Source organism: Chionomys nivalis, chromosome 16 (genome assembly GCF_950005125.1).
Source record: "Chionomys nivalis chromosome 16, mChiNiv1.1, whole genome shotgun sequence".
NCBI lineage: Eukaryota > Metazoa > Chordata > Mammalia > Rodentia > Cricetidae > Chionomys > Chionomys nivalis.
Genome location: NC_080101.1, coordinates 10,189,339 through 10,261,427, shown reverse-complemented (window position 1 = coordinate 10,261,427; position 72,089 = coordinate 10,189,339). Strand labels below are relative to the sequence as shown.

The 72,089-nt window shown below is 41.4% G+C and overlaps 1 protein-coding gene across 1 annotated transcript; it reads right to left on the bottom strand.

Moving 5' to 3' along the window:
• Positions 1 to 29,852: 29,852 nt before the first annotated feature.
• Bpnt2 (3'(2'), 5'-bisphosphate nucleotidase 2) lies at positions 29,853 to 51,003 on the bottom strand. The gene is made up of 5 exons (XM_057790569.1): positions 50,393 to 51,003; positions 42,600 to 42,762; positions 41,323 to 41,418; positions 36,413 to 36,574; positions 29,853 to 35,278 (listed from the first exon to the last, which is right to left on the bottom strand). Exons 1-5 carry the CDS (start codon positions 50,777 to 50,779, stop codon positions 35,007 to 35,009), a joined length of 1,080 nt encoding a protein of 359 aa, XP_057646552.1. The 5' UTR covers positions 50,780 to 51,003; the 3' UTR covers positions 29,853 to 35,006.
• Between the last annotated feature and the right edge of the window lie 21,086 nt (positions 51,004 to 72,089).

The following is a 72,089-nucleotide window of genomic DNA, read 5'->3' as shown; positions in this document are numbered from 1 at the left end:
GATGGGGAACAATTTTGATCGAATCACCACAGGTATTTGAGATACAAAATATGCAGGATTTAATGCATCTGAAGAGACAAGTGAGGAACAGATAATGTTTTCTTTGAGAATCCTTCTTCTATTGTGTATGTTTTTCTATAAATCATGCTCCAGGGCTGTAATAATAACACAAATACAGAGAATTGATAACTGACAGTCTGGAAAAGAAAAATCGTGTGTATTTCTAAAATCATCAATATTGATTGAATATTCAGTAAAAATTGAGAACTTGGTACATATTAATCCATTTGGTTCTTAATATGGTCTCAAAACATAGCTTACATATGAGGAAACTGAGGCAGGAAATAATGCAGGATTCCAGGATCCATACTAACCATAGTGACGGAAATGATAAGAAACCATTTGTTTTGGCTAGAACGAGGAGAAACTGTCCTCTGGGACTGTTTATGGGAAAACAGACCATTAGATCCACTTTTGAAAGATGAGTCCATAGATCACACGGGCATCCACAATAAAGAGATCACGTTTTTACTACACAAATCTATTGATCTAAGCAGCAGTTTTGGAGCTATACAACTGGAACAAATGAAAGAGAAGGTGAGGGGAGATAGAAATCCCCTGTTCAATTTGCCTTTGATGGTTGAAAAAGTCTGGAGGAGTCATGGCTCTGAGACAATGGGAGTTTAAATGGTAGTAACTGGAATCACCTAAGCCAGGAGCTGGATGTCTAAAACTCCCTTTTCTCCATCAGACCTTTACTAAATAATATCCAAGGAAAGACAAGAAGAGGGCAGTCATTTAGGTCAAAATGACACATCATCTAAATGCTGTCACTTTAGGTTCCGTTCTCAGGAGTACAAAACAGTAACGAACAGCTTACATATCCACTTATGAGAAGATATTACTTTATGAGCGATCTACTGAGCATTAGTAGACATTATCTTTGGCTCTGGTGCCATTTGGACAGGAGTCAACTATTTATTACAATCCATAAATCTGTCCCTAGATGCCAACATCACAGCAGGGGAGTGGAATCAAGGTGCACAAAAGACACAGGTTTGGAAGAAAACTGACATGAAAGGTGTTTAAACTGGTTGCTTTGTCCAGTCACCATCTCATCCCCTTTGCTGTAGCCTTCATGGAATTCTGCCTCTTTCATTTCACTTGGCCTTGCTCTTAACTATGTACAGTTCTCTTGTTGAAGAATACCAAGATTCTGCAAACAGCCCATTGTGTAACATCCCCCACAGTGCTCATTTCCCAAGTCCCTACCGGGTGACACTCAGCCAGCTTCAACTTCCTCAAATCCAGCTGTCTCAAGAGCTATCCACCGAGTGAGCTTCAGGGGTCCTAGCACTTTAGATTTTGCTGGACCCTTCCTTCACAAAAGATTTTAAATTATATCTTATGAAAGCATTGGTATGTGATAAATATTGCTTATCAAAACATGTCCTTCAACCTAAAAATAAATCAAACCATCTTCATGAGTTCCAGTGTAGCAAGCCTTAGGCAGTATGTCCTTGAGTCTAGAGGGCAGGCCCTGATGCATGCTGAAAGTGCTACTGTCTGCTCCTGCGCTGTCTGCCTTCATCTCCCCAGAGTCTCTAGCCTATGACGTCAGGAGAGCCACTGTCTTTACTCTGCTTTCTCCGTCACCTTTCACGATCTTAATGAACGCTTGTGAATCACTTAATAGTGAATTCTACGCTTTCCTTTTTTTAACCTTCCTAATCACTTCTTTCCACTTTCTGTTCCCCTTTTGCTGTTCCTTCTTCCATTTCCCCTACTTAAAAGTACAGCCTGGGTCCTGTTGCATATTTGCTCAGACTGTGTGAAGATGTGTCTCCCTTTTACCTCATCTGCCTAAGGTACCTTCTGATTGGTTTAACAAAGAGTTGGATGGCCAATAGCTAGGCAGGAGATGATGAGCAGGACTTCCAGGCAGAAATGGGAACTCTTGGAAATATTTTGAGTCAGGGGATTCACCAGCTAAAGGTGGCCAGAAGTCAGATGTACAGTACTGAGGAGAGGTAATGAGCCATGCGGCAGAATGTGTACTAATATAAATGGGTTAATTTGTGTTCTAAGAGCCAGTTCGGAACAAGGCAAGATAGTTGGCAAAAAAAGGCCAAGTTTTCAAAATTAATAAGAAGTCCCCTTGTCATTATCTGGGAGCTGGTGATCCAAAGAAAGTCTGGCTACGGGATCCAGATTTCCAAGTTCACACACACTCACTATTTCTTAGGGTTTTCTGAGTGTTCTCACCATCTCCACACACACAAAGCACACCCACCGGTCTCTTCTTGTGTTAATTCCCTTGGTTCAAACACGTGGGTACACTTTGAGTGAAAGACAAATTCCAAACTTGTTAAGTTGTTCCTTAGCATCTCGACTTCAGCTCTGAAGTCTAGGTCTGTTCTCATTCTTCCAATAGATTTCCGAGTCCAGCCATGCCTTCCTTTGGATAGTCCTTTCTGAACACATATTGTCTTTCTCCTGTCTGTGTTAAAACTGCTCCTTCTGTCCACAGGTCCCTACCTGTGTCTTCATACATGTGCTTCTCAGTGTCTGGGTGGGACACCAAACTGTAACAAGGTGACAGAGACACTGTAACTGTCTCCTCCCAAGTACAAGCACGGTATGCTAATTGGAGGGTAAAAGTATTAAAGTCACACATGAAGATAACAACAACAAAAATGAGAGTGACACAAAGATCATTCGGCTTCTATCATGGTGGAATCTTTTAGGACAAGACATAGTAATATCAACAACTTATCTTTTTTTTTTTCAAGAATAAATGTAAAAACCAAACAGGAACAGTCAATTCAGAGAAATCTATTTCACCACTAGAGTTTGGGGCTTTGCTAGTTATTTGCATGACAAACACAGACCACACTGATTTCGACTCAGATAAATATTTTCATTTCAGAGTTTTGATCTAATCAAATAAAATAAATTAATCAGAAACATCTGCCTTGGATCAAGAAATGACTTGATCACTAAAGTAGCCTTAATGAGACAAGTGACTAATTGTATTAACCTCCTGATAGGAAAAGATTAGCTACAAAAGGGATAATGTGAGGAAGCACAGGTCACGTGACCCAACTCAACTGTCTAAGAGCTACGAGGTGAGCGCCATAGGTAGGAACAAGTAGGGCATACTCCTCCTGATGCTCAGAATGAAATGTCCTTAGACTGTAAAAAGAACCCTTTTTTTGCTGTGGAAAGTTGTAATAACACGAGGCCAACAAGGATATAAATAACTATCTCAATACCCAGAGATATTAACTATTTTACATTTTATTATAGAAATTTTTGTGAATTTTATCTTCTGGATATATTGCTCTCTGATATGTATGCCTAAGGTGACAGGTTATTAATGAGTATGATAGACATTAAATGATTCTGTCTGTGATGTGCTATTTGTATATTGTATAACATATCACATGCATCATCACATATTATGAATATTCCTCAATAATATTTAAACAGTTTCATAGAAGTTTATTTCATTGTGCTGTGTCAAGATTGTTTCAGTATTTTACAGTTATATATGGTACATGGAAAAGAAGCCTCAGACTTATTTTTAAAGATGCAATGTTTTATTTTTATTTTTTATTTTTTTGGATTTTTCGAGACAGGGTTTCTCCGTAGCTTTTGGTTCCTGCCCTGGAACTACCTCTTGTAGACCAGGCTGGCCTCGAACTCACAGAGATCCACCTGCCTCTGCCTCCCGAGTGCTGGGATTATAGGCGTGCGCCACCACCGCCTGGCAATATTTTATTTTTTAAGATAAATTTTGTATATAAAGTTTTATATATATATATATATAGTATATATGATATATGCTATGAAGAAATATAAATATATTAAAAATTTTAGATGTAGTAGGACTACAAGGTCAGATAATATATTAAATATAAAGTCTTTTACTAAATATGCCCAAATTCCTCAAAAATCGCATTGAATTGCACAGACTTTGACAATCCACTGAAATGGCCAGTACTAGACAGTGGGGTCCTGTACAGGTAAAACTGAGTGACCTCATGTGTGTTCATCCCACGCACGTCTTCGTTTGGAGCTTATTTTGCATATCCTTTGACATGTTCCTAATGGGGTTAGGTTTCTTTTGCTTTGTGATTAAAAATTTATTTTATTCTTTTATATTGTAAAATGTATGAAGTAGAGAATAAAACTTATTAAAGAGAAATATAAAGTACATTCAAGTCTACCACCCAGGTTTACTAAGTTTTAGTAAGGTTTGTGCTCCTCCTTTAGGTCTCACCCATAAAGGATGAGCCTCGTTTGCCTCCACCCTGACAAATCCACCTTCCTCCAAACCAAGCATCCTGTCTTACCTTTTCCTCATCTACTTCTCGTATTTCATGCTATGCTGTATATGCTTATACGTTCTCAAGGCATAAGTTTTAGATATTTCATACCTATGCTGTATTTGTGTATGCTTAGACTGTGAGATAAGAGTCCACTTCTATCTTACAAAACATTTACACATGCTATATGCAATATTATAAGAACTGAATTTCTTACAATTTATAAGATATAAAATCAATGGTAGATTTGAATTATTAGTATATGATTTAAATTTTGTTTCTATGTGATAAGAGAAATTGGGATATACATGCATTTATATAGGCACACATACACATGTGCACACACACATACACGTATGTACACAGATACATATTACTTTAGTTTACATAGTGATTCTTGGAAACGTTAGCAAATAAATAACAAATAAAATCCTTTGTTATATCTAGAGATGTGTACATTCATGATTTAAAGTATTATCTATCTTATCTTCCCCTTAAAATGTCCCCTATAACTTCTTCCAGTTTCTTTGAGATATTACTTAAAATCTGTCCTATAGTCGGTGCCTTTCTAATTTGTCAGTCAGCATCAGTTTTTATGAAATTATTATGTAGAGAAGAACTTTCAGAATTATTACTTTTTCTATTTGATATTTTTGTAAATTCTCTAGTGCTATTTGTTTTTATTTCTAAGTTGACTATTCTGTGTATTTTGAATTATTTTTATTTTAGCTTATATGGGAGACAAGAGATCTTGGTTTATTTTATCACAGATATCCTCATAGATTTTTTCCAACTAAATTTTGAGTTTTTATTTTATTAATTTGAAAACCCAATGATCTATTACTTCAAAAATTATATTTATGTTTTATTATATATATAAGTTTAATATGTATATTCAAATTCTTTTTGGGGGATTCCTCAGAATGTTTTGTATAATAAGCTACTGGGAAGCTCCAAAATGAGACAGCACAGTGTGTTCACTACTTACTTGACCCAAACTGCTTTTTTTCCAGAGTCATCTGAGGTATCAAGTATGAGAAGTAGATCTTTAGTCAGTTTCATGAACTTTTTTTCATGCAAAATAAGTTTTTGTTTTTATTAAGCTATGTAATTTTTTCAGTTCCCCTTTCTTCCTCCCTGCTCTACTTCTACCCCTCCCATGACTCCCATGCTTGCAATTTACTCAGGAGATCTTGTCTTTTTCTACTTCCCCTGTAGATTAGATTCATGTATGTCTCTCTTAAGGCACTCTCTGTTGTCCTAGGTTCTCTGAGGTTCTGAATTGTAGGCTGTTTTTTCTTTGCTTTACGTCAAAAACCCGCTTATGAGTGAGTACATGTTATATGTGTCTTTCTGGGTCTGGTTACCTCATTCAATATGTTTTCTAGATCCATCCATTTGCTCACAAATTTCAAGATAACATTTTTTCTGCTGTGTAGTACTTCATTGTGTAAATGTACCACATTTTCCTTATCCATGCTTCAGTCGAGGGGCATTTAGGTTGTTTCCAGATTCTGGCTATTACAAATAATGCTGCTATGAACATAGTTGAGCACATGTCTTTGTGGTATGATTGAGCGTCATTTGGGAATATACCCAAAAGTGGTATTGCTGGGTCTTGAGGCAGGTTGTTTCTTAATTCTGAGAAATTGCCATACTGATTTCCAAAGTAGCTGTACCAGTTTGTACTCCCACCAGCAATGAAGGTATTCCTTTTACCTCACATCCTCTCCAGCATAAGTTGTCATCAGTGTTATTGGTCTGCAGAAAACCACAACTTGTCAAAAGGCAGAGAACAATTGACAATGAGGTGTCTGGCCCCAATGGAAACACACATCTGTAACACAATTTCTGCAACTAAGTCTCAGGGAACATTGGGCAACATGGGGCATAAAGACTGTAAGAGCCAGACCAGGGAGTCTTCTGTGAAACTGTGTCACCTGGAAATAACAGGGAAGCTCACCACAACAACATGGCTGCCTAAATAAGACCAGAACAAGGACAGCACCACTAGATAAGCTAACGTGGAAGGGGGCAATTTCATGGGGCCCTGTGCCTAGACACTGTCACCAGCACTTTAGGAATGAGGAGCATGGGAGAATTAACCCTATTCCAGATAAGTTCCCTTACTGGTTTATCCCATAACTCGTGGCCATCCCTGAAATCATCTGCATGTGTATTTTAAATTTTATCTATTTTTAAAAGGCCATGAATTAGAAAGAGAATGGGGTGGGGAACAGGAAGAATTTGAAGGAAGAAAAAAAAATAGGAGAAACGATGTAATTATATTTTAATTAAAATAATAATATAAAGAATACTACTTTTGTGTGTCATATTTTAATAAGAATCACTGGAACCTTGAATCTCAGGGCTTAAAGACCTGATTCTTATTTTAGAAATGGAAAAGATGCAGTAATGTGACTCCATGACCATTTGACAGAAAAACTGAGTCAATGAAGGATGTTTTCAAAGAATCTTTTAATGAAACTTTGAAATTCTCTAAAGAACTAAATAGCATCTATTTAATATATTTTAGTGGGTTGAAGACAGCCTGTCTTTAACATTTCTTTATCTATAGAACTATTATCATGCACCACTTGTCACTAAGAAGAAACAAAACAACATGATTAAGAATCTCTGCTATAGATAATGGAGAGTCCTCAGTTTTCAGGACTAAATCTTATCTAATATCTCTGTTTCAGTAACAGCTTACAGACTGGAACAATTTACCCTGAAATGATCATTTAGTTTGAGACACAATTCATCTCTTATTAATAAAGAGCAGGAGAGAGGGCCCATGCCTGACACGGCCTGAATGGTCAGGAACCAGAGGCTAGGCAGCCCAGAGACCTAGGATCAAACCAAATATGACTGGAGATGATAGATAGATAGATAGATAGATAGATGATAGATAGATAGATAGATAGATAGATAGATAGATAGATAGATAGATAGATGATAGATAGATTGATCAAGGAATTGACTCCTAATGATACTCTGTTATGCTATATAGACCAGAGTCTAGTCCAGTCATCATCAAAGAGGCTTCTTCCAGCAACTCATGGCACAGATACGGAGACCCACAGCCAAACATTATCTGGTGCCCAGGGAACCTGCAGAAGAGGGGGGAAGGATTGCAGGAGCCAGAGGGATAGAGGACTCTAGGAGAACTTGCTCAGAGAATCAACTAAGCAGGTTTCACAGGGGCTCAGAAAGACTTCAGTGACAATCAGAAGTCTGTATGAATCTGGCCTAGGTCTTCTGCATGTATAGTATGGTTATATAGCTTGTTCTTGTGGGACTTTTTTTTTCTTTTTCAAGACAGGGTTTCTCTGTAGCTTTGGAGCCTGTCCTGGAATTTTGGGTGGTGGTGGCGCTCGCCTTTAATCCCAGCACTCAGGAGGCAGAGGCAGGCGGATCTCTGTGAGTTCGAGACCAGCCTGGTTTTATGGGACTTTTAACAGCAGGAATGAAGTTGTCTGATCTTTGTCTGCTCTTGGGACCCTCTGCCTCCTACTGGATTGCCTCATTCAGCCTTACTTGAGGGGATGTGCCCAGACTTATTGTTACTCATTATCCTGTGTTCACTTGATATCCCTGAGAGGACTGCTCTTTTCTGAAAGGAAATGCAAGGGCATTGGATCTGAGGGAGAGGAAAGGAGCAAGGATTAGAAGAGGGGTACTGGGGAAATTGCAGGGTGGAGGAACTGGAATCATGATTGTAATATATGAGAGAATAAATTTTAAAAAAGAGGGAAAGGAAAAAGAAAAGAACAGGCATCTCATCTCAAGTACTAGAATATATAACAGTCATAGCATGGCAAAAAAATTTAAATGAGTAACTCTACTCTTGAAAAAAAGAAGGGGGAATGAATAAGCCATCTTACTGTCCTGAACATCAGTCTAAATGGAACTAGGCACTTATAGGAAACCAAGGAATGCCAAGAATCACGCCTTCCTTCCAGTCCCTTGTGGAGCAGTTATAGCTGTTTGTTCAAACCTAGACAAACTGGAAACCGATGCAGAGAAACTACACATAGAGGTAAACTTGAGCTCAAGCCAGTGCACAGGCTCACCCAGGGAGCCCGAGAACTTGCCTAATGGGCTCTAGTGTGCACACGACATGTAAGGCCAGAAACTCCAAGGTCTAGGTCACTTACAGCAGTAAGGTCAGCCATCTGGAGTTTCTCCCTGAGGAGAAGGGGAGCTGAGGTGAAGGGAGGGGATGATGAAAGTCAAGCCAAGATTCTTCATACCACCTGGGGGGCTGCTGTCTTTTCTGGACAGCAGAAAGGTTCTACTGCTGGAGAATTAACCTGAGATATTACCCTGAGATCCCAAAGCCATGACCTCAGAGAGAGCAGAGCTGAGTAAACCAGCATGTTCTGCAAGAAGAGAGGAAGCCTAACCTGAAGACATCCTCAACATTGCGCCTGCGCAGATAGAAGCACCAAGTTCCACTCTGCAGAGCCCAGGCTTCCTTACAGAATGTGGTTCATATAACACAGGTAGGCAGAAGAGGCAGGGAAGAAACTGCTAATCTAATTCAGCATTACCTCGAAAAGACTGGGTTGAATCAACGTGACACTATAATTGTAGAGGGGTAAAAATCAAAGTTTGCCATGAGAAGAAACAGGAGTCTCTGAGCTTAGTTTAGGTCTGCTACAAATAAGAAAATCGCGGTGTTTTCCATGGTGAGTATTTTGACTGTGAAAGCACTGGGGTTGTGATAAGAAGTGTTCACCACAAGGAACCAGGTGTTCTCTACAAGGAACACAGCTGTGTTTTTCAAACCACATTGTCACCCACCCTCAGAAGTCTCCTCCACTCTCTTACATCAATGTTTGTGGAGAAACCACTGGATTGAAGTTTATAATCTAGACAATTGTTAAAAAAAGATTATCAAAATGAATAGTAGGTGGTGCTAAATCTTACAGAAGCAGGTACAGCAGAGCACAGCCAAGAGTATTGTTAGGTGAGGGTGCCATTCAGAGAATGTCCCTCCTGACATCTGAGCAAGGTTTGAATTTATCTGTGCCAGGCTTACCTCGGTTTGGGCTACTGAATATCTTTAGGTTACTTGGAAGAACAGCCTCAGCAGGGACTTTGGAACACCCAGTCTCTGGTTTTCCTGTTCAGTGATGTGAATTCTCCATATCTTGCAAGTTTCTGGTGTCCTCCCTGAGACTTTCACGAGAGAGAGCTGCTACTGGCTGATGCTCGGATCTCCAGAGTGATGAGTTACATAAAACTCTTTTTGCGTGTGTGTTGCTTGTTTTTAAGAAAGCTAGCCTGACTCAGTTATTTTGATATAACAAACAAAATGTAATGATAGAGCATCCAAAAAGATGTGTTGTTGAGGGACAAGAAAGAAAATAATATTACTTGAGTAAACAGAAAGTGCAATCAAGCAACTTCCAAAATGTGCAATAAATGACAGAGACAACTGGTTACCTAGGCAATCACCCAAAGTCTCATTTGCAGCGTTGGAGCAACCAACTTTGACTAAGGCCTAGAGCAACTGACAGAACATTTTAAGAGGCAGGGAAAATTTCAAAACCATCTTACCCTGTCTTGGCAAGGTTTGACAAGTCTTATTTTTCTTATATCTTACTTGTCCTGTCTAGACACCATGCATTTTGTCAGTGGTTGAGGCATGGGCAGTTTCTTGCCCAAAGGCCTGTTTTGCTAAGAAGAAAACAAGCTCTAAGTGAAGTGTCTTCAGTGCTCAACATTCTCTTGAGAATTAATGTGGGATTTCCCTCTGTAAGCTGTGAATACCATTGGTTAATAAAGAAATTGTCTTGGACCTGCGCAGGGAATAGAGGTAAGCGGGGAAAACTAAACTGAATGCCGAGAGGAAGAAGGTAGAGTCAGGGAGAAGCCATGGAGCTGCCACCAGAGACAGATGCTCTGAAACTTTGCTGGTAGGCCATGACCTCATGGTGATGAGGCCTTCAGCATATTTCCAATCAGTAATCAATGAATTTCTGCATTACCTTGTGCTTGAGGACCTGGAAGACCCATATGGGATTGGATGTATAGTGGTGTCTTCTTGCTGTGGAGAAGGAAAGAACGTTAGAGACCAGCACTGAGACCTCATCATGCTTTCTCAGTTTGCTTATTTGTAGATAGACCTGGTTGTTTTCCTCTAAAAGTGGTGACTTATAAAGAATGCTTAGTTGTTTTCCATTTATATTGACAATATTTTTCAAGGCTTGTACTTTATTTTGTTTTGAGTTTTAGTGCCCAACTTTATTAGGAATTACAGCCTAGTTCTTAGCCTTGGGAGACTTTTCTAGTTCTTAACTTTGGACTTCTTGTTTCCCACAGGGAAGAGATCCCAAATGTTGGGAACACAGTGATCAAAAACGTCTAGTTTCTAAAGAAGAGAGCAGGTGGGGACCGCCGACAACACTGGTAGAGTCTGTGCCGTTCCCACATGTCATAAACAAACCCCGATTAACTCTGGTGAGCCTCAAGGTGCCTTCAGATGCTGCAGCTGTCTCTTTTGTCTTCTGTATCTCTTGTCTTTGACAAACATCTGTTATCTCAGTCAAGAGGAAAGCAGCTGAGAGCAGAAAAGGAAAGTGTTTTCCCCACACACCCAAAGGAGAGATGTGGTAGATCGAGGAAGAGGTATTTTCCTGGCTTGCTTGACACAGATTCAAATGCAACTTCTTTATTTCTCTTCATTGTGACAGAGCCCTCATTAGTTTTTAAGGCTCTTCTACATCAGAATTTGAAATAACAGAGTAGCAGTGTCAAAGTGGACCTTTGCACTTTCTATCAAAGGAACAGCTCACAAAACAATCTCAAAAGAGCACAAGCAAGGGGAAAAGCCTAAGGCTCCATTCATTATAGAGCAATTTAGAAAACCACTTTATATGCAAATTTTGTTCCTAAACACCAAATATGCTCATAAATTAGCCATTTATTAAAGCATTTACTTGACATAGGAGTTCCCTTTCCTCTCTGTCAACAGCTGTCGGGGTGTACTTAATGTGCCTTAAAATAATTAAATCAAATATCTCAGTACCTGCAACCAAAGCTTTTTTCTCTTATCATGGTAATGTCCAAATTTTGCTTCCTAGAGGAACTGCCATAATTGCAAAACGGACTATAGGAGAATCATCAGAGCCCTCTGAGTAAATGAGAGCACAGGCTTTGCTACACGAGCGAGCCCACTGTGATGCACAGCCTGTGCCGGATGGAGTATGTGGGCTGCAGTGCAGTGTAGATCAGCAGAGAAACTAAACGGAACACAGATACAAGCTTCTGTTGTGACTGAAACAAATACTCATCTGTGATGTCCATGATCTTAAAAATGTGCTGGATAATAATTGAGGATCTCGTCTTATTGATCTTTTGGTGCATCACAAACTGTCAGGCTGAACTGGACTATGGATGAAGATCATCTGTTCTGAGTCCCCACCAACCACTGGAAGCAGGAAGAGAGGAAGATTGCAAGGAAAAATTTCAACAGTCTTTGACCTAAAATCTGTGGATATTTGTGACCTATGATGAAAGAGAGAATATTATCATATAGGGACAAAATATTATTGAATTAAAGATTTTGGGAAGATTTTTAAACTGCATTATCAGAGTGGGTGGTAAATCCAAGCATGGGAATCTCTATGGGAAAGAGACATGGGAAGATTGCCAAAGGAGAGGGCAGTAGGCATGGTGACCAGACAGGCTGAACAGAGAGAATCTTAAAGAATACACCAGCTGCAGGGCTAGAAGCAACAGCAGACACTGGAGCACCACAGAGAGCCTTCAGGGGCACACTCCTGCAAACACTTTCACCCCGACTTCTAAACTTCAGAACTGTCCAAAAGTAAGTTTGTCTTGATTTGAACTACCTAGTTACTGATGATTTGTTATAGCAGCTGTAGAAAACGTATGCTTTTCAGGTCATATAGAGAAAGGCCAGTCTATCAAGCCACACATAGTTGCCAATGATGCAAAAGGGCAGGAGAGATTTCTTCTTCCCTAGAGTCCCAGCTCAACACCATGAGCTGCCCTGGAGCCTTCTACTAACACTGTGACAGGGGCCTGTGCTGAGAGAGAACACCATGACGTGGGCTGTAGTGAGAGAGAACACTGTGACACGGGCCTGTGCTGAGAGAAAACACCGTGACAGGGGATATGGTGAGAGAAAACACCATGACAGGGGCCTGTGCTGAGAGAGAACACCATGACAGGGGCCTGTGCTAAGAGAGAACACCATGACAGGGGCCTGTGATGAGAGAAAACACCATGACAGGGGCCTGTGCTGAGAGAGAACACCATGACAGGGGCCTGTGATGAGAGAAAACACCATGACAGGGGCCTGTGCTGAGAGAGAACACCATGACAAGGGCCTGTGCTGAGAGAGAACACCGAGACAAGGGCCTGTGCTGAGAGAGAACACCGTGACATGGGCTGTGGTGGGAGAGAACACCAGATGATGGGCTCCTGGTGTTCAACGAGGTTGTTTACCTTATGGAGGCCATGAGCAGAGAGACAGGAAGGGACAAAGATTGCCCTGGTGACTTTATTCTCCCACAGGGTTTCATTCCCTGAAATTTCAGTCACCTCCTGAATTGATACTATCGGCTGAGGCCTGATCTTTCAGTGTAGGAGTCTGGAGTGCGGAGGCTGTTTCACATTCAGACAATTGACTGGCCTCCTTTTATCTTGCCTTTCTGGCACATTATTAGTCTTTCTGCCTCTCCTAGATCCTATGACAGTGAGCTCCTCAGATTTTCCTTCATCTCTGACCTCTTTTTGACTCTCTTTATTTCTATTTGCTTCTCTTTTTGTTTCCATGGCGATCTAATATTGTTTGCCCCCAAGCCTGCACTCAGCTTCATTTTCCTGTTCTTAGCGTTTCCCTGAGGAACCTCATTCCTCATCTGATATCGAAAGTCTCAAAGACTGTAACTCTCACTTGTGTTGCTACAGAAACCAATCTGCCTTTTTTCCATCTTTCCATCCCTGTTTCAGTGACCTGCACCCAGTCCAGGGACTCCAAAGTCCTTGCAGTTTGCATCTGCAAACTATTTCCAGCACCTCTTGCCTCCCTTCCCCAAGTCACTACTCCAACATAAAATCTCATTAATCTCAATAATTCTGACCCAGAAAAACTACAATAGCTCATACCTGCTCATTCTCTCTCTTTCTAACTGCACGTTAATTTTTGTGACTGCTGTAACACGCCACCACAGGTTTTTGCACTTCAAACATGCATGTTTGAGTATGAAGAGATGGATTGGTGGTTAAAAGTCCTTGCAGATAACTGGAGTTTTGTCCCCATACCCTGCATTGAGCATCTCACTTCCTGTAACTTCAGTTCCAGGGATCTGACACCATCATCTGATCTCTATGGGCACTGATATTCATGGCACACACACACACACACACACACTTAAAAAATAGATCTTTTCAAATACACACTGCATGTTTGTTATATTATATTTCTATGGGTTAAACATGTGGAAGCCACTCGGTTCTGGCAAGTCCCACTGGGCTAGACTAGATATCCCATGGAAGCTTTGTCCATTTCCGAAGTTCAAGGGAATAGTTCATTCCCTGGACATTCCTGGCTTCCAGAGGCGGCTGGCAGTCCTTCACTCATGGTCTCTTCTTCATCTCAAAGCCAGCAAGAGCCAGCCATATCCCCATGCTGCCCTCCCGCCCAATCTCTCTTTTGTTTTCTTTTTCGCCTTTTGCCTTCTCTCATGTCTTTATGCTTTGTTGGAACTGTGTTTCATGTACTCTCATAGAAACTTTTCATTACACGTGCCATCTTAAACCCCTCCTCATGTGACAGTCTTCAGATGAAGGCTTCACAAAGTGACGTTTTGGGAGTGTGTCTGCCACATCCTCGTCCACACTCACTGTCTGGATTGGCACGCGTGGTCTTGCCAGGGGTCTCTTGTAGGAAACTTGGTTCTTAGTGCTACAGTGTTGAGGTGGTGACCTCTCAAGAAAGTAGGGCTTAGTAGGAGATCATTGAAAGAACCCGTTTTTAGGGACTAGCGCTCACTCACTAAATGAGTTTGGAGTAGTGAACGTGAGTTTTTATGACATAAGGCTACACAGTGTATTTTGCCCTGTTTGTTTCTCTTCTCCCTTCTTTTTCTACCATGTCTTGATGCATATGAGATCATCACCAGGCAAAACCAGTGTGCTTGCTAGATTTGAACATTCAGCCTATCAAACTTAAGCTAAATAAGTGTTTTTTTCTTATAAAAAAAATCAGATTTATTTATTTGGGTTTTTGTGTATTAGTGTTTTGACTGCAAGTATGTCTGTGCACTGTGTGTGTGTGATTGGTACCTATAGAGGTTAGAAAAGGACATGAGATCAGCTAAAATTGAAGGTAAGGATATTTGTGAGCTTCACTGTGGGTGCTGGGAATTGTACCCGAGTCCTCTGTAATAACAAGTGCTCTTAGCCACTGAGCCAACTCTCCAGTCCTTAGCAAATGCTTGTCCATTTCTCACACATGGTATTTCACTCTGACTGCTGTGCTAATTTCCTCCCTGTGTCTCTCCTTATTTGCTTCACAGAAATACTTCCCTCTTAAAATTTACAAAAATATTGTCTTTTCTCTTTGTTGCTGTTTCTGAATACCATTTATTTATTCTTTGACAATGTAATACTTGTTTGTCATGTATCATGATCATATCCATCCCCAACTCCTTCCTTCCTCTCCCCCCCAGACATCGACCAACAACCCCTTCTCCTCCCTTCCTGTCTTTCCTCTGTCTGTGTTAGTACTCCACTGGGTCTAGTTTGTGCCGTCTGCTGAAATGCTGACAGACACTTTGGTGTGAGCTTGTTTGGGTCTTGTTATGCTACCGCAGTTGCAGTGAGTTTGAGGCTATGGCGGCCGTGCCATCTTCAGAAACAGCTTCTCACAGCACTCCTCCCACCTGTGGCTCTTACATTCTCTCTCTCTCTCCTTTCCTCAATAGCCCCTAAGCCTTGGAGAAGAGAGGGGAGTTGATTCAGATGTTCTATTTAGGCATGAGCCTCAACAGTCTCTTTGACCAATCATGTGTCTTTGGATGGCTACCCACTGAAGGAGAGGCTTATCTGCCTAAATATAATAAGGAACATTAATCTGTAGGCATAAATATGAATATTTTAAGGTAGTTTGACAACATGTTCATTTATGAAAAGCAATGATAGCAGTTTGCCCGCTGAAGCCTGGGGCCAGCGTTAGAGCATCCGGCCCAGTCTCCTGTAGAGTGGGCCTCAAATCCCTTCAGAAGGCTGTCTATGGCTGCCTGTCGAGTTTGATTCCTATTGCCATGATAAAACATTTTGACCAAAAGCAATTTAAGGGAGAAAAAGATTTACTTGGCTTGTGCTTCCAAGTTATAGCCTATCATTGGAGGAGTTAGGGCAGGAAGTCAAGCGAGAACTGGAAGCAGAAACCATGAAGGAATGCTGCTTATGGGCTTATTGGTGGGCATATGCTCAACCAGCTTTCTTATACGGCCTCTCAGAGATGGAAAAACTGACAATTGGCTAGGACCTCCTACAGAAATTTATAACGACAACAATCCCCTAATAACATGTTCAGGGGCTGACGTGATCTGAGTTATTCCTCAATCAAGACTTTCCTCACAGATGACTCTAAGCTATGTCAAATTGGCAATGAAACTAACCAGGACACCCCATAATCTTCATGCTGACTTTGTACTAGTGGGTACATTTTGTCTCCCAGGTCAGTACCATGGTATTAAACAACAACCTCCAGTCCCTGCCATGGTGTAACTCCCGTGAGTTATTAGTCAGTGAGTTCCAGAGGCCTTAAAATGCAGGTGTTTCCCCTTGTTCTTGGTTGCTCGCAATAAGTAGATGGTAAGATCCCATTGCTGAAGACACAAGACACTTTGCTTGCAGGATATAAAGAAATCAAGCTGGAAATGATTTGAAGACTTCCTCGCTGTACAGGCCCCTGGAGGAGAAGAAGCATCAGTGGGCATACTCAGCTCTGGATTGTGAGTTCTGTCTCATCCTGTTGAGTTTTCCAAAACGCACCCTCATGCTACATGATTAGTTATTTGTTTATGCATTGTGCATTCCAACATAAAGGGCTCTTCATCTATCCGTTCTCTGTTGATGCCAGGTGGCGAATACATTGATCATTCCTGCAATCATCCACCCAGCCATCCACTCTGACTGCTTGCTGTATACATGCTCCTAGCTATATTTACACACAATGAAAATATAAAAGATTGGCTTCTTTGTCCTCAAAACAATAATTTCTTGGGTGAAGTAAGCCAATCATGATATAGAGTTTCCATTCCTACTTAAAACAGAAAAAGACAGTAAAGGGCCAAGAGGCTGTGGCATACCTGTAATCTTAATACTCTAAAGGATCAAGAGTTAGAGACCAGCCAGGATACCCTGTGGGACTGGGGAGAGAGAATAAATAAGAGAGAATCTGAAAATTCATTTTCTTGTTGCTTGTAAAACCCCACTGAAAATGGAATTAACGAAACATAGCAAGGAAAGGAAATGAAAGGGAAGGAGGAAGGGAACAGAGAGGGGGACAAATAAGCTGCAGTCGGCAGTGCAGAGCCAGGCACAATTATTCTGTGAAGGTATTTAAAGAAGGTTTCATAAAATTGTGGCATTTAAGCTAGTTCTGAGAAAATAAGCAGAAAATGTGAGGTGTAATTGAGGTTTAAAAAAATGTCTTTGCATTTCCCATACCTAGGAGGAGTTTGCAGAAGGCTGAACGAGAGGTTGGAGAATCAGATGATATGCAAGGCTGACTAATTATTCGTGGCATTGAGCCCCATAAGGCACAGGAGGTACAAAGGGTGGGGGGCTCAACAAGTCAGGACTCAGGCCATCTCAGATGGATTCTACAAACCACCTCTGTGGTTTGTTCTGGCAGGGCGATGGGGACAAACTGATCTCCTGTCCTCAGAAGTTCACCCAGCAAACAGAACCTGCAACTGACGACCGTGTCGGAGTCACGAACTGAGGCTGAGAACGGGCAATCTGATAGGAAAGTTCGGAAGTTTAGCTGGAACTAATGGGAAGACACCTTAGCGCCCTGTGTTAGTCGGATCCGTTTCCTATATACATGTCACACACATTGTTCTAGGTGCAGTTTAAATCAGTAGTCCTCAGCCTTTCTAATGTTGTGACCTTTTAAACATCTGATATGTGGTATATCTGATGTGTGACCCCCCAAAGGGTGATGAACCACTGGTTTAAATAAAAACAATGGGGTCTGCTCTCATAAATTTTGTATGGTTTCTGAAGGAGAAAGGTGTAAATGCAGCAATTACATAGGTAGCAAGCTCAGGGTGGGAGCTGAGGCTTGTTGCCTATTGCCCAGCTTGTACTAGGCCCTGGTTTCCATCTCCAGCTCAGGAAGAAGAGAACATACATGACAGCTTCAGTTTGTTTGGTAGGAAGAACCAGGGTTCCATAACGAAGTGCACCAAAATATGACCCAACAAGTTTCACATGTGACAAAGAACACCGCTATGTGAACTTCTGGGGAGCAGAAGTGATGGTAAGGAAAAGTTAGGGGCAAAGATCTGAGTGTGATCCCAGCCCATCTACAAAATCCAATCACAAAGTTCTACCGAGTTCTAGGAAGTGAAGCCCTAGGAGAAACAGGATGAAGTTGGGGAAAATAAGTCTGGCCAGGGGTTGGGTGAGCTATTGTCCTAGACTGCTATTAGTGCGGGGATTTCTGGGACCAAAGGGGACTTCAGTACTAAAGCCAGGAAAGACTCAGGCCAATGGTCTAAATTGGCCACATTAGGCTACAATGAAAGCAAAGGAAAATGATAATTAAAGTATATTAAGAATGCCCCAAATATGATATAATTTCAGTTCTCCAAGGTTGCCTATATTTTGGAGGGAAAGATTGATTGGATTGGAGACAGACAGACAGACAGACAGACAGAGAGATGGACAGAGAATACTCACAGGAAGGTACTGCATCTTCTAGGCAAAGATGTTTTGTTGACCCAGGTGTTGACAAGGAGGTTGAAGGAGATAATGAGATGGAAGACATTCCTTTAAAATAGAACCAAAAAGACTTTGACAGTTAGCAGCAGTGACTGGGAATGCAGGAAGGACAGGCAGAATCCTGACAGCCTGTGGTGCTGCCCTTCTTTGGGTGGGTGACCATCAGGGGCCCATGGTGCTGAGGGAGAAAAAAACACCTTAGTGAGGGTCTCAAGCAGCTGTACAGACAGATGTGGAGCTCAGAAGCAAGGCAAGGGGAGACTGATGGCAATAAAATAGAACTAAGATGTTCCCTGAATTGACTTCAGAACCCCCAGGTCCTCTGCTGAGTTCACGCTGCAGCACACTGCCTCAGTGCTCTGTCCTATACTCGTGCTAGTGGAGGGAACTGAATCGCCTCTGTATCGGACTGAGTCTGAGGAAGGACCTTACCCAGCACCATGATGTCTCTGTGCCAGGGCAGCCACTAGGCTACTAGCTCCTGGGCTCTATGTAAATCTACAGAGGAGGAACATCAATCCAGGGCTTTGGGGACCAGGATCTGCTCTGTTGAGTCCATCCTTCTCCATGTGCATCCTTCCAGGTGTCAAGAGAAGACAGATGGGTTGCAGCAGGGACTTACCTCTCCTTTCAGACTTCAGCCTTAGTAATGACCTAATGCTACAAACCTGTTGAAGCTATAGTAAGAATATATATTTGATGGAACCTCAAGTCATTCTTATTGTATCTAGTTTTCAACTGGAAAACACAAGTAAATGAGGTGGTTGTTTTTCTTGTTGGCACAGAGACAAAAAAAGTACATGCAAAATTGTATACCTGCTTAGGCTAACCTCATAGCATGGAGTCAAATATAAATCCATCACCATCTACCGCAGCTGAGCTCAAATACCTACAACAGGTATGAAGGTATGAGCTTAAATGATCTTCTAGGGTGGTTTCTTCTTCCTCTTCCTCCTCCTCCTCCTCCTCCTCCTCCTCCTCCTACTCCTCCTCCTCCTCCTCCTCCTCCTCCTCCTCCTATTTCTTTTTCATCATAATCATTCAAGGCATTTCATCTGTGGACCCAGAATTCTTTCAGCCCACTCTTTTCTCCAGGCCTCTCCAGATTATTCTCCTTGTTGCTTTTTCCTGCCTCTGGCAAGGTAACCAGAATTTGGAACCCTTATGGTGCCTTGAGTAGTATCTGTCCCCTCCTAGAGGTACTGTATGGCATTCATCCCGATCTGCTCAGATGTGCGGACAGAATCCCACAGAGCCGAGAAAAACTACCTCCCCCGAGGCTTCACTGACGACACAACTCTCCAAACACATTTTTAAACTGAAGTTTGCACTGGTGGAATTTCCACCAACAGACCTTTCTTACTAGTGAGATCACTTCTGTGGGGTTCGGTGCTAACTCTGAGGTTCTGAAATTCTACCTAAACCTCAGAGCATGCTAACTGAATCTAGACAGAGCGATGCTTCCCCTGTGTGGTGGAGTTTGATATTTCACTCAGTAGAAACAGATTTATGAATAGGAGCAAAAGGAAAAAGGATGATGCTGAGAAATTTGTATTTTTATGCTTAATAACACAGATGACAGTCTCCATTGCTAGATAAAGAGGGAAACTGAAACCAAAAATGAGGAGCTAACTGATAATATCTTTGGCCAAAAAAATAGTTGCGTTGCTTTAAAATGTCAAAAGTTAGTATGCATCTTTCACAGACTCTAAAAAAGACCTCAGTATGCAAAATTTTTTTAAGTCACACAACACACATACTGCTCAAGAGAAAGGTAATAATAAGCTCATGTCTCTCAAGATTGTGCACAAATAATAATTAAAATAACAGCTATATAAATAGAGTGGTTTCCACTCACCAGGAAATACTGCACAGATGCTCCTCAGCATCCAATGTGTTGCATCTCAATAAACATCACGAATAAAAGGATAGCAGACAAGAAAGTACTGTATAACCCCCATCTATCAAGCACACTGGTTAATAGTGCACTGCAGGCCTGTGACCGTTTCATGCTCGCATGGGTGACTAAAAGCCACACCTTGTTCCCACTGCCCTGTGCATGAGAGAATCAGATTGCATAGTGCCTGTCCGGGAGCAGTCTCGATTCCACACCAGAAGTGCTGTCTCTATGGAGTGAGTATCATATTCAAATCACCAAGAACCTGAGGTAACGAAAATAGAGCCATTTCATGTTGAGGCCTTCTGCATATAACAGGCAGAACCATGAAACTGAGCAGTCCTGGCTGAGGACAACACTGTCCCATCTAGCAAGTTTTTCTTAGAAGCAATCAAAAATGACAGCAACCGGGAGGATCTCTCCTAGGTCTAACCTAAGACGGGGGCCATGGAACAGGAATGAAACATTGTGGGAAATCTGGGAAACCACAAAGGCACATGATTTCCTCAAGTCTAGCTCCTCAGAGCCTTCTTTCTGGATAAGCAGAATACAGGGGGCCTCTGTATGCTGCTTATCCAGAAATGCAATGTCTCGGTCCAGTATCTGACCCAACAAACCCAGAATCTGCCAGCAATGCAACACCTAGTGCAGCTCACACACATCAGCGTTGAGGAAACACTGGGTAGGAGATTGAAACAACCAGGAAAGGATACAGTCAGAGAAAACCATCAGAGTTGAAATGTATGTCCCGGACTAGAAGGGACAAAGACAGGCAGGGGATGAACACACAGTTAGCTTCCCGGAGACACTGAGTAACACCCAGGCCTGTAAAAAATGGGACTTGGGAAGACTGATTCAAGTGAATTCCCTGATAAGTAAGCATGGTAGAGTTTGTCAGAAGAATAGTAACAACAATTACAGTGCAGACAGAAATGTGGGTAAACATCTAGAGTTTGCTTAGGTTGTGGTGCTCAGAACTCAGTTCCATGTGCATTATTTAACAGAACTCTGGGAACAGCCTTCCCATTTTACTACCTGGAGGAGCTCCCAGGAGGAGGAACAATTCTTTACTGATTTATTTGTGTATTTGTTTTGTTTTGTCTGTTTTTTGTGGCTCTGGGGAGTAAACCCAGGGCCTCATGTCTGCCTGGTAGATACTCTACCACAAAACTACATCCCCAGACCTTTGCTTTTGATACTGATACTGAGTCTTGCCAAGTTGTCTAGAGTGGCTTCTCGAGCACCATGTTGTTGACAGAGACTGCTTATTCGTGCTCAGACGCCCAGACCCAAAATAGTCACACAGAAACTATATTAATTATAACACTGCTTGGCCAAACACTTAAGCATATTGCTAGCTATCTCTTGTATCTTAAATTAACCCATTTTCATTATTTTATGTTTTATCAGGAGGCTTGTGGTTTACTAGTAAGATTCCCAGACTTCTGTCTCCTTGGGCAGCTACATGGCATCTCCCTGACTCTGCCTTCTTTTCTCCTCTATCTCTGCTTGGAATTTCCACCTTGCTCCATTCTGCCCTGCCAAAGGCCCAAAGCAGCTTCTTTATTAACCAATGGTAACAAAACACATTCACAGCATACAGAGGGGAATCCCATATCACCATGTAGTTCCTGAGTTGCTGTAGTTATGGCTCCTCCACCTCTATGTGTGACTGGGAAACACAACATCTGAAACCAGAAATTAGTCTAATTGGCTAAGGCAAACTTGTACCGGACATTTATTGAACTGGCAAAGCAGTCTCAGATGTCAGAGGACACACAACACATACTGAGGACTTCATTAAAACACAGAATCCCGCGCCTATGTTACCAGCCCAAATATTTCTCAAACTATTCTATCCAGGCTGTTTTTAGACAAGGGGCTCAAAAGAAATACTGCCTCAGTTTCAGGGACCAGAAACTTCTCCCTCAAGCCCTCAGGAGGGGCAAACTCTGCCCTCACCTTGACTTTGGACCTGTGGCCTCCAGAACCATGATTCAAAACTTTCCCTATTGTTTGAGCTTCTTGGACTGTGGTACTTAAGTGAGAAAACTAATGCAAGCAACTTTAATCCAGAAAAGCCTGGGTTAAGTTAAACTGACCTGGCCACTAGGTACTGATAGATAATTGCTAATTGAGTCTACGGAACTGAATGAAACATTCACTTCTAGAAAAAAAAGCACAAATAACGCTTGCCTAGACGTTTGAATTATGGTTGTGAAACTCAATTTGGCTCTGAATTACAGAAAGTAAGACTTAAGACCTACGGATGCAGAAGTCAAACAAACTTGCAACCATATATAAGCGGTCTTTAGTCACTTAGAGAAATTTTAGCACATGGGTAGTGCTTTTAAGTGACAGATTTACCATTCTGAAAGCACCAAAGCCTCTTTCTGTGTCTTTACTCCTTAATAACTTTTCCCTTTGTCCTTTTCAGTTTGTGGGTGGCTTCTGTCATGAGCATTATTTTGACTTTCCCAAAAAAGTGGTACCCGGATTTTCACTCCCGGAGGAGGAGCTGTCGGAACTCCTGGCTTTTCTTACACATTCTCACAAAGTTTGTTTGTGGTTTTATTTTTTTAATTAAAAAATCCCCAAATTTATCATGTCTGACAAATTAACAAAATTTTTATTATAACCCCAATTTTCTAAAATAGTTTCACTCATTTTGAATATCATATCCTCCTTCCACAGCCAAACGTAGCCTATAGATTTACTCCTTGAAAGACCAAGTCAGTGGCAGCTCAACCCAAATCTTTGGTTTATTGGATTTATTGAAATAAGATTATTTCCTCTCATTATGAAGTAAGACCACAATACTAACCAGTATGGAAGGGGACTTGTGGTCTCATATTCTGTTTTTCTCAGGGTGGAGCTATCACAAGGGATAAATGACAAAAACCTTGAACCTGAGCCCCTGGGCACCAGTACCCGGCCACACAGACGCATGCGCTCTTGTTAAAATCAGGCAGCCCAGCCAGTTAGACACTGTGTGCGGCTCGTTTTGAGATACGTAATCCGCTGAGGTTTCCAGAAAGTGTTTGGCTCGAGGTCCCAAACAACTGTTTGACACACTGCAGGACGTTGTATTGCCCCTCCGGAGAATAAAAAGCGCATTCAGGAAAAACGATTTCCCTCCCGCTGCTCCGTGCCACCCCAGCAGCTGCTTTAGGTAAAACTGCAGCTCCCTTTAAAAATATTTTTCCATGACAATGTTCTCTTTGAAAAATTACATCTGGTCCTCTGCCAGATGGAGATTTGATGTAACCAAAGATCTTAATCCAGCCAGAGAAGTAAATTCACCAAACACAGAGGGCGAAGCAGGGCCAAGGGTGCTGTTTGTGTTCCTCCTGTGAAATAAGGGCTGAGCCCGCACGGATGTGGTCCTGCTCCCACCAGAGCCATGAAACTCTTGTTGCATGTAGGAAGTCTGGTTCGCGAAAGAAACTGCTCTGCCTTTTGGCCTGACAAGATGGAATCCTTCATTTCCGGGTGTTCTCATGTTTAGCCCCAGAGCAGATTGGCTGGAGAAGAGCGCAGCTGGAGGAAGGGGTTGCGAGCTCCGGGAGGAAATGGAGACCATGTGAGGTGCTGGCCTCCATCAGTGAGTTCACTGTGAGTCATGCCTTGTCTCCTCTTGCTCCAAACTCCAAACTGCTCCAACAAAAGAAATTAAAGTTGGGGGAAATCACAAAAGATAGAGAGTCAAATACCATCTTTAAAATACCAGGTTCTGTTAGGAATTCCTTTACGAGAGCTTGAATCTGTGTTGAAAACATGGAAGAGTCAATGCACAAGCATTGTGCTTTCAAAGAACTAAATGGCCTGTATCCTAATACATTATTAAAATGCAAAATTCCCTATTATTTATTTGAAAAATATAGAACACTTTAAAAATACAGTAATAATATTTTAAATATTATTGACTTCTGCATCCGTGGTTCCTACTTACATATATCAGTCACATGAACACCCAGAGTTGCGTCAACAGGACCCTAATGGCCACAATAAAAAAATTCCTAAAACAAACAGCAGATTAGATACTATACGTTCCATTTATCTATCTGGTGGCAGTACTAGTAGCTTTCAAAACGGCCTACAAATCCTAAATCTCATAGGGAGGGGCAGGAATAATATGATCAGAAGCTTCATAGTATTCTTCTCGGCCCTAGAAAACAACCGTCTAACACACCGGGTGCTTCACACAAAGAAAAAAGCGTGCTAACTCCTTAAACTTAAATTAAACCCAACTGCGTAAACAAGAGTGTATCAACCTATGAATGTTCTAAAGCCACAAAATGAACCCCTGTTTGTGCAAAGACTCGTGTTAGAACACGCGTGAACTGTGAAACATTTTACTAAGAAGAAGACGCTAATCACAAGGGGTCACATATACAGTGCCCCTTGTATGAAATACTCAGAGTAGGTAAATACACAAAGAAAGTAAGCAGATTCGTGACTGCCCAGAGCTGGAGGGCGCAGTCTGGGGAGAAATGGGAGTGATTCTTATTGGGTGTGGAGCCTCTAAAATAATGGCCGTGCTTTGGAGGCAGGTGTGGACACAGTTGCACAATTTCACACTATTCTAACATCTGTGGAACAGTACATTGTAATGTGGTGTTTTCTCTGGCATGTGAGTCGTAGCTCAATCAAGCTCTATGCTGGAACAAATAAACAAACACCTGGGAATTTGTAAGTATTTTTGGCTCTAAAGCACTGTCCGCGGAGTAGAGTCTCAGCACCACCTGGATGTGTGCAATGAAACCTTCTGGACCTCGCTCTTCCTATTTTGCTGTTTCCCAGCCAGGCATTCTGGGGTGGGGCTGAAGATTTATATGCTGAAAGCAGTCCCACTTTCTAAGTACTGCTAAAAAGTAATATTTCCCTCTCTCCCTCTCATCCTACCCCCACATGCGTGTCTGTATGTGTTTATATGTGTGTGTCTGTGTGTTTGTGTGTGTGTGTGTGTGTGTGTGTAGGCCAGAGACAATCTTGATTTCTAAGGAGCCACCTATCTTGTGTTTGAAGACAAAGTCTCTGCTTGGATGGAGCTCACCAAAGGGAAGCGGCAAGCTGGTCAACAACGTTTAGAGAAAAGGGAGTCTCTACCACTTCACCACTGGGATTATGCTTTATCAGTAATGCCAGGCCCTTTACAATAGTGTTATGGATTCAACTCGGGTCTTCATGTTCATGCAGTGGGCGTTTTACCAGCTGGGAAGTCTCCCCAGGTTCTAAAAAGAAAACTTTTAAACAAGAATTCACTTGTCACAAACCAAGCCCCGGCTCCTCTTTCATACAGTATTATGTGTAGAGCAAACTAATGCTTGCTGGGCTATACGAGCTTGAGCAGCAGCTGGAGTCAACCAAGGCTAGCCCTTCTCTGGGGCAGTACACTTAGCCATCACTCAATATAAGTTCTGCTGCGCAGCACCAGGGGCAAGGTGTGGCTTTGGGAGCTGTTTATGATGAACAGATATGAACAAAACTCTGCAATCACCAGCTCCTGGGACTGAAGAACAAGCGAACTTTGGTGGAAAATGAAAACCCTCCTGTGGCTGTGATTCAATGAAGTATGTCTTGATTCTCTGATTTACCTTTTCTTGTTTTGTTTTTCGGGTTCAGGGCATAGCATATTGGCCTTGCAGTCCTATTAGAACATGTTGAATAGCATGCTACTCTTTCTACTAAACAGGGGTGTTCTGAGCTGAAGATTCACTATGTGTCTCAAGGGGAACATCCACTGTAGATACCCTTTTCTTTCTCTCTCCCTTCCTTCTCTTTCCGAGGCGTGGTTCCACAGAGTACCATTTGTATGACCTTGTCATAATATTTTTTCACAGCAATGAAAGAAAGACTGATATGGGTTTCTTCCTCAAGTAATTGCAGAATGTCCACTGTGGTCTCTTGCATTCCTTTAACTGGTTTACCTTCCTTCCAGGTGTGAAGGCTAAAGTTATGTTTTACATTTAAGTGACTTTGCTTAAGAGATCTACAAAACAAAAACACTTCTAACCTTAAGCCCCACTTGCCCAAAGACAGATGACATCCCAGAATTCTGGAGCTGTTCACGTAAGATAACAAGCCTCGTGTTTTCACTTCTATAAACAAGTTTGGTTGCCCCAACTGCACAGATTGTGCTTGATCACACATAGGTGGGAGGTACATAGACAGGAAGTACATCAAGGTTTAAGTTTGCCAATGGTTGGACAAAGGCAGGAAGTGCCTAGTCTTGTATGTGTTGCCTTTATAAGCACTATGGTGGTTTGATTAGGAATACCCCCCATAAACTCTTGTGTTTGAATGCTTGGTTTATAAAGAGTGGCATTATTAGGAGGTGTGGCCTTGGTGGAATAGGTGTGGCCTTGGTGGAAGAAGGGTGTGGGGTTGACTTTGAGTTCTCATATGCTCAAGCTACACCCACTACACAGTCTCCTGCTGCATGCTGATCAAGATGTAGGACTTTCAGCTCCTCTCTAGCACCTTATCTGCCTACACACTGCCATGCTTTTAGCCATGATGATAATGGACGAAGCCTGTGAAACTGTAAGCCAGCTGCATGTTTTCCTTTATAAGAGTTGCCATCGGGGCTGGAGAGATGGCTCAGTGGTTAAGAGTACTGACTGCTCTTCCAGAGGTCCTGAGTTCAATTCCCAGCAAGCACATGGTGGCTCACAACCACCTGTAATGAGATCTGGCGCCCTCTTCTGGCCTGCAGGAATACATGCAGACAGAACACTGTATACATAATAAATAAATAAATCTTTAAAAAAAAAAGAGTTGCCATGTTCATGGCTGTCCGTCTGGAGTCAGTGAGCTCTCATTAGCCTCAGGTCAGCTGTTTCTGTGGGTTTCCCCATCATGGTCTTCGCCTCTTTGCTTGTAATATTGCTCTTCCCTCTCTATGGACTCCAGGAGTTTGACCCAGTCCTTAGCTGTGGATCTCTACATCTACGTCTATCAGTTACGGGATGAAGGTTGTATGATGACAATTAAGGTAGTCATCAATCTGATACAGGGGAAGAGCATTTTAGGTACCCTTTCAAATATTGCTTAGATTCTTAGCTAGGGTCTCTTTGTAATTTCCTAGTGCCAGGTTTCTCCCTAATCCCATAATGGCTCCCTCTTTCAAGGCATCTCTTTCCTTGGTCTCCCTCTCTATCCTTCACCCAACTCAATCTTCCCAATTCTTCATGTTCTCCTCCCTGCTCCTCTTTTCCCTTCTATTACCCTACCACCCTCTCTTGTTCCTTCCTGGGAAAATCAATGTATATCTCTCTTAGGATTCTCCTTGTATCTGGGGTTCTAGACTATAGGTTGGTTATCCTTTGCTTTATGGATAATATCCACTTAAGAGTGACTACATACTGTATTTATCTTTTTGGGTCTGGGCTACGCCAATCAGGATGGTGTTTTCTAGTTCCTTCCATTTGCCTGCAAATTTCAAGCTGTCATTGCTTTTTTTTCTTCGCTTTTTATTTTTATTTTTGTTTTCCCCGTTTCCCATTTCCCTCCCCTCCTCCCAAATATTGCCCCCTTCCCCCACTCCCCTCCCCCTATCCCCACTCCTCTTCCCCACCCCCCACACCATTCCCCCTCCCTTTCGATACTGAAGAGCAGTCCAAATTCTCTGCCCTGCGGGAAGACAAAGGTCTTCTATCTACGTCCAGGAAGGTGAGCGTCTAAACAGGCTAAGCTCCCACAAAGCCAGTTCATGTATTAGGATTGAAACCTAGTGCCATTGTCCTTGGTTTCTCATCAGCCTTCATTGTCCGCCATGCTCAGAGAGTCCAGTTTCAACCCATGCTTATTCAGTCCCAGACGAGCTGGCCTTGGTGGGCTCCCAATAAATCAGATCCACTGTCACAGTGGGTGGGTGCATCCCTCGTGGTCCTGATTTCCTTGCTCATGTTCTTTACTGCTGAGTAGTACTCCGTTGTGTAAGTGTACCACATTTATTTATCCATTCCTCTGTTGAGAATTCCCTATTTAGATCTATACTTCACTTTTTAAATTGGATTATTTGATGTTTAGTTTCTTGAATTCTTTAAATATTTTAGGAATCAACCCTTTGTCTAATGTGAGGTTGATGAAGTTTTCCCATTCTGTAGGCTGTCGTTTTGTCTTGTTGACTATGTCATTTACCTTACAAAAGCTTCTCAGTTTCAGGAGGTCCCATTTATTAATTCTCAATCTCCGTGTCTGTGCTACTGGTGTTATAATCAGGAAGTGGTCTCCTGTGCCAATGTTTTCAATGTGACATCCCACTTACCCTTCTATGAGGTTAAGTGTAACTGGATTTGTGCTGAGGTCTTCGATCCACTTAGACTTGAGTTTTGTAGATGGGAATAGACATAGATCTATTTGCGCACTTTTACATGTCAGCATCCAGTTATGCCAGCACCATTTGTTGAAGATGCTTTCTTTTTACCATTGTATAATTTTAGCTTTTTTATCAAAAATTAGGTGTTCATAGGTGTGTGGATTAATATACGGGTGTTTGGTTTGATTCCATTTGTCCACCCATTTGTTTTTGTGCCATTACCAAGCTGTTTTTATTACTATAGCTCTATAGTAGAGTTGAAGTCAGGGATGTGATGCCTCTGGAAGTTCCTTTATTGTACAGGATTGTTTTGGCTGTTCTGGAAATGGATGCTGAAAACGGCAGGATACTGTAGACGCTCTTAATGCCACCGAATTTTACATAAAAAAAAAAGATAATTTTCCTGGCACCGGGTTTCTCCCTAACCACAAGAGCCCCCTCTGTCAAGATGTCGTTCATTACTCTCCCCCCCGCCTTCCAGACCCCAACTCGACCATCCTGATTGCTCATAATCTCTCCCTCTACTCCCCCGCCTCCAGTTTACCCAAGACATCTCATCTATTTCCTCTTCCCAGTGGGATCCGTGCATTCCTCTTAAGCTCCTTGTTACTTAGCTCCTCCGTGGCCCAGGAATCTACAAGAATGACCCCTAGCAATAGTGGAGAGGGTGACTGAACTGGTCTTCTCCTGTAATCAGATTGGTGACTGCCCTAATTGTCATCCTTGAGTCTTCATCCTGTATCTCATGGAAGTAGATGCAAAGATCCACAGCCAGTTACTGGGCTGAGCTCTGTGATTTCAGTCTAAGAGATGGTTGAGCAATTATATGTGCAAAGGGGTCGAGACCATGGGGAAAACCACAGAAACAGCTGATCTGAGCTTGTGGGAGCTCATAGATTCTGGACAGACAGCTACAGAGCCGGCACGAGACTGACGTAATCTTCTGCAGCTGGGTGAGTTGTGTGGCTTGGTCATTTGTAGGACCAGGACCTGGCCCTGAGGCATAAGCTGGCTCTTTGGAACTTATTCTCTATTGTGGGACACCTTGTTCAGCCTTGATGCTGAGGGGAGGAAACTGGTCCTGCCTCAACTTGATATGCATCATGCTTTGTTGATTCATACAGGAGGCCTTACTACATCTGAAGGAGATGGAAGAGTGGATGGGGCGGGGGTTAGAAGGGAAATGGGCAGACAGGATGGGAGGAGAGGAGGGAGGGCAAACTGGTTAGTGTGTAAAATGATTTTTAAAAAAAAATGAATTAAGAAAGAGGTAAAATAGAAAAACACTGACACAGCATACCACCTTTTCAGACATGACCAATTTATTCAAGAAATTCAAATTTCATTTTCAAAGTATATCCAGGGGCAGGGTTTAGAATAATTATGTCACCAGAAGCAATCACATTTTATACAGTTAATTGACCATGGGGGTGATATCCAGAGGAAAGGCAAAACTTAAAAAAAAAATTGGGTGTGTGGGGTGGTAATTACAAATATCAGTAAAGGAAACAACTAGCTTATATTACTGAGGCATGAAGCATGCTAACACTAGTAGTTATCCTCTAGTCCAATTCACCACACAATCTGGACCTAATTTGTGCAATACACTAGGTATTGGAAATATGGTGGAAACACACACGAATCAAAGACACACTCCATCTCTTTAGCAAGTGAACTAACAGCCTTTATAAAAGTGATGTGGTGAGGCACAAAGCTCTCTTTGAAGGCCATGGGAAGAAGTTGACAATGGCTCCACTTTAGTCTGGTGGAGTAGATTGGCAGATCAGAGCCTGTTAAGAAAACGTGGCATCTCTGCAACAAGAAACAGTTTATTTCCTACACGGCTTTAAATGTGTGGTAAGAAAGTTCTCAAAGGTAAAATATCTTAATTTCTCTCACTGTTGACCCATTTTAGAGAATCAATTAACAGGACGTGAGGATGAGAAGTTTAGCAGAAAGGTGAGCTCTGGCAATGCAGGCCCAGCTGCTCGGGCAGCACTGCAAATGCGCACAAGCCTGAGCGGAGCTGCATCCATCACTACAGATGCCCTCTAGACCACAGGCTGCTCTGCCACTGTGAGCACAGGGCAGGAAGGGCACCTCTGCAGATTGCTCCACATAATGAAGGTTGAAGGCCACATCTGGGGACATGAGATTGTTTTCAGGTTAAGTATCTCATGTTAACTTACTGTGTTTATAGTTTAAAAAAGAAAAATGAAGGAACATCTCTCCAGAATGACAAAGGTACCACTTGTTTTACACCTTAAAATAATTTAATTAAATATATTGACAAAACATCACAACCTCTGCTTTTGCACTTTACACAGATACATTAATTACATAATACTTTAGGGAATGATCACAACCACGGTATATAAGCAGCTGTTTTAGCATTATTCATCATCCTTAACTTCAGTTTGACTTGTATTATGATCTCACAAAAAGATGCCATTTCTTCCATTAAATTACCATCCAGCTCAAAAGAGAATAATTAAAAAAAAATCCTTTGTCAATGCTAAGTCAAATACATATACCTGCCAGGCTTTGATAAAAGAGAACAATGCACACATGTCAGCACTTCACAAAATAATGTCACTGCAGAACTCCACTATTGTGAAGCAGCCCTCACAACTGTGGCTGGTCAGGGTTAGAATCTTTTCCTCATTAGGAAATCTATTAGTCACAATACACAATATTATTTAACTAATAGACCACCAAAATGCTACCACTAACAGCTAGTTTTTTTTAACCAAAATTACCCCAGAGGACTAGAAAAGGTAAAGTAGTCCAAAATGATTTATTTAAAAGTAAAATGTGTAAAATGCAATCTCTCTTGGTCTTACATTTAATTAAGAACCAAATGTTGAAACATCATTTCAGACTAATATACATCATGATCCAGTTCTTAGAAAAATGGACTTCAACTGGAAATGCTACATTATGCAAAAATAATTTATCAGTTTAATTTTAATGACTTTCCCCAACTCTGATATAAAAAACATTAAAAGAACTTAAAGTTTAATGAGAAAAAAGCTATTTTTCCCATTTATTAAAAAAATTTGTTTTGCATCAGTAACATACAATGCCCTATTTAAGGCACAACTTTTTTTCTTAAGAAAAAAACCCCACAGATTAGATATTTTTTCTACACAAGTATAGGACAGAGCCACTTTGCAGGCATATCATTAAAGACATCTTAATACAGATCTATTATGAAAAACTACTGCTGTTTCTACACAGCAACACTCTTATCTACACAGCCAAGACAGGTAGCTGTGGCTAGAACAGCCCCAAAGAGTTCTTGCTTTAACCTCCTGGGTTGTCCCAGGAAGCCAATTTCAGCCATCATCAAGTTAACATGAGTGACTTCTGTTTTGCATCAGCCCTCCACCTTGTCTGGGCGACCAGGCTGCTGCCACCTGCACAGCCAGAGTATTATTATCAGGTACTTGAACTCGGCACCTAAGAGCACGGGGTCAGGCAAGGCGAATGCTAGCCTCCCTCTGTCACTGCTGTCTCTTGTGAGCGCCCACATCTGTCTTCTCTTGTAAGCCTGGCCCTACCTGTATCTTCTGAGACAATCTTCAGAACAGTGCAAAGCAGCTCTAGGAAACAGAAAATCCACACAACTACCATATGAACACAATCTAGTGTTCTCATCAGTTCATTAGATACTGTTAATACCTCATTTGAGTATTTCAGTTAAAAAAAAAAACCCATAAAACTGGGGAAAGGAGCAAACCCACAAAGTTGAATATGACTCTTGTAGGGCCTTGTAAAGGCAACTGAAATGGAGGGGGACTATAAGAATGAAAACCATCCGAGAAAGCAGGTTTCTTCAAGCGAGCTTACCTATCTGATTCACTGGTATATTCCAGGCTTATTATAGAGAGTATATATAAAGATGAGTCGGGAGAAGTGCTTTGTGAAAACATTAGTTTTGAGACACAAGACAACATGAATTTTAATGTTTTGAAGGTGATTTTCTTTACTTCTCAAAAATAATGGCTAAGCAGATCTCTTCCAGGATTGATCACTTTCACTGTGAACTTTACCAGGCTCAATTCGGTGTTCAGTGGCCAATATAAAGAGGAATGAGTTTATAGAAGAAATCTGGGTTAAGCATGGGGCAAGGTGGCACAGCAGCTAAGAAAGGGGGCCCAAAGGAAAGATAGGGCAGGGCACGAAGGGATTGATGAGCGGCCTAGGAGACAGGTGACACTCTGGTGTCTGCTTCTACTAAAGGGAAAAGAGATGCATTTCCAAATGTAAACTTGCTTAGTTTGTTATGTTTAGAAATAAAACAATTTAATGTTAATTCTGAGAGATATTACATACTCCATGGCTAGTACCTTCTGGCACAATAATACCTCATAAATAAATATAAATACCATTTTCCTTGTAATGTATATTGGCTCTTAAACAAATTTTTAAAAAATGAACTATAAATGTCTATAGAAGTATTTAAAATTGTTAGTAACTAGACAACACCAACAAATTATAAAATAATACTTTCAACTCTCAGCCAACATCTTAACTTATGAGCTTAACACACATTGTTCATATCCTTAGTTATACAGATTAATGAAATTAAAAACTAAAACAATCTTGTTTGCTAATATGAACTAGTTTTGCTTCTACTGAATGATAATTTTCCACACATTAGAGCATTTTCAATTATATTCCATTTCCTGTTCTGACATATTACAATGAAAACAATGTCTGTATCACAGGACTCTGGTGAGTACTGTTTCTGTCATCTTTGGAGAAAGCAGCGTTTCCTTTCTCCTGTCATATTGCTTAGTAATTAGTGTCAGAAACTGTTGTCAAAACTCACAACTCCTGCTAAATAAACATTAAGTTTCCAACTTCCAGAACTTTGACTTTTCACTGCATGAAGGCCAATGCTAGCAGCAGCTAGGCCTGGGGAAAGCACCGTACAGCACTAAGATTCCGTCCACTACTGAGGAACCACCTGGGCCTTGCACCTCATGACGTGAAAACCTACATGAGGCGTGTCTATCAGGCTAGCATGGCCACTCGGCTCAATTTTACCTCTAAGATAGGAAAATAAATAGAAAACTGCTTTAGGGTTATATTTTTAAGAAAAGAAAATATGAGAAATTAATTACTCATTCAAGTTTAGAAGGGTATCAAAGCCACATGAAAAAAACATGATACATCAATTTTCTAGATCACGCTAAGAAAAAAACACATCAACAAAAACAAGTTCTTAGAGCAACACAAGAAACACAGCTTGGAAAGCAAGCTTAGTCACAGCAATATGACAAATGCCATCATCTCTTTTTCTAACCACATTCTGCCAACTGAATGGGGGGAAATTTTTCATCAATGTTTCATTAACAGTAATCTGAAAGAAAACAACGGGATTATGGTCAAAAGCAATTTCTTTGAGAATGTTGTTATTTTAAGTCCATTAAAGTTAAAAAGGAACTGTGCCCATTTTTGATAATAAGGGAATCTCTACTGATAAATCTGGCAAGGACGCAAAATTTGCTGAAACCAAATTCCTGAAAAATAACTAAGACCAGTCAGTCCACTTAATGTGAAATAACTTTCAATTATTAGAAAATCATTTATATTCTTATAGTGTCTTACAGCATATTTTATCTCTAATAAAAATATAGAACTCATAATGCTAATATTGAAGCTTAAAGCCAACTTCCAGCTCAATAGAGAAAGAATGGACAAATGCATCTTCCAAGGGGAAATGAAAGTCAACGTAACATGGCAGAAATGTTGGAACCATAGATAGACTTTGATCAAAACAAAGCCCACATCATGAAAACTCTAACTCTAATGCAGCTCATCATTTGTCTGGACTTTCTATCATCTGGTGAATCTGTTAGTGAAGTTTCAGGGAAAACAATCTGTTAAAGCCTTTTCTACTAAATCCATAGAAATGGCAGATGACCAGAACAATTGTTGCAATTAATGAATATGAGACTTCTTGTGCTTTCCATCTGAGGAGTAAAAATCACCAATGACTTTATTTTAAGTAGGATACAACCTCAAAATTACACTACACAACTATACAAAACGAAGCCTTCCTCAAACCCAATTCTATACGAAATTCTCAACAGTGTAGACTCATCATTTGTTGAGTGAACATGGTGACTCCTAACAGTGTAGACCTAGCTGTAGATTTTAATACAAACATGTATATATGTGTACATACATACACATACATACACATATGTGTGTGCCTTGTGTATGACAACTGTATGAAAGCAGTCTCAAAAATAAAGACAATACTTGAGAAGTGAAGCAACCTAATTTCCCCGATTTTACATTCCATTTCAGGGAAAGCAAGTCTCTGGTACTTCCTAAGTTCAGGATGGCCTTAACCATGCAGAGTCTCCACCAGTCCTTTGAAGCTTCCGAAAGTTCAGGCCGAACAATTCACGGAGTTGCGCCCTGTGCTTAGGAATGCTTATTGATGTCCTGACTTTTCTAAATCCGGGAGTTTCCTGACCAGGGCTTGGTGATTCATTTTAATGCTAGCAAGGAGTCCCCCTTCAATGCCATCGGACCCAGTGTAACTGATCTCTTCACCACCCAGAGTGGTCATATGCCCCCCGAGGGCTTTTAAAATGGCATTGCCAGCACATATATCCCACTTTTTGATGTATGTCACATGAATATACAGATCTGCTCTTTCTTGGCTCACATCAGGCACATCCAAGAGTGCTAAAACTTTATAACCTAGAAGACAAAGAAAAAATTAGGTCATTACTGAAATGCCTTAATAAAACGTGTGCAAGCTTTTTAGGTATACATTTGAAGGGAACAGGATGAGATATTCATGAGCATTCCACACTGCCTTTGCATAATCTAAAATCAATCATCTCCCAACATAATCATGCTTACAAGTAACAACCCCAATATCAGGCAGTCAAATAAGCTTACTAAATAAGTTAGTCTCAATTATAGCAGTCGGTCTAAGATACCAATTTTAAAAGAGCACTAGTTTAGTGCTTTTTAGTAGCGAGGTATAGTTCCATTAGAATAAAAAACAATAATAAAAAAAAATTTCAAAAAGGGAGGAGCACATTACATCTAGAAACTAGTTCATCTCAACCCTCCTAGCTATCTGGACATTGAGTTTTCCTAACCAACATAACAGGCATCCTGTACGGAAAAATCTAGGAAACAACTCGCAAACTAAATATAAGGCTGAAAAGTATCATTTCTCCCATTAAAATATCTTAGCACTGCTGAAAAGGAATTAGAACATGAATGTTTTCTGATTTTAATTTATTTACCTGAATTAAAAAATTTCTGACGTAATAAATGTTCATCAAAAGGCTCTTTCAAGCCAAATCCAGGCTATGGTTTGCTCTTGTACACACCTCACAGTAACAATATCTGAATATTTATTACTGTCCACTTTCAACTGTGGACTCTAATCAAGTAGTATAAGAGCAAGGGATATATATTACAATGGGTGAGCACAGTACTTCTTGCTCATTCCAGATGAGAGAGCTGCAAAGGTCAATACTCCAGGGATTAGCCATTCTAGCAGTCCCTAGGATGATGACAGCTTCCCACTGCAGGACATCTCAATTCTTCCACTTTTCCTCCTGACAGGCCCACCATTAAACACATAGGAAAATGATTCTAGAGTCAGGTCATATTAAGAGCAGCCCTGCTGGTGTACAATGGTGACAGTATGCTTTTGTGGTCATTTATGAAGGTTTCTGACACGGGCAATGATAATGCCGCCCTCCTTATTTTGTGTCCAAGTATGAGATAAATACTTTGGTATCCCGAGAGATCTTTGCTCCTGCTGGAACATACTATGGAATCACAAGATGGGGAGAAACAGAGTGAACATACCAGCACCGCCAGCTGGGATGATTGACGATTGATTTCCGAAGGTCTGTAAAGCAACCTGTTTGACCATCCCTGCATGAGAGCGAGATACAATGATCTTTGGGGTCTTCTCATTGTAGGAGGAGCGGGCTTTCACATTTGAACCACCATCCACCATTGCCCAAGCTGAAAAGCAAGTAGGATGCCCATTAACAGCATTGAAGGTTTACAATTCCAAAGCATTACATAAATTACAATCTTCAGAATCAAATGACTGGGAAAAAAAAGAATAATTTTCTACAGATTTAATCATTTCCCTCGAACAGAATTTTATTTTTAGGTAGAAAAATTACTTAAGTATTTAAATAAGAAAACAGGCATGTACTGAAAAAAAAGCCTCCAAGTGCCCTGTGTTCTTCACAGTTAGAATGGCTATCAAATATCTGGCATAAGAATTCTAGTACTCTCTCCATTATCAAATGAGCATCTTCTGAGACCACCTCATAACTCGACTCCTAGCTCTACTCAGCCCATTTTCTTCCCTTCCTGCAAATGTCTCACTCGTATAGTTCTTACCAAGCATCTTGTACACTGAGCTCATCAGCAAAGTCAGATTCATGATCTGTGACAAGGACACAACTGTTTGGATAATTCAAGTTTCAAAATTGATTTTCTTCTATCTCTACTTCTGATATACTCAGGTTTATTTATTTGCATATTTCTCATTCTCCCAAATGCTTTAAGAACATAAACTATTTAAAGAAGTGAGTTAATTTTACTGACTGTCTTATCAGGAGCATGTCCTGGTGAGATGCTGTCTTAACATACTTGTGAGGAGGGAACCTCAACTGAAGAATTGCTTCTATGAAATGGATCATGGGAATGTCTGTGCAGCATTTTCTTGACTGCTACTTAACGTAGGAGGGCCCAGCCTATGGGCAGTACTATCCCTAGGCCAGTGAGCTTGGACTGTATAAGGTAGCTGATCAGTTAAAGAGATGGTTCCGCATTTAAGAGGACTTGCTGCTCTTTCAGAGGATCTGAGTTCTGTTCCCAGCCTCCATGTTAGGTATTTCACAACTGCCTTTGACTCCATCCCAGAGGATCTGATCCTCTCTACTAGCCACTGTGGGCACCCTTACATATATGGCATATACTCACAAGACACATTCAGATACAGAAATAATATTTTGAGGAAGGTAGCTGAAATGTGGAAGCCTGGGAGCCAAGCGGGGAAACAGTGTTCCTCTGGAGATTTTGATTTGTGCTTCTGCCTTGGCTTCCCTTGATAACGGACTATACTTTCCAAGATGAAATCAACCCTTTTCTCCCTATGTTACTTCTGGTCATGGTGTTTATCATAGCAACAGAAAGCTCAGTAGAACAGAGCATAAAAATGCAAAGTCAATTGAGTATGGTGGCTCTTACCTATAATCCCAGCATTTTAGAGGTGGAAGCAACAGGGGTTGCTTTGAGTCCAAGGCCACTGCAGGATGCATAGTGAATTCCAAGCCATCCTGGCACAGAGTGTAAAACCCCCATCTTAAGAAGAATGAGTCAAAGAAAAAGAAACCAAGAAACAGGTGGTGGTGGGAGAAGTTTTGAAAGAAAGAAGGGGCTTCCAGGGATAGCTTGAAATACATGTCTAGGTTTAAGTTTTCCTCACTTATTTCCTCTGGTGCAAATAAGGCAAGAAAGCAAATTTAGTCAAAAATAAACCAGTTAGATTGCTATTCTAATACCATTCATTATGCCATACCATGGTTAGCAATGAAGGTAGTTTATTCCTGGCTACAGGAAAAAGAAAAAAGAGAAAAAGGGGGTCTGGGTTTCTAAGTCACCATGGACGATGGCAGCCAACTAAAAACTATACACAATAACAAGGAAGTGAATATACACACACATAAAATATCTATATCTATCTATCTATCTATCTATCTATCTATCTATCTATCTATCTATCTATCTATCTATCTCTCCAGAATAAGTAGGAAACAGAGACAAATCCAAACCCATGAGATGGCAAGGAGACAAACAGTGTAGATCAGCAGAACAACTGCCAAATATAGTTTCAATAGCAGGAGCTTCAGAGAAGCACCAAGAGAGCAAAGGTTCCTTCTTGACCCAATATAAGTCAGTAAGAAGCACTTAGAAGGAAAGGCTTAGAAAGGACATGGACACTGGGTCAGTGGGAGGAAGAAAATATCTTCATCATTTGGAAAAGCAGCCAGGGCTGTGAGAAGGCAACAGGACAAAAGTAAAGTAGGCGCCTGGTAAGAAGGCGCCCATCCCACAGGAGGAAGGTCCCGGAGAAGGAGTAGCCAGGGGCATCCCATCAACACACCCAGAAGACTAGGTGTCCTATGGGAGAAGAGGCCTGCTCTCCGGAGCAAGGAAAGACATGGGTTGAAGTGATGCAGGAAGCTGCTCCTCATTAAAAGAACAGAAGGCAACAGCTTAGTGGCTGAAAGAAATCCACCTCACTTGACAGGACCTTGTTTTAAGGAAGCACCTTAAATCCATTCAGGAGCATGCAGAGAAATGAAAATGCTGCATCACGGGGAATAATGGTTAGCTGAGGCATATGTAGTACTTGTAACTTTAAAGTACACTGGAGGAAAAAGCTCATGAGTATTTATCATAATTTTGTCTGTAATTATTTACAAAAAGTTTCAAAAAGTGGGGGAAAAAAAATCCCCAAATTCTCTAAATTCTTTTCTAACTGGTCTTTGCCAACTATTGTTTTACTGAGAAGTGAACTTACAATGTTCTAGCTCTAGGGGTCAGTATTGTGTAGGATACTAGCAATTATGAATTCAGTATTTTAAAAGGTACTTCATGTTATATATGTAATACATTAATTTATAGCACTTTAATGGACAAATATTTTTAAAGTTTTATTTTTAAACCACGGTTAAGTCTGTGTGTGAGTCTATAACATGGGCACAGATGTTACAAAGCCAGGGTAGGGTGCAGACCTCCTGGAGCAGGGGTGTCAATGTGGATGCTGGGAACTGGAACTTGAGCCCTTTGCAAGAGTAAACAGGTACTCTTACCCAGAGCCGTCTCTCAAGCTCCAATGGATATATTTAAGTTAGATTTGGGTGATAAGGTATAAGAGCAGCTACATGTGTTTATTTTACAAAAAATAAAGAAAAGGCCTGTAGGGCCAAGCAGAGAGCCCTGACACCTAGCACATGAAGCCTAAGGCAAAGCAGTGCCTCTTGCTCCTCCTACTGTATTAGTTACACTTAGCTACATAGAATGTAAATCTGATCACTGTGGCTCAGAAAGTAAGGCTAAAAAGTAGGTGTGGTTCAGTAATCAAAAACCTAATGCCTGTTTTTTTTTTTCATTTTATATGGTATATTGATATATATTTATGTAGTCCCACAATATTATCTTGAAGTTCTTTACATTTAATATACTCTATTATTTAAGTATTTCATACATATGTAGAATATTTATATCTTTTAAATATAGCAGCTGTAAGACCCAAATTTAAGGATGACATAATATTATCCACAATACATGGTCATAGTTTTCAATACTGGCAATGTGGACACTGTCATAATTAAGAGCCTTGTCATCTTAGAGAATGATGGTGCCAAGGGCCATAATATTTGTACTATGAGTTGATGGGAATTAACCAATTAAAAGCACAACAAATCATTGCATGCAGTCAGCAATAATATTTATACTAACTACTCTTCCCCCACAACAGTAATAACTTGTGCTGTCATAGTGAACATGAGATCACTGGCCATACTGTAAAGACCAGAAGGCCGCTGGCCACAGGCAGCCTCGCTGAGTAACTGTGGTATAATTTCTTCTCTGCTGAAGAGACTCTACCCAGCTCAGGCAAGGTAAACATGGCTCTAGCAAGCCTTGCCCTTCTCCCCCATTCCCTCTGCCTTCCTAAAAACTGTTGGGTTGCACTCCTAAAGCTGGTCATCAGGTCTGTTCCCTTATTTGACCCTTTCCTCCTACCAAAGACCAGCTATCAAAGTATTGAGGACCAGCAATCAAAAGCCCCCCTTGGCTCACCTAATTAACATGCCCAATTAAACTTACACACCGCATCCTAACACAGGGCTTCCCCTTTCACCTCTATAAATGGCCATTTACTTATGAGCACCACCTGTCTTCTCTTTAATCACAGGCAACAAATACTCCTTTCCCCTGTTCATTTGTTCCCTTCCCTTTCTCCCTTATCCCCTATTGCCTGTATTTGTCTCTTATTCCCTGCCCTATGTTCCAGTGCAGTGCAAAAAGAAAAAGAAAATCTCCTTTAGGCTAAGAATTTGGCCTTAGGGTGTCTTGAACCAACTTCAAGGTTCCCTATTCCCGCATCCACTGACTTTGGTAGGGCTACACACAAAGGTCACAACCTAACTAAATAAGAACTTCCTTGTCATGGCCATCCATGTCTTCTTACAACACAGGCACCACTGAGTTGACCCCCGCTGTGTAGGAAACTAGCAAACGTGACTGTATGAGAGAGGACCCAAGGATCTCTGACAGACGTGCCGTGGCTGCGGACAGCTCCTCTCCCACTTCTTACGTCTCAATGTCACTCTCTGTCACAATAGTGCGCTCTGAATACTAAACTGTACAGTTTCACAGCAGAAGCCATCACAGGAACCCAGGCCTCACCTCCAACGACAGCATGAAAGAAACACAAGACACTTTACTGGGGAATATTTCGACCTTATTAGTATTTCCAACCGATGTTTTTTTTTCCATAAAGCTCTGTTTTACCACATACTCTTAATGTCAACCATAAAATCTGCATCCTCCTCAGACAAATAGTGTACAAGGGTAGGAGACAGACTTCAATTACTAAAATCCTAGTATAGTTTAAACACTACAGACAAAGGGTTCAGTACCACAAGTAGCACTGTGTCTCAAAAGAGCTCATGTATACGTCATACCTGTATATTCAGAAAACGGCTTGTGAATAACTCCTAGCACAGGTTTGCCATTCACAGCTACACACACCATGGTAGTGACATACTTCCGAAGATCCTCTAGGAGAAAACACAAAGGCATGGCTGTTAAAGTACTGTGTTTAACGCAGCACATAATAGGATACTTACTTTGTCAGAATTGAGATGTGTACAACCCCTTTCAAAAGCAAAATTGCTCTAAGCAGGAAGAGAGCTGCTAAGTACATGTGAGATCTGGTTCTTGGGTTAGTCACTCAGTCCATCATTTTAGTAACTCCATTTCTTAGTATGAATTAACTAAGTCAAACTTAGTTTCCTTATCTGTAAAATACAGATAACAATTGTCCATCTTCAAATATAAATTAACCTTTAATCTTATAATCAAATTTAAAAATCACGGTAGAAGTTTAAAATAGTTTTGTACAAAGGGATATGCACACTAATTATTATTATGGACTCAAGCCAGTTCATTTTAGAAAACAAACTCAATAGTGTACATTTCTGCTATTTACTCATATAAATCAGTTTTGCAATGTTAGTTTTATGTATGTACGTACGAAGACACATACACACACCTGTGCCTTCCCTTAGTAATAATCTATTGAGTACACATTGCAATTCAAGTTAAGTATACAGAATACCAAGGTGAAAAGTACAAACTCACATATTCTGGGGGTCTTGCCTTATAGCGGGACAAATAAATTTTAACATATCACACAGGGGTAAATCAAGAATTAGATATTGCGTGTAAGAAAGAGCATGAGAAAGGACCAGAGAAATGAAACTTGAGCTGGGCAAGAATAACGTGAATGTGTGTGTGTGTGTGTGTTTGGGGGTTAGTGGTGATAATCTTGTTTTGCTACTTTTCACTTTCCGGCTCCATTAAATGTACTACTTTAAATTCATATATCAGATGTATATATAACAAAACCTGAATTCTTAATAACCTACATAAATATTACAATCTGGCACACACTTTCCTTAGTGTTAGGCAGACACGGGTAGTGTGCTGGTGCCACTGACGGAGGCGGTGTTATTAGAGGAGTTACGCTATGGTAGGAAACAGATGAGAATCGTCCTTCCGTCTGAATGGTTCATGCAATATCCTGATAACCTAGCCTGCTTGTCTGGAAATCTAATCAGATTCTTAAAATCCAACTGGAAGGTTCCTAGATTTGTAAAGGATCTGCCACCATGTGTACATTATCTGCCTTGGTCTAGGCTCTCTAACAGAAAATGATAATGTAATGCTTGAGACTCACCCGTGTACTCCTGGGTAGCATCAAGTGGGTCAATCCAGACAGTCACGCTTTCCGCAGGGACTTCTTTAGGAGCAGTTATTTCCTTCAGGATGTCCTCAGGAATCTTACGATTCCATACAATGACCTCCTTGTCAGATGCATCCACATGTTCCTCAGTATTTATCTACAGTGGAAATAGTTGATATTACAAAAGAGAAAACCATTATTATTTAATAGATCTCAAAAAATGTATCTCAGATAATTCATTAAAAAATCTTATTAATGATAGCCTTAAAGTATTTCAAGAAATTTGATGCAATTTTTTAAAAAGCATCAATAAAAGCATTGTAGTGACATTTTATCTTCAAATACTTTCTAATCTAATATTCAAGTTTAGTGTTTTGGTTAATGATGACTAGATTCCAAGTACAGGCAGGGTTCTAATACAAACTGAGAAACCATGTAACACAGAAGTAAGTTAGTCCTGGCTGGATCAGGAGTAGAGGTCCTGAGGGACTGAAACTGGGGCAGTCTACAGCCCAGTGCTAGGGAGGCTCATGGGGGAGGTATGGGCCTTAGGCCACCATTAGGCTATTATTATACTCATTGTTAAAAAAGAGTAAAAAAAGAAATTCTAAAGCTTGAAAATAGATATTTTCTCTAGCATTGGACATAAGCAACTTCAGCTAGAAGCAAACAGAACAACAATGCAAGTTACACAAAGAATGTGCCGTAAAAACAGAATTTGGGTGCTAAGGGGTAAAATTACTGAGTGGACTGTTTGTCTAAAATGTACCTTTAAGCAGTAAGGAAAAAGAAACCCGGAGATCACTAAATAGATGAGCTAACATTATTACAAAACCCAAATAAATTGAAACAAGCAATCAAAAAGGGCATAAAGATGAATGCCTAGCTATCTTTTAACTATATATCAAAGATGTATCTGAGGGAAAGAAGGTAAAACAAAAAAATTCTTATTATTCATAAAAGAAAAATTAAAATATAAATCTGATTTATCATAATTATGTAAAATTGTGGAGTGAGGAGAGAATATATAGAAATATATTTTTATTTCATGCTTGTGAGTGTTTTGCCTGCAAGAATGTTTGTGTTATCACATATGCCCAGTACACTGGTGGTGAGAAGATGGTGTAGAACCCTCATGAACTAGATTTACAGAAGGTTTGTGAGTTGCCATGTGGTTGCTGGAAACTGAACCTGGATTCTCTCTAAGGACAGCAAGTCCTCTTAACTGCTGAGCCATCTCTCCACCCCAACAGTTTTCAGAGCCAGTACTTTCCATAGGCCACCATCTATATGGGCACATGCAGTAATGTGCACAGTAAGAGCTCTGTTGAGCAAAGGACACTGCAGACCTCTTTCACTGGCATTTTCCACTGCTGCACCCTGACTACTGAGCAAATACACTAGCTATGAAGCGACCCATGTTGTGTACTGTAGACTGTCTTGAGGCAGTCCTGAGTTCAATTCCCAGCAAACACATGCTTACATGAATTACTTTATTCCAAAATAGAACACTCATACATGAAATAATGTAAATAAATCCTCATACCTACTGTTAGGAGTCCCATAAAAACAATCTACATAATCACAACATATATGCAGAGGACCAAGATCAGAACCACACAGACTCCCTATTGTTACTTCAATCTCTGTAAATCCCTATGAGCCCTGCCTAGTTAATTCTGTGGCATGTTCTCCTAGTGTCCTCAACCCCTCAATCCTTCCCTTCTGCAGAGTTCCCCAAGCTCTACCTAATGTTTGGCTGTGGATCTCTGCATGCGTTCCCATGAGCTGCTGGATGAAGCCTCTCTGATGATAACTGGTCAGGGGTGGGGCGCGGTGGTGTCAGGAGACACACTTAGCCACCAGGGAAATACAAGTCAAAATTACTATGAGATTCCATCTTACACCTGTCAGAATGGCTAAGATCAAAACCACATGTTACAGCTCATGTTTGGAAAGATGGGGAGCAAAGAAAGCACTCCTCCATTGCTGTAGGAGTGGGAACTTGTATAGTCACCACAGCAACCAACTGAATCTACCTCAAGACCCAGCCATGCCACTTCTGAGTACATACCCAAAGGATGCTTTATCCTACCACAAGGGCACTTGATCAACTATGTTCATAGCAGCCTTATTCTTAATAGTCCAAAACTAGAAACAGCTTCCCTTCTTAACAACCTGCCATCTTGTTAAATCAGATTATGCCAATGCTAATTTAAAAGAAATAAACAAACAAAAACCCTCCCAATAACTTTCAGCATGTAAAGATGGAATACAGAGTTTTCACATCTACCAGGTAAATCCTAGATGATCCAATGCTAGCAAACACTAGGCAGAATGTCTCTCCATTTGCGTATTTATGTTTGCACTCAAAAACTTACCATCTTCTTACAGGGTTTTTTATACTTGCTGTACTTCTCCGCTAATTCAAACTCTCTCCAGCTTACTTAAGATGGTCTACAGATCTCAATTCAAATGAAAAATATCTCAGTCTGACCTTCCCATACTAGCATAAAGATCCCTAACACACTCTTCGCACATAACAAGACTTTTTCCTTTTCAAAGACCTCATAAGTTCCCCAAATGATCTTGTTTGTTTGCATATTAACTTACTTATCTTGAATAGCCATGAAATAGATTCTCTTGCAAAACACCCATAAAATTTGGCACCATCTAAACCAAATGTAAGTGTTCAACTAACACTCCCTAATTGAAGATACTATTCTTAACCTATAGTGGTTTGGGTTTTTCCCTCCTTCATTTATTCTCCTCCACTCCTCTTCTGTGTTAGCAATTCAGCCTCCTGCATGCTCAATGTCTCTATTCTTGGACTTCAACAGGGAACCAAGTATAACAAAATCACAGAACCTTAGGACTTCCTACAAACAGAGTTCTCACCATTCACTACCACCCCTCATACCCCAGACTGGCTACTCTCAAAGAAGTCATTAATGACTGGAATGGAAAATGGAGCTTTCACAGAACCTATAATTTTAGTGAGTGATATAAAGCATTTCTAGAAACCAGAAAACTGCAAACTGATTATAGGCTATTCCTGTAAGTGATGCCTAGTCTTGTAATTTCCACCCATTCCTGGCAACTACTGATCTGACATAGTTGTTTATTAGCCTTAAGTATTATTAAGCATATATTTCTTTTGGCCAGCTGTTCTTCTTTGGTAAGTCTGCCTAGTGCTCACAAAATCTAATTCTTATTTCCTTCCTAGGCATATTAAAGTCCACAGAACTCATCTCCCTTGCAATAAGAAAACATATATTGGATGTTCTAGCTAATGAATTATGAACAAAAATGTGACATATCTAACTTTGTCGCTCATGAAAAGAAGAACAATTTTCCATGTTTCCCTGTCATGTTGCCATGGCAGAACTACATATTAACAACAACAACAACAGGGTCAGAAAGACAGTATGAAGGACAGCTATGCTAACAGTGCTTCTAGAGCATTGCCTGCTCAGTCTTTGGTGATGAATGTATTTCCTCTTTCATATCTAATACTGTAAGCAGTTTAAAAGGCAGAATAAATTCTTACATGTATGATTGAATTTAATTTGATTCTCTTTCTCTAAACCTCTACATTGAAGAGCAACAGAAGGAAAACATTTAAGTGGTTTGAGAGGGATAAATAAAAAATAATATAGCAAAATAAAAAATGTAGATCTGAAGAGATAAAAGTCTTAAGGGAAGCATAAACTATTATAAACTATGGCTTGATACAACATCTCAAATCCACTATAAGGGATAATAGGGTGTCCAGATTTTTGTGATATATGTGAGACAGCTATAAAACAGAAGATGTAATCTGTAACTTTTAAAATGGAAAATGTTAATTGGTGCAACCACTTCAGGGTTAGCAATCATATTTATTTAACATAAAGGTTATTAAGCTAGTACACTACATGTACTTATATGTATATGTAACACATACAGACATATATACAGGTATTTAGACTAGTTTTGTAACTTGGACTCCAGAAAGGTGAGACAAACTATTTTCTATATCAGTTCTAAGAAAAGTTTAATGCCCCAAACACAATTAATACTGTTATGATAGTTCAGTTAATTTGGGGTTGAAGGGGCTTTTGGCCTTTAGAAGAATCACCCATCTAGTGCATTCATCCATAAATAATTATATAATTAATATAGTTTTAGATATAACATCTCACACATAATTCTCTATATGCTATACACTATAAAGGACAATAGGGTACCGAGATTTTTGACTAAACATTATTTCTGAGTGTGGCTTCATGGTAAAATTAGTGTTTAAAAGAGCAGAGGCACCAGGTGGTGGTGTTGCACGCCTTTAAACCTAGCACTTGGGAGGCAGAGGCAGGTGGATATCTGTGAGTTCAAGGCCAGCCTGGTCTACCAAATCTAGTTCCAGGACAGGCTCCAAAGCTACAGAGAAACCCTGTCTTGAAAAACCAAAAGAAAGCAAATAAACAAAAAGAGCAGATGCAGTACAGTTCTTCAGTCTTCCATAATCCTGTGGGAAGCCTAAGAAACAGAAAGGAATGAGAAAGGGAATGTGTCCCTTCATGAACCATGACAGCTGAACTGAGCCAGGAGTCTTCTCTGTCCGCTGACAAAGACATACACTATTGGATCCATGGTTCTTATGCCTTTGGGTTTTAGCTGAACCACACCACCAACTTTCCTGGGTCTCTTGTGTGCAGGCTGAAGACTGTGACTGTTCAGTCTCCTAAAGAGTTAACCCTCCTATAACATCAGCTATTTCTCTGGAGAATAGCTACTTTCAAAATGTATAAAAGAATGCCCCCGCCCCTCTACCTGTCCTATTTTATTTTTACTTTAAAAGACCTTTTCTTTTTTTCCAGACAGGGTTTCTCTGTGTAACCTTGACTGTCCCGGGACTCTTTCTGTAAACCAGCCTGGCCTCGAACTCACAGATCCACCGGCCTCTGTCTCCTGAGTGCTGAGATTAAAGGCATGAACCACCACTGCCTGGCTAAAAGACCTTTTCTTAACACATTCCTCTTGACTAAAACCTTGTAACAGAGACCTTCTATTATTTTAGATCTTAAAAACAAACACTACAAAACCCAAAGTAAGCAAAGCCAGTTCTTCTCTTACTTCCATGAGTCAACTACTCACAGGCCCAGCTTCTTAAGTCTCAGCATTATTCCCTGCCTCTGTTCCTCGCCTGCTCATCAGCTTTCCTTCTTCTACATCATGCATGGTACAAGACACCTTCACACAAAGGGAACTAATCAGCTCCAAGGGAGCTGGGTCTCCACTTATACAGTTTCATTTGGTTTCTAGTCTAATAAATTGGGACTAAAAGGAGATAGCTCAGTATTATACATCCTAAGTGCACTGATGTACAAAAATGAACACAACATCAGATCTGATATATCAATACCTAACCTGAACACTCAAGGAGGACAAAAGATTCAGCCACAAAAAAACAGTTATCTTCTATTAAGGCACTGTGTTAATACCTGAAATCCAAAAGCTACCCTTGGTAGTTAATCTTTTTGTTTTCTACTTATATGTACACACACACACATACACAGATATTTAAAAACTTACGATGTAGCTGACTTTACCTTACATTAATAAAGCAGCTGTGCTTGCTACAGTCCTGTTGGGGAGCTGAAGATGTGCTACACTTGTTTATGCTGTGGAACATTTGCACAAGGATTCGAGATGCCTTGCATTCTTTTATGTTGCATGTGTCTGACTCTGTGAAGCTGAGTTACTTTGCCTGTCTAAAACACCTGACTGGTCTAATAAAGAGCTGAATGGCCAATCACTAGGCAGGAGAAAGGATAGGTGGGGCTGACAGCAGAGAGAATAAGCAGAAGGAGAAATCTGGGAAGGAAGATCAAGGAGGAGAGAGGACGAGGACGCCAGGACCAGCCACCCAGTCACACAGCTGGCCACAGAGTAAGAAAAGAAAGGGATATAAACTCGAGAAAGATAAAAGCCCAGAGGTAAAAGGCAGATGTGATAATCTAAGTTAAGAACAGCTAGCTAGAGACAGACCAAGTTAAAGCTGGACATTCATAAGTAAGAAAAAGTCTCCATATATTTATTTGGGAGCTGAGTGGTGGGACCCCAAAGAGTAAAAGAGTTAAAAACAAAACAACCCCCCCAAAACACATTTCACTATCACTACCTTAATAATTACATGTTTTTTTTCTCACCAAGAGGAGCTCACATAAGTTCAAGTGTTATAAACCTGACTACCATTTAGAAAACAGGCACGAATGAAATATACTTGTAAAAACTGCTATGAAGTTCGATTAAAGTCCTATGTGACCACTATCTGAGCCACTACCTAGATTATATTAAATGTATTCATTGCACTACTATATAACTATCGTATATCAATAGCCCCCAAACTCCCATTTCTTTCACTACCTCTGAATGAAATTCAAGTGATTTGAGAAGACAAAGATATTTCACAAGTATATCTCACATCTAGATGTAACAACGGTGTGATTTGTCACAGTAACACAAAAAGCAGTAAGGTACAAGAAAAAATGGAAAAATTCAGTGTTTTGTTTGGAAGGCATTTGGAAAAAAAAAATCGAGTAAAGTCAATGACATTTGCCATCCAGCAGCTTAACAGTTGAAATCCAATGTTTCACGGAGGCAACATGGGGAGACAATAACACAAAGCCAGGAAGGAAGGAAAACCGAAGCCATGATGGAAGAGGGGAGCGCTCTGTAAGTTAGGAGAGTTTTCAATGACAATTCTTTTGAAGATCAGCAGGTCAGGAACCTTCCAAAGAAACCCAAGTTTATTTTTACTGTTTATCTAATCAACAAAACTATTGGAAGCAACTTTTATTTTCAGAAGCCAAAACCTATCTATTGTTAGGTGATACATTTAAAAGATTCTGTTACACTATGTTGAGCCCTTCCCTCTGAACTACAATAAACTGGAAAAGGCCCAGTGAAAAGTCAGAGGAAGAAGCCGAGGCAAGTGGATCCTGAATTAAAATCTAAGCTTAATTCCAGCTCCACCTGGACTAAAGAACCCCTGCAAGAAAGCAGGCATGTGCAGGCACGCGTACTCACACACGTGTACACACACACACACACCCCAAAAAGCAGCCGCACTGAAACGATTAATTCCAAGAGAAAAGAAATGCCTAGATAGAAAATGTCAATTCCTATCCAAGAAACCTACCAAAGGGAAGGTCGATGTTACTTAATTCTCTTTGATATAAAGACTCTTGAGAGCTAGGATACACTTAAGTGAAATTTCGAAAAAGCCTATCTTCAAATGTTTCTTGAAAGGCAGTCCAAACTACGGAGTATGAACGGGGTCTTGCTAGCACAGCTTCGGCAACTTGTGAGCACAACCCCCTTCCTCCCGCTGCTCTGCACACTCAAGATTTCTACAGGCCTTGGCCTAGTTGGCGGGGTTGTCTGCCAGAAAACACACAGACTCAACAGCCAGGTCCTCTTCTAGTCATCCAATTCTAGGAGCACACAAAGGCCCAAGAGGTCCAACCCCTTCACTCGAATAAGAGCCTGTTACAGACGCCCCTGGTTCACTCGGCCAGCACCTCGGCATCCAAGTCCACCCAGCTCTCCCCAGTGCGGACGCATCCGCCCACCCACAACCAGGGAGGGAAGGAGTAGCGTGACCCTGAGTGGGAAAACTCCAGGTTCGCCCCGCTCCAGGGTGCGTGACCTTGCACGCGTTACCTCCTCGGTGTCTCCAAGTCCCCCAACCCTGCAGATCCGGGGCGCTCCCGATCAGCGAGGGCACGGGGGCCAGCACCCACCTGCACGTTGGGGAAGGCCGTCTTGAGCAGGTAGAACATCTTGCGGTTGGACAGCACGTCGCCGCTGGTCATCTTGTCCTCGGCGCCCTCGCGCGTCTTCCCCTTGGACTTCTCGTGGAGGACATTGCTCTCGCGGACCCGCCTCACCTCCTCGCCGCCGCGCTCGGCCGCCAGCACCGCCACGGCCAGCATCTCGCGCAGGTCAACCGCGCCCCCGTCGCTGCCGGCCGACTCGGCCGCCCCGCCCGCCGCCGGCTCGCCGCCCAGGCCGAACAGGCTGAAGCGGCCGGCCAGGAAGCCCGAGTAGAGGTGGTAGAGCACCCCGAGCCCCAGCAGGAAGAACACGGCCACCCCTAGCGGGGACAGGCGGATGCCCATGGGGGCCATGGCGCGCGACCGGGCGCTAGGGCCGCCTCCGGCCCGCCGCTCAGTCCGCTACAACGGCCCCTGTCTCCCGGCGCCCGTGCGCGCCATCACCGCCCGGGGAAAGCCGCCCCGAGCCCCGAACCCCGAGCCCCGCCGCCCCTGCCTAGCAGCAGCCGGCCACTTGGCCTTCCGCGTAGGCCAAGGGCCGCGAGGTGAAAGGGGAGCAAGGGTGTATATCCGGGTTACGTGGAGAAAGGGGGCCGTGAATAGTCGGATAGGCCCCGCCCTGGGGCGGGTCCATATATGGGGGCGGGGCCCGAGCGAGGCCGCGTGGCATTTTAAGTCCATCACGCTTGTGCCTCTACGACTGTTTGAAATAGAGCCTCGGTGACGATGGCTTCCCATCACTCCGATGACTGAAAACAGGACGGAAAGGTGTTTCAGAACGAACCGACCTGAGCCTCCCCCATGGCACGTGTACAGTGGACCAAGCTGGGCGGGGCTGACACCGAGTGAGGATTGTCATTTGCTTCTTTATTTTTGCTGGGCTTGTGATGGCTGAATCAGATGCTCTCAACCTGTGGGTCACAGACCCCTTGGGGTTGCCATGGCCCTTTCGCAGGGGTTGCACATCAGACATTTACATTACCATTCATAACAGTAGAAAAATAGTTATAAAGTAACAACAAAAATAATTTTACTGTTGAGGGGTCACCGCAACGCGAGGAACTGTATTAAAGAATTTCACCATAGGGAAGGTTGAGAACCACTGGTCTAAATGGTTATGTGTTGATGTATAGATTATTCTGTTTCTACTGGCGGTCCTCTAAGAAGCTGTGAATTCGAGCTACGTGATCCTAAGTTTTACTAGGGGAACACTGAAGGATTCTTTTCCAAGGAGATTTTAGCACAGACCTCTGTACAGAGGTTAAACGTGAAGAATTACTGGATTGGGACCACTTGGTTTAAAGAATGTCGATTGCATCATTATGAGCCAATAGAAGTTCACCAAATGTGGTATAATGCAGATGTATTTAAAAGAAATAACTGCCTTCTACAATATCACCGATCACTGATAATAGCAAATTCTCAATTTTAGTATTTAGTATTCAAAAGTTTCTATTCATTTTTAAAAGCACGTCTGATGTTATACTAAATAGCCAGGCATAGTAGTTCACACTTGTAAACCCAACGCTCAGGAGGCCAAGGCAGAAGGATTGCTGTGAGTTCGAGGCTAGCATGAATACATAAAAGTTCCAGGTCAACCCCAGTTAACATAAAAGATTTGGCTTCAAAAACAAACAAAACAATGCATAAATAAAAAATGCAACTCCTAAATGTTGTAATGTTTATATAAAAATCAAAATCTAACCCATTTTGCTCCTCAGTTAAAAAGCATTGGTGTAAAGTGGATTTTTAACATTAGTCACCATAAAAGCTACAAGTATCCAAACTAATGGCTATCAGTTGTTTGTTGACCTTTAAGTTTCTATACTGATCAGGCACTTTGATGATAACTAGCTGAAAATTAAGGGCATTTAACACTAACCGCCCAGAAGACTCAGTAAAAGTACAGTCCCTCAAGCACTGACAGAGAGCCTAAATAACTGTATGATGCCGTGGAGAGTAACATCACAATCAAGCCTCCTGCTCTCAAAACAGACCTGAAAGTGAGGTCATAGAGTAGCTGTGGATAAAGCCCGAGCTCAGCTCTGTAGGGTAGGCTACCTCAGGTTGACACCTACCAACCAATCAACCAACCAAATAAGCCCGACCTCAGCTCTGTAGGCTAGGCTACCTCAAGCTGACACCAACCAACCAATCAATCAAACAAACAAAATCTAATTGCAGGGAAAGCTCAAAAGCAGGACATCTGGCGACATCAGAATAAATTGAACAGTGCTGTGGTGATTTTAGGAAGAATTTAGGGGTGCATTCACTTTACATGGTCTCAGTGGGATCACTGGAGGAGACAATAATAGGCACTTGGACATTTCCACCACAGGAAAAGTATCTATTCCCCAAGAGAAGGAGCTTAAGGCCGGGCGGTGGTGGCACACACCTTTAATCCCAGCACTCGGGAGGCAGAGGCAGGTGCTTCTGTGTCAGTTTGAGGCCAGCCTGGTCTACAAGAACTACTTTCAGGACAGGCTCCAAAGCTACGCAGAGAAACCCTGTCTCAAAAAACAAAACAAAACAAACAAACAAAAAACAAACAAAAAAAGAGTTTAAAGACCATTGCTCTAAGAAAGACTTCAGTATGTGGTAATAAGTAACATTAAATAATGATAGAATAATAAGAGAAAGTATGAGCTGATAGAAACATTTAAATACTTACGGATTATTGGGGGGGGGGGAGGTGTCCTAAGGATTGAACTCCTGGTATCTTAAGCAAGTGGTCCATCATGGAGCATCCTCTCTTGCCCACGTATTTTAAAAACCTTTATAAAAATAGTAACAAGCTGTCAGAAGTTTCCAACATTATGTGAAGTGGCTGTTGATTGATTGGCACGCGATCCCAGGCAAATGATCCCAGGCAAATGGTCTTTCTCCTCAGTGTTGAGGACGGTGAGCATCACCTGACAGTGTGTACGAACTGAGAGCCATGAGAACCCACTTGGAGGAGGAACTTCGCTTACCTAGTTCCACCTACTCAGAGCTGGTGGCGAATCTGCTAGTTGAACTAGAAATGCCTCACAGTGGTCAGTTCTGCCTGTTTCCAGACCCCTTTTAATTATTATGTAGAACAAAAACTGTCAGCGCAAATTCAAAGCTAAAGGATTTCGGCGACTTCATGAAGATTTTAGAGCAGAGTCTGGCTGACGTGGGCCGGGGAGGCAGTTGTGCAGCTCCAGTCCGCTCAAGTCACATCTTCAAGCTTTCAACTGACTTTAAGGAAACTGAAGCCAGGGAGAGATACATTACATATACGGAAAATGCACCTAGGGGGGTCACTCAGAGAAAGCCCTTGCTTTATATGAGAAGACAGATCTACTGCCTGAGAACCACGTGTTCAAATCCATGAGCCTAGGAGAGACACTTCTCATTCAAACTACCACAAATTCTCCACGTTTAAAAATCTCATTGGTTCTAATTCTTTCTATTTAATCTGTGACTAGCCAATTTAACTCATACCACATCCTTCATATTTAAATAATAAAACCCACAAATGTGGGGGGATCATTTTAAATTCTTTATTTCAACCTATACTTCCCAAACATTTATATTTTAACTAAATAATTAACTGCCAAACCAATGACAGCGGTAACAATAAAAACTGTCTCTAAAAAGCTAGAAGAAGATAATAATGTGTAGTTATATATCAACTTAATTCTTAAGTTTCTAAGCTTAAAATATATTCAAGGTCCTAGTTTGTTGATTTTGAGCATTTGAGATTTAAAACATTGTATAGAACAATAAGAACAAAGAACATGACAAAGGTGAGCTGGACAGAGAGTTAAGGTGAGACAGGATGTATTGTTAGGGAACGGAACTTAGGAAAAGTATGTAAAAACGTGAGCAAATATAACTATTCTTATAATTGACATCACACACACACACATACACACACAAAATAGTAACCTATAAAATGCAAGGGTATTTTAAAATGATGTCCATGGAAAACAATACTGAAGGAAACTGTTCACAAAAATTGTGCTTACATTGTTTATTGTTAGGTGTCAGGCATATGGATAACATTTCTTCTTTTTTATTTTTGTAAATGCAAAAAAAAATTTCTTTTGGGGACAGAGTTTATTATTTGTTTGTTGTTTATTTATTGTATGTGTGCCTTTGTGTGCCCATGTTTGTATATGTCACATGTATGGGTGCCCACAGAGGTCAGAAGAGAATGTAAGATTCCCTGAAGTTGTGAGTTCCTTGATTTGTTCCTCTGTAAGAGCAGCAAATATTCTTTACTGCTGAGTCATCAGTGTGTGTGTGTGTGTGTGTGTGTGTGTGTGTAAAACAACAATTATGAACACAAGATGACATAAATTTGAAAGAGAGCAAGGTATATGGGAAGATTTGGAGGGAACGAGGAAGATATATACCTATAGGAGAAACAAAAACAAAACTGAATTTAGTGAAGCCTCTAAGATAGTGTACCTGACATTTTTTCTGTTACTCACCTGCTAAGCTGGTTGGTTTTTGTCAACTTGACACAAACCAGAGTCACCTAGGAAGACAGAACCCCAATGGAGAAGTGGCTTCTATCAGTTTGTCCCTTGGGCCTATCTGTGGGGCATTTACTTAAGAGCCACGCAATGTAGGAGGGACTAGGCCTTTTTAGAAGGTGCCATCTCCAGTTGGGTCGGCCTGGGTTGTGTAGGAAAGGTGACTGAGGAAACCAGAAAAAGTGAGGCCAACTGGGAAATAGCTGTGGCCTCTGCTCCATCCCCCATCTCCTTTATCTGCATTAGTGTCCCCAATAACAGACTAGAAGCAGTCATAAGACACAAACCCCTTTCTCTCCAAGTTGCTCTTTGGTAATGGTGCTTATAACGGCAGGTGGGGAGTAGAGCAGAACATCTGTGAAATGCAGCCCCTTGGGGACCAAAGGGACAGGGAAGTGGTCTGAATGCACACTGAGGGGAGGCTGACGTGGGAAAGTCTGATTACAAACCCAGCTCCGTGTTCCTTTTTTTCTAATGACATCTCTCAGTCAGAGTTCTCATCAAAGTTTTCTCCTTTTATCTTGATGTTGGCTGCGGGCTTATTCTCCAGGACTTTTATTTTTTAAATCATGAATGGATATTAGATTTTGTCAAAGGACTTTTTTTTTTTATGTAATGAGATGCTTCCACAGTTTCTGTCCTTGAGTGTATTTATGTGGTAGATTACAACTTTTAGCTAACTGAGTGGAGCTAGCAACACTCATTCTCAATGAGGTAACCCAGATGAAGAAAGACAAATGCTGATGTTCCTCATGTGGAGCCCAGCTTTAAATCTTGAGATATGTTTAAATTGATGTGCCCACACAAGTGAGGGAACCAGAAAAGGGCCACAGGAAGGTTTCAAGGAAGAGGGACTAGAACACAGGTTGTATGAAGTGTAACAGAAATCAATGGAGTGGAGAGGGTTAAGTGTGGTGGGTGGTTGCAGGGCAGGGTAGCTGAAGGCTCTTCCTAACACTACAGACCTACAAAAACCCACCAAGTTGGCTGAGAGAACCGAGGCAGGGTTTACCCAGAATGGATGAAATATCTCTGAGTTGTGTGGTTGTGTGGTCAATAAGCCCCTCTTCCTCCGAATCTTCATTGCCCCCTAAACAAAAGAAAGCTTCTCACTTTCTCCACTGCCACCTCCTCATCTTTTCCCATTGTGAAATAGGAAGGGACCAAGGGACAGACATTCTACAAATGTATGTGTTTCTCAGTTTTCTAACTGGTCGAGTATGGGAGATACTGTCTCTGTGAGTCATTAAAACCCTGATCTTCTTACATATAGAACATGGTACCCAAACTTGAGAACGTGGTCCCCAAACAAGAGTGTGTGTGATCAGTTCTTTCGGCGAATGGGAAGCTGAGTGGCTGTTTTTTCAGACAAGGAATGGGGAGGAAGAGTAGGACATGGGGGCTCTTCCCGTCACATCTTCATCTCCTGGGACGACAGCTGGCCTGTACCAGCCCTGGACACAGATAGCTTTCTGGATGACCATCCTGTGGCTGTCCTGTCTTCTAACAAAGAGGGACACACCTAGGCTTGCCATTTCTCACTTCGAACCCTGAAGTTTCTCTGTGGTTTTCGACTGTATTTCTGAAAACTCTACTATGGTAGCATTATATTTTTCAGACTTCCAAGCCCCTTTCCTGTGCCCAGCGTCTACTCTGAGGGCATTTCCTATTTTAGTAGCTCTCTGTGGCTTCAGTCAGGGCTCTTCAGCCTGCATTGGCAGAAGAGCATCGTGGCGATGTCCAAGGACAAATTGCCTGAGCTTGTCTGCCAGCGTTTGTTTTCTCTTTGCTGAAAGGACTTCTAGTTCTTAGGAAAGCTGACATCTCACGAGGCTTGTCTAAACACTCATCTGGAGCCTGCCACTTTTCAAGGAGCTTCTTAGATTTATTAACTTTAGATGCTACTCAACACCATTTTTTCTTCTATACCCAATAGTTGAGACTAGACAGTTTATGAAGCAAGGAGATTTTTGGGGGGCTGGGGAGCTGAAGTCTAAGAGCAAGGTGCTGGTGGCTTCAGCTCTACTTTTGGTAGGGGCCTTGTACATTGTGGGAAAGCAGATATCAACCAGCCAGTGCAAAGAAACAAAACAGGATAGTGAATCTTTACATCCTTTATAACAAGCCGCTCTGTGGTACAGGATAGTGAATCTTTACATCCTTTATAACAAGCCGCTCTGTGGTACAGGATAGTGAATCTTTATATCCTTTATAACAAGCCACTCTGTGGTTACTGTCTCAATCCCATGAGAGTAAGCTCACTTGAGGGAGATGGCATGCATGCATTCATGAGCCCTCCACCCTTATGGTTCAAATTCCTCCCAGTAGGTTTCACCTCCCAACACAGCCACACAGAGGAAACAGCCCTTAGCATGAATTTGAGTATAGACAAATACACTCAAATCACAGCAGTCACCAGGCTAACTCAGAAATGCCAACACCTGCCCTGTGTCCTCCCCCCAAAGCCAGCATGTGTTTCTGCTACTCCAACCTCTTTCAGATATGGAGATGGAAGTGTGAGGGTTCCTCATAGCTCCTGCCACTGAAGATCCGCCTTCCTGTAGTAATTGCCACGCTGACAGGCACAGGAAACCTTGGTGCATTACTTGGATGAAGACCCGATAGGCTAGACTTCCAGACAGAACTCCCATAGCATAATTGGAGGTCAGTTCTCCCTTCTATGCCTTCTGTGTTGTTTTGTCTATTGTGTGTGCACAGATGCAATATGTGTGCATGTGTGTGCATCCTTGTGTATGTGCATGTGTGTGTGTGCATGTGGAGATTAGAGGACAACTCAGATGTTACTTCTGAGGCACTGTTCACTTTTGCTTTTTATTTAGTTTTCAACATGGTCTTTCATTGTCCTGGAACTCACTAATTAGACCAAGCTTGACTCTGTAGCAAATCCAGGAATCCACTGGCTTCTGTCTCCATAGCTCTGGTATCCTAGCATGCTCCACCGTGACTGGCTTTTTAAAATTTTTAATTGAATAGAATTATTCAGTATATTTTGACCACAGTTTCCCTTCTTCCAACTCCTTCAATATCCTTCCCACCCTCCCACCCACCCAACTCCACATCCCTTTCTCTCTCTGTTTATAAAGAAAATGAACACAGTCAAACGATTATAGCAAGACCCCAACCAACCAAACAGAAAATGGAATAAAAACCGCAAAAACCACACACATCATAAAAACACAAAGTCAGAAACCAAAACATACATGAAAAAGACCCAGTAAGACAAAAAAATATGTTCAAACAAAGTATGAAACAAAAACATTAATATTTCAATACATCTAAGTAAAAAGATCATGGGAATACAGATTGATCTTTTTCTCCTTCAAATTATTACTAGAAGGGTACACTCGAGTGTAGGCAACAGGCCCTGGGAGCCATGTGGACGGTGAGCCCCCCGGAAGCAAGCTCCCCTCTTGCTCACTGAGCCACAGACTGGATCCAACCTTGCAACTGTGTGTTTCCCTTAACAGCAGCGGTTTCACACTAGGTGTATAAACTGACAACATGACCACCTGACCCCTCCATGGTTTGGTTTTTATTGTGGCTCTGAGATAAAGAACAGCCAGAGGCATTTGGAAGAGTCCGGAGCAGAGAGAAATAAGTGGACTGAACATGGGCATGAGAGATACAGGAGCAGAACACAGAAAGAGTGGAACAAAGAGAGAGGGGGTCACACATGCGCACAAGCATAGTAAAATAGCAGGGTTAGAAGGAGATGAGTAGCTGTGGTTAGGAAAGCCTGCGAGCCGGAGGGTAGGGAACGTGACGAGAAGAACTGGGATGCTAGACTGGACTTTCAAATGTGTGATGGGTCCCTGTGATATGGCGGGAACTGGAGGCCTGGGTGTACCTTGGTATACTATTAGGCATCACAGATAGTCACTTTTTCCTTCTGCCAGTAATGAAAATGACTCCTTTGGGTGGAGGAGAACTGGCTTCACAATTGTTCCTGAAGGATGCTGGCTTTCATTTAACTATCAGAAATCCTCTATAGTCCAGGCTGAGCCATTTCTGGATATTTGGATTGCCTTCAGGAGTTTGGGGAATTGGGGTCTTCTCTGGACCTATCACCGGGCTCTGGAATGGCCATTTGAGATGCCCTGTAGGGTTCGTAGAGAGTTGAACAGACCTGTTCCCAAGGGCCCTATCGTGTGTGTGATTCCCGCGTCAATCATCGGCACAGTGTAGCTATTCTGCAAGGATGTCAACAAGCTATTGTAAGACTGAGCGTGGAAATCTGTGTTCTATGGAATGGTGGCTTTCGTCTGGTGAGAAAGCAGAAACAGGTGAGCAGTCTATCCAGGGTTGGTCAGTTGCTGAAATCAAGAGTCATTTTCAAGATTTCCCTTTCTTTTACTGCCTATTAAATCTACCAAATACTCTAATTTCAGAAATGTTTTTAATTTTTTATTTAAGAGTCTTGGTTTATTTTGTTTAGTTTATTAACCCATCTTCCTACTTTTCTTTGCTTCAAAATATGCTCAGATTTAGACATTATTTATTATTGTTATTATTTTGAAGACAAAATCTCACTATGTTGCTCAGGCTGGTCTCATACTCATAATCTTGAGCTCTGTTCTCTTTGAATTTTCAGGTGTATATATTCCACTTAGAAAACACACACCCGTCAGAAATTCAGTTAGGGGTTTTTAAGAACCAGGTTCTTCAAGTGATGGAACATGGAGCACAATAATTTTAAGGGCTAAAGAGGAACAATGGAATAAAAAGTGTTAAATTGGGGTGCAGGATGTGAGGGCAAAGAAAAGGAGAGACTATCAGGAGGGATAACTAAGCTAAGGGTCTTTTGAAAAAGCCTTATGGAAACTTACTACTATAGAAACACACACACACACACAGGTTTCATGAAAATACTGTACAGTGAGGGGAAAATATCCCTACTAGATGTTCTGTGGTTCTTTTGCAGGTTTCTTTTTAGCATTTTCCTGATTTAGAGCTATGTTCTAGTTTATGTGTTACTTGGTTGTTGGATGACATTCGCAAATTACTTTAGTCTTCTTCATTAATTGATTGGTTAATTAATTAATTAATAGATTTGCTGATTAATTAATTTTTTGGTGCTGGAAATCAAACCCAGATTCTTGTGCATGTTAGGCAAGGGTCCCTCCTAAAGTATATTCTGCCAAATGCCTTTGCACCATACAAAGCTGTGCCGCTGCCCCGTCACAGCATACTAGATGGTCAACTTTCACTGTTGAAACTGTCCGAGCTCATGCCATGAATGAGGGTAATTTCCAGATCTCCTTGCCTGCCCATCCTTTAGGATGTCTCTGCTCCAAGGCTTCCAGACTTAAAATCAGGAAATGGAGATTTCCCGCCCCAGATCTAGTCACCTGGAATCTTTCTTGAAAATCTCCTCTACCCAGCACTTAACTTAAGGCTTCCTCCTCAAGGAGTTCCTGTGACTGTTAAGTACTTTAATGAAAACAAGAGAACCCCAGTGCTGTCTGTACACACTGGCACACTCAGTACACTGAGATGGGAGAGCATGGACTGGCCTTTCTTCGTTACACAGGATCAACATGTGGGCATCTGCCCAGGCACAGTTGGTACCTTTAAGCTCTTTGCATGGCTTGTCAGGTCCTGCCAACTTACTTCCATTTGGCAAAACTTGAACCCTGATAAGAAAACAAAAGTAGCTCTTTTAATTGCAGGAACATTTAGCCAATGATCTGCTCTCAAAGACTTGCATTGAAGTTAAAACTATGGCTGTGGAACAAGGGGTGCAGGAGGTGACCCTCTGAAGCTGATGAAAAGGGTAATTTTATGACAAGGGCAGAGGGATTTTGCAAAGAGGTTGTTTACAGTGTACCTCAGTTGCTTTAGTGGGGTCAGAGTTTTAACTTCGAGATGACAGTAGCTTACCATATTTGAATCTACCATTAGTTAATTAAAACTTATTCAATATTGCCACTCATGGACATTAAGCCACTGATTCCTTGTAATACAATAAATTTTTCTAAGTTAATATGTAAAGATCTTGTGTTTTTTTTTTTTTTCAGCCCTATATAGTGTGTCCCACACAGTGACTATTTGGTCACTGACTGACCATATATGGCAGTGCTCATATGAAATACATTGCTACACATTGTGTTTGGATTCTTTGCTTGTGTAATGCACTCTATGATGTTCAAATAATGAAAGCCACACAACAAAGTCTCTCAGTGTACATCCCTGTAGCTAAACAAACTGTGACTGTCTACTGAGTCCAGATGGTGAAAGACCAGTCTTTTGCCATTTTTATTCACATTTGCTCAAGGATGCTAAAACAATTTTTTTAGGCTAACATTATTTTAAGAAGAAAAAAAAACTTACATAGAATTTCCAATATTCACTGTAGCAAGTAAAGATAATTTAAACAATGCTATTTTAGTTATTTTCATATGAAAAAGATACTTTAACACCCAGATGTATTAGAAGGACTCAATTTTAGAATAAGATTCCTTAAACAAAGTATATTTAAGCTATAAAAGGACAGCTAAGTGTTAAAACACATACTTCACATGCAGAAGACATCAAGCTCAATCATCAGCAAAAACTAACTAACCAACTAAATAAATAACTAAATAAGATTTTATGAAAATCTCGCTCAAAAATTCTCCTTTTTAATTGTGCAGCAGAACAGTTCCAGCATTGTCTTAGGTCAACATTAGCCTGAAAAGACAATTTGAGAAGTACTAGCTCAGGACTGTGGAACCATCTCCCGATAGAACACATAATAAGCAATTCGGTAGCCTCATGTCTGTTTCTGTTTGCTCCTGGAACCTCTGTAATCCAGCAAACCCTCTTTGTATGATTCCTTGACACACCCATTTTAGGCTCCTGGAAATACCCTGGGAGCTGGTAGAACAAGGAACGTATCACCCGGTTCCCACTCAAAGCTCTAATATTGTATTGGATTCTCGAACATTCAAACCCAGTTCATCTCTTTCCCAGTCTCTGATTTATGCTCATTGGTCTTCCGACTGAGTATCTGGAACCCTTTCCATACAGATTTGCATTTTTTCCCAGGCTTGAATGTTGCTGATTGAGTTGAGCAAACCTTCTAAGCTTTATAAGTTCAACAAAACAAGGAACCTTTATCTCAGGTCTGTTCTCAACAGGCAGCTGTCCCTCCCTTTTTGCTTCACGGGAAAGAACTGAAAAATAGGAGACTTATCTGTGTACTGTGCCATGAAATTTACAGCTTATAATTAAGTTATGTGTGAACTACATCTGCCATTGCCACCTGCACTCTTCCAGATTCTTGTTTGGAGAGCAGAACTGCAGTTCTCCCTTGAGGGAGAATATGTTCTTCCTGTCAGTCAAGTTGGGACAGATCTGCACACAACCCTACCACACCAAGTGACTGGTAAAAAATCTGTGTGAGGAGAATCAGGCAGTTTTCCAGAAGTTTGAGAACACGTGACACTGAGAGATTTACGGAAAAGCACAAGGCAGAGAAGTCCCTGCGGCTGAGTCACCCAGCTAGGGCAACTTGAAGGACTGATTTCTTAATTCACAAGAAGGTTCTCAGAGCTGCCTTGCATCCTGCTGTTTTGTTTTGTTAGTTTAATTGAGTCTTTCTGTTACTTTTCTGCTTTACTCCCTCCAAAATGTGGCCATCGTGCATGTGTGTTTCTGTGTGTCGAATGCATGTCTTGATGTGTACATACGTGTGTGAGGGAGGGTGTGTACATGCTTGGAAGCTAGGGATAGACATTGGGTATCTTTCCTCATCACTGTCTTAGCTAATTTTCTGTTGCTGGGAAGAGTTCACGACCAACACAGCTTATAAAAGAAAGTATTTCATTTGGGGGCCTTGTTTATGGTTTCAGAGTGTGTTGGGGAACATGGCAGCAGGCCTGAATGCACTGGAACACTAGCAGGGAGCTTTTACATCCTTATCAGCAAATTGGAAGAAGAGAGACTGGGCTTAGCATGGGCTTTTGAAAGCTGGAAACACACCACCAGTGACACATGCCCAGTTCTCAAATCAGTTCCACCAGTTAGAGGCCAAGCGCTCAAACAGATGAGCCCCTGGGGCCACTCTCACTCAAACCACCATAATCGCTTTCCACCTTATCTGCTGAGACTGGGTGGCTAGTTGAATACGGAGATCATTGATTTGGCCAAGCTGGTTGACAAACAAGCTTTAGAGATACAGATTTGCTAAAACAGTCCCGAAACCCACCTTTTATATGGATTATGGAGATCAGATCTCAGGTCCTCATTCTTGTTTAGTAAGTACTTTTACCACCTGAACCATTTCTCCATCTTATAGCCTCCCAGTTTTTGTTCACATTAATAAGCATCTATTTCTGATGCTTAAATACCTTAAATATACTAGGTGATGCAATCTTCTTGTTTTTTCATTATTGTTATAAAAGTTGTTAAAATAAATTCAGAGCTTACCTTACAGCGTGTCCTAAGCTTTCCTCATAATTCTTGATGTCCACAATGAGCTCAGGAGATGATCAACAGTTTTTCTGATAATTGACCTTTGCTCAGATATAAACTAATAGAGATGAAGCGGTTTACTTGAAATTACAAAGCATAAAGGCAGATCCTGACCTTTTGAGATGTTTCTAATCATGACCAGAAAATAAAACAGTGTGTTGTTTGTATTCTGTGGAGTTGTTTTCAAAATATACATTAAAGTTGCAATTAAAAATGGCCCCTTCTGATCTTTCTGTAGATAAATACCATTCTGATTACTTGACCTCTCAAAGTTTGGAACCACACCATGGACAACTAAAGCTTACAGATGTGTTTTTACTATCTTATTAAACTGTCTCCTCCCCTGCATACGCCATGTGCAAGGCACCTATCAGAATGGAGGGGTACTGGAATGTATCTAGAGAGTAAAGGAGAGGTGAAGATGCCTGGCAGGACCCGACGGTTCAGTCACTAAGTGCTGTGGACAATCTATTCTGTGATGGGTGCTGTCCCTAGGCCTTAGTAATGCAATGGAGATGCGGACTGCACACATAAAGCCTTTCAGAGAAAAATGATACCCGGATACTTGTTAAAGATGCTGTAGATGGCAACAAGTCCCAGAGAAACAGACTCTTGTGGCAAGGGAAAGAATGGCTCCTTCTCTGACTCCAACCAAGATAAGTGGGAATTTATAACCAAGGAACAGGGTGGGGACAGTGGATGAAAAATGCTAGTTGTAACAGTAAAGACTCATTATTTACTTTCCAGGGTTATTGCAGAAGGCAGACCAGCTGATAAAATGCCGAGGGCGTTGGTACCGAGAGTCTTGTGTTTTCACCATCAGTTCAGGTCCTTTGAGTCTACGGATTGATTAAGCTGGAATTCTGCAAGCTCAGAGGACTTGACTAAAGCATTGCTTAAAGAAGAGTTTTGGTCAAGAAGCTCAGAGTTGAAAAGGTTAAGGGGCAAGTAAGTAAGGTAGAAAAATGATTTAATTTTGTAGTAAAGTATTTTACTTTTGTTGTTCACACAGATATCTCTGTAAGCTCTCCTGCAGAAACAAACTATTCAGATAAATATATCACAGGGTGCCTCACAGAACAGAGAAGAGACCAAAGCAATCTGAAGTGATGCAAAAGTCCAGTGTGTACCCCACAGTAAAAAGCATTTTGCATGTTGAGATGGTTAAAAAAAATGTAATTTTACCCAAAGAATAATACCGTTACCAGAAAATCATTTCCCCCAACTTCAGCCGCACAAATGACATTCCAAGTCCTCAGTCTCACACGGCGCCTGCTAGCCACGTGATCAGGCCCCGAATACGTGTGACTCGCATTTCCTCACTGACTTTATACTGTATACTAATGAGTTAAATTTGAAGTGCCAAGGAAGAAAACCTATTTATAGATAGCTAAGACAGGCTTGCAGATTTACCTCAAAGCTGAAACGTTCTATAACACAAACCAAACACAGCTATGTTCACCATGAGTCAATATGCAAAGGTTCTTACTGTACATGGGGGGATTATGAGAGGCAGTAGGAAGACCTGAAAGATGCTGGTTTGATGCCAGCAGAGGAAGGGTTGTCTTTCAGTTGTGAATTACCTCTTTGGGCATGATTGTAATAATTTGTTGGTAAAGAGTCGGCCATGGTTTTAATGATGAGTTGGTAAGAGCTGGCCAACTTGCTTAACTCAGATGCTTCAGTGTCATTTCTCTCCCACAAAGCTGATGAAGCAGTCTTGCCATTGCAAGGGTCAATATGAAGGGGTAATGACGTCATTTTCTCATGCAGTCTTTGGAATACTAGTGGTCTGAATATTTCCAGCATGTAAATCTAGCTGTCAATTACAATGTGTACACAATCCAAGAACAAATAAATAGTCCGATGAATATTTTTGTGTCTAAATGGAGATACATTAGAAAATAAATTAAAAATTTAAAGATAACTGAGCCATGGTGGGTGTAGCCTTTTAATCACAGTACTCGAGAGGCAGAAGCAGACAAATCTGAGTTCAAGGCCAGCCTGGTCTGCAGAGAAAGTTCCAGAATAGCTAGGGTTACACAGAGAAACCCTGTTTCAAAAAGTAAAATCAAAAACAACAAAAGAGAAGAAGAGAGAGTGAGAAGAAAAGAAGAAAAAGAAAAAGAAAAAAAATTGAAACATAATGAATGACTGATTATTTTCAGTTGAAAACATTTAAGTAAATCATGTTTTACTCTTCCACTTTTTGTAATGAGGCTAGCAGATGATTTAAAGTTACAGGTGTTATCAGCACTGTGTTTCTTTTGACCAGAAAGGCTCCGGAGCAAAACTCATAGGACAGGTGAGAATAAACTTGTAAAGGAAATGCAGAGTAGTGTAAACCTTCAAAGCAGAAAAATCAGGAGGACCCAGGAAAGGAGAGGATAACGCCAATGTCGGGTTCCATGGAGGACTTAAGGAGTAACAGCGGGAAAACGCATGGAGAGCCTCAAGGCCTCAGAAGTGTGACTCAGTTCTGACAAGCAGGTTTTGCCTGCTTTTGGTTCTGGCTGCCTTAGCCTGCTAAGCTTTATAAGACAGGCCTAATCCTCCATTTACAAGTAAGGTTTGGAAAGTACTGAATGACTCCACAAAATGGAAAAAGAAGATTTTTTTATTTTTCTGTACTCCAGCACCTGGAATGTTTCTCGAAGTCAGTGTTGGTATAGGCTTGCTCTGCAGCCCAACGCTATGAGATGGTCTATAACCTAGGGCCAAGGGCAGTCTGAGGTCACCGGGCTTGTATCTTTTAAGGGAACTGTAGGCTTCACACCTTTGCTCCCTTCTGTGTTTCATTCCCGGTCATGAGGCAGATGGACCTTCTCAGCCGCATGCCCCCACAGTGACAGTGCGTTCCCATATCTCCAGTACAGCCACCCCATCCCGGCTTGAACCGATAACTCAAAAACAGTCTATTTTTGTTTTAGATTTACTCTTTTAAGGTTACGTTGGCACCCATGTCCTGGATGCACTAGTAGAGAGAACAAACTTGGCATTGGTTCTCTCCTCCAACCACGTAGAACTTGGGTACCTAGGCTGTCAGGCTTGCAGGCACTTAGCAGCTGAGTCATCTTACTGGCCCAGCCTTTTTATTTTTAATTAGATTTGTATTTGGTATTTGTTAGAATTAGGAAAACCGAGAGAAAACTTAATTACCTGTCAGGGAAGGATGGAAACAAGAGACCCTTAAGAGTGGGGTAAGAGGCAACAATCAGAGGGGAAAGGGAGGAGCAAAGGAGATGCTGTGACCTTACGTAGAAACAGATGAAAGGAGGCTAAAGAGTTCCTGCAAGGAAGGATGGCGGACATCACATTTGAAGGTGGTTGCTTTGCCTCTGTGGAATTTGTCTCCTCCATTTTTTTTTTCAAACTCTGAGTTTTCTTACCCAGCTACGTATTGGTATGGATAGAGTTTGTATAAGTACTGGTAAAGAATTTGATGCCAAAATAGATTTTTTGATATAAAAGAATACAAAGACTGATAACCAGCAGAAGGGGGCTGAGGTAACCTTGGGTTACCATGGAAGGACTAAAGAGTGCCTTACCTTTTCTCTTTTCTAGACAGGTGGGATAGAGTAGGAAGTAATTGGATATCTCCAGGGCAAGGATTTAGTATTTCTGTTGCAAAAATCATGTCTCGTGGGTAGTATTTGTACCAAGAAGGTAACTGAAGGCCTTGGAGAAATCAAGGTCTGCAGAGTGATGCAGTCTTGGCTGGAGATGTAAGGGGAAAACCAACAAGCTTGCAATGTTTTTTCTGTTTGTTTTTGTTTTGGTCTTCACTGTGAGAGGGAGGACAGATATTGACAGAACTAGGATTTCATATTTTATTTTTTATTTGTAGGCTAGGAGGTTGGACGGTTTCTGCATGCTGAACAGAGCAGGAGAAAGTCTATTGTTCCTACAGAGCACACTTAATTGAGCATACATTGATTAGGACTCCAATACTAAAGCAGAAGAGTCAGTGGTAACCGTCAGAGAAACAGAAAGGGAGCCTTAAAGCCACAGTGTGCTGTGGCAAAGGAAAATAAGGGTGTCAGCTGTGAACCGGGAAGTCACAAAGCACAGACTGCACCAAGCACCACTATTCACGGATGTGACTCTGGTCACGAGTCCAGGATGGCGCTACCACAGCCAGAGGACCAGAGACCACACATTTCCTTTCTGATCTCTCCTCAGTACATCTTTATTGACCATTTGTGTGGTACCTGCTTGCAATTATCATTTTTATCATTGCACCTAAGTAATAATCCCAAAGTGCCTGGAAATGAATTGTATAGCCCCGGGGAGATGCATGAAGGTAGTGATATTATCAGACTAATGACAGATGCAACAGGAGCTAATTTATAAAGTGCACTGAGTAGTGGAGACGAATCAGGCTGGAGAAGACAACCTAAAACAATGCCTTTCTAGATGGATGATGGATGGATGGATGGATGGATGGATGGATGGATGGATGGACGGACAGATGAACGGGAGGATGATGAATGATGGCTGATGGATTTATGGATTGATGATGGAGTAATGGGTGGAAACACAAACAGTAGACAGCACACCAATGGTCTTTAGATGTGCAGGGACGCCTGCATGAATGCACACACAGGCTTTCATTTTCTGCCAAAGACAGATGTGGAGGAGGCTTGCCTAACTCAACATAAACTAGGAATTAAAAGTGATACAAGTTCTAACATATAGCAATTATATACTACAGACTCTGTTTCTCTCTCTCTCTCTCTCTCTCTCTCTCTCTCTCTCTCTCTCTCTCTCATATGTTTGTGTGTGTGTTCTTTAAAAATGTGGTAGAAGAGGAGATTAATAGATACAGGTTATTGACACAAGTCTATAATTCTAGCACTCAGGAGGCTGGGGCTGGGAGGATTGCAAGGACCTGGGAGAAGGAGGGTGACTGGGGCCATATAAAAAATGTGGAGCAGTCATCACTGGGTGGTGGTTATAAGACTCACACACTAGTACTTCCCTCTCTTTCTCTTTTCCAAGATTTATCTATATATGCTAAACATTAGTTATGTGAACTGGCTTTTCCAGGGTTAAAAATAACCTGTGTTCAGGATTCTAGAGTTGGCTGATTAGAACCCACACCGGTGTGGAGAGTTAGATTATTGCAGGTCCAGAGCCAAATCGTATTAGCCTACCTTTACTCCTTCAATAGCTATCCACTGTCTGCTTTTGCACCCGACCCAACCGCCTTATGGCTATCACATGGAGCCTTTTGGGATGTTTTAACAGAACATTGGCTTCCATCAGTCTAAAAAGCATGGCGTCAGTTAGAATCTAACCTACAGCTGAGATTTCTCTGCTTGACTGATAAATAAATCAGAAGCTTAGCTGGGCGGTGGTGGCACATGCCTTTAATCCCAGCACTCGGGAGGCAGAGGTAGGCGGATCTCTGGGAGATCGAGGCCAGCCTGGTCTACAAGAGCTAGTTCCAGGACAGGCACCAAAGCTACAGAGAAACCCTGTCTCGAAAAACAAAACAAAACAAACAAACAAAAAAAAATCAGAAGCTTTAGTAAGGATTTAGTCTATAACATCTATTTTTTTTAAACCAAGTCAGGGCTTTGGGGTTGAGACCCTGAACAGCAAGTCCAGCCCTAGTTTTGAATGACTCTCAATTGCCATAAAGACAATGTGTTAACCACAGGTACTTCTGATGGATTGTGTCTCAGTAAGGGTGACAAAAATAGAACTTTTTTTTTTCCTGTTATTTGTGAGTTATCTGGGACTAACCAGAGACCCCTCTACAGAAAGAAAAAGTTCCAACCAGGATTTCAAAGGAGCTGCCAAGTTGTTCATGAAAGTAGGAGTTGGGTAGACCTGCATAGGCAAACCTAGACCTGCAGGTGTGTTTGTGGACAAAACGTTCTCTAGACATTTTGTTGAATGGAATTAGTATATTTGCTAAGGATTATGGACTGCTGAAGATCTTGGCAATGGAGGTCTGGAGTGAGATATAAAATATCCCTCTGGTATACATTCTTTCTGTGAAAACCACATGCCTCCTCTTTACTGGAGTTTCTCTTTGATAAAGCGATAAATTTGGACCACATGGCCTCTCCATTCCTTTCTGATACTGACTTGGGGAATTTTATCACACAGCATGGCATGTTGCCTCCATGGCGTCCCCAGGCCACATCTGCTACTTTTTATCATTCCTTAGCAAAGCAAATCAGTTTTCATGGGAAAATGTTGTCCGCATTGCCACCTGGAAGGACTGCCTTGGGAAAACACAGCAGAGACTGAACTTCATCCCCTTGCCATAATGCCTGAGACTAGGTTTGCCCTCCCTCTACAAACAGCTTGATAAACTACACGAAAGAGTGTATTTTGGATACTGAACGCAGGCATTGTATGATTATGATCTCTGGGGGAAACTGAAGGAAGTAAATTGTAGGTTATTTTTATATTCCTATTCAGATACAGCTTGAACATGCCCCCCCCCCCCAGGGGTTAGCGTGTTGAAGGCTTGGAAGCCAGTGTGGCTACCTGAGGATGTGGAACCCTTAAGCAGTAGGCTCAATGAGGGTTATAAGACTAGCCTTTTCCTGTGCCTTGGCTTCCTATCCTGCTATGTAATCCTTACTACACATTCTCTGTCACCATTATGATGCCATGAAACCTTGACCAGAGCCCAACTGGTGGTACCGCACCATGTCCTTGGACCTTCGTTTAAGTGACTAACTTTGTATATAAAGCTGCTCAGTGTTTCAGTTAGGATTTCTATTACTGTAAAGACAGATCATGTCCATGGCAACTCTTATAAAGGAAAACATTTGATTGGGGCTAGCTTATGGTTTCAGAAGTTTAGTTCATTATCATCATGGTAGGATGTAGCAGCATGCAGAAGACTTGATGCTGGAAAAGTAGCTCAGAGTCCTACATCTTGGTCCACAGGCAGCAGAAGCAACTGTGTCACTGGGCATTGCTTGAGCATAGGAGACCTCAAAGCCTCCCTCCACAGTGACTCACTTCTTCTAACAAGACCACACCTACTCTAACAAAGCCACACCCCCTACTAGTGCCGCTCCTTAGGGGACCATTTTCTTCCAAATCATTACACCCAGTTTCAGGCATTTTGTAACACTACCAGAAAGCTAAGATACTTACATTTATGTTTGGTTTTGTCTGGGAGCAGTTCAAGAAGAAAAATTCCCAAATACTACCTGGAGATCTCTCTGTATTGAGGAAATAGTGATTCAAATTGCATGGTGCTAAGTGGCTTGTAATTCACACAGAGAGAGAGATCACAGAAAGTATGAAGTCTGTATGTGTATCTGATTCTTCTGTTGAGTGTTAAAATGTGCATATGTAGACAAACTCCACAAGGTTAGGAAGAGAATGGAGTTCAGGGAGAAATGCCAGGCCCTCTATCTATGCTGCTTAGAATTTAACATGGCATTCTACAGAGTTACAAAAGGATTGGACCTTGGATTGATCAAAGATTAATGCTGAAGAGTTCTTGATACAATCTGGCAGATCATCCTCAAAAAACTTTGGAAAAAAAAAACAAAATACAAACATTTGAAGATAAAACTGATGAGTAACCTAGTAATCTGAACAGAGACACTATTTGTAAAAATAAACACAGAAACTAAAACATTCAGGCATGCAATCCTAGGAACACCCAGAACACAATAAAGAGGACTAGGTGGTGAAAAAGCAGCATGTAACCAGTAGAAAACCAAGTCAGGAGAAAGAAATAATGGAATGTCCAGCAAAGGGTTTAGGCAGTTGTTAATAAGCTCAGAATTTAGAGTAAGCAACAACATGAAGAAAACGCAGAAAAGAACAGAGTGGGACCCATATGAACGAGGGAAGGCTTACATGAAAAGCTACAGAGCTGCACTGCAGAAGAAAAGCTGTGGATCTAACAATAGTTCAGAGACCCTTCTCAGCCTACAGGAAACGGAAACAAAAGGGATGTCATTAGCATTTATACCATTAGCAGTTGCTCTGACACATGCCATCAGAACTAGGGAGATGCAGTGACAGAAAAAAATGGATTAAAATGTCTGAACCTTGTCAATTTTCATTTAAACCATGAGCCCACAGATCCAGAAGTTCGAGTGTGTGAAAAGTGCAGAAAATGTGTCTGGTGCATCATAATTGATGCTGAAACAGCAATGAAGAATAAAACTTAAAATTTTAGACAGAGGCGGGCATGGTCGTACACACCTTTAATAAGAGCATGTAGGCAGATCTCTGTGAGTTGGAAGGCAGTCTGGTCAACATAGCAAGTTCCAGGACAGCCAGGGCTCTTAGTGACACTTTGGGGATGGGAGGGGAGAGAAGCAAGAGAGAGGGAGTGGAGAGAGAGAGAGAGAAAGAGAGAGAGAGAGAGAGAGAGAGAGAGAAGGAGGGAGGAGGATGAGGAGGAGGGAAGGAAAGAAGGAAGGAAGGAAATAGATATATTATATACAAAGGTGGAAGACAAGCTTGAACGTAACACCAGAAATATTGTTGCCACAAAACTATGGAGTGACCTTTCAAAAGCTGAATGTAAAATGTTGCTAGAATATAATCTCATAGTGAGTGAGAATAGCTTTCAAACTGACAGTGAAGTAAAGACCATTTCTGACAGACAAAAGTTGAGAATTCTTTGCTTCCTGAATAACCTAAAAACTGTTATTTGAAGTTTGAGAATGCTGCAACAAGGAAAA

Bases quoted from the DNA above. Each gene is read 5' to 3' on its own strand.
- Bpnt2 (XM_057790569.1), bottom strand. From the start codon at position 50,779: ATGGCCCCCATGGGCATCCGCCTGTCCCCGCTAGGGGTGGCCGTGTTC. The intron at 36,575-41,322 runs GTATGACGTATA...CTTGCTTTTCAG, and splicing joins GCCGTTTTCTGAATATACAG to CTTGGGCAATGGTGGATGGT. The intron at 35,279-36,412 runs GTATGTTCACTC...TTTGTCTTCTAG, and splicing joins CATCCCAGCTGGCGGTGCTG to GTTATAAAGTTTTAGCACTC.